At 45.8% G+C, this 71641-nt stretch overlaps 4 protein-coding genes across 4 annotated transcripts; 2 read left to right on the top strand and 2 right to left on the bottom strand.

Moving 5' to 3' along the window:
* The first annotated feature begins 24103 nt into the window (after positions 1-24103).
* Positions 24104-26217, top strand: LOC125506156 (endo-1,4-beta-xylanase 1-like). Its single transcript, XM_048671019.1, has 3 exons — positions 24104-24218; positions 24309-24842; positions 24943-26217. The coding sequence occupies exons 1-3, from the start codon at positions 24204-24206 to the stop codon at positions 26056-26058; spliced, it is 1665 nt and encodes a 554-aa protein (XP_048526976.1). The 5' UTR covers positions 24104-24203; the 3' UTR covers positions 26059-26217.
* A 5480-nt stretch (positions 26218-31697) lies between these two features.
* On the bottom strand, positions 31698-33853 carry LOC125506155 (tryptophan synthase alpha chain-like). The gene is made up of 7 exons (XM_048671017.1): positions 33535-33853; positions 33136-33457; positions 32660-32736; positions 32479-32556; positions 32294-32371; positions 32109-32168; positions 31698-32003 (listed from the first exon to the last, which is right to left on the bottom strand). The coding sequence occupies exons 1-7, from the start codon at positions 33772-33774 to the stop codon at positions 31869-31871; spliced, it is 990 nt and encodes a 329-aa protein (XP_048526974.1). The 5' UTR covers positions 33775-33853; the 3' UTR covers positions 31698-31868.
* A 6819-nt stretch (positions 33854-40672) lies between these two features.
* Positions 40673-49378, top strand: LOC125507469. Its single transcript, XM_048672042.1, has 14 exons — positions 40673-40762; positions 42538-42606; positions 42715-42722; positions 42866-43328; positions 44003-44097; positions 44201-44384; positions 45045-45110; positions 45200-45339; positions 46093-46219; positions 47164-47309; positions 48023-48163; positions 48492-48586; positions 48703-48965; positions 49106-49378. Exons 1-14 carry the CDS (start codon positions 40673-40675, stop codon positions 49217-49219), a joined length of 2001 nt encoding a protein of 666 aa, XP_048527999.1. The 3' UTR covers positions 49220-49378.
* A 5504-nt stretch (positions 49379-54882) lies between these two features.
* Positions 54883-57321, bottom strand: LOC125506154 (tryptophan synthase alpha chain-like). Its single transcript, XM_048671016.1, has 7 exons — positions 56953-57321; positions 56535-56856; positions 56361-56437; positions 56172-56249; positions 55739-55816; positions 55555-55614; positions 54883-55454 (listed from the first exon to the last, which is right to left on the bottom strand). The coding sequence occupies exons 1-7, from the start codon at positions 57217-57219 to the stop codon at positions 55320-55322; spliced, it is 1017 nt and encodes a 338-aa protein (XP_048526973.1). The 5' UTR covers positions 57220-57321; the 3' UTR covers positions 54883-55319.
* Positions 57322-71641: the final 14320 nt, after the last annotated feature.

The following is a 71641-nucleotide window of genomic DNA, read 5'->3' as shown; positions in this document are numbered from 1 at the left end:
TTCGGAACTCCTCGTGACGTCTGGGATCTCATTCGAGACTCCGAACAACTTTCGGGTTACCGCATACTAATATCTCTATAACCATAGCGTCCACCGAACCTTAAGTGTGTAGCCCCTACGGGTTCAGGAGACATGCAGACATGACCGAGATGACTCTCCGGTCAATAACCAACAGCGGGATCTGGATACCCATGTTGGCTCCCACATGTTCCACGATGATCTCATCGGATGAACCACGATGTCAAGGACTTAATCAATCCCGTATACAATTCCCTTTGTCTATCGGTACGATACTTGTCCGAGATTCGATCGTCGGTATCCGATACCTTGTTCAATCTCGTTACCGGCAAGTCCCTTTACTCGTTCTGTGACACATCATCCTGTGATCAACTCCTTGATCACATTGTGCACATTATGATGATGTCCTACCGAGTGGGCCCAGAGATACCTCTCCGTTTACACGGAGTGACAAATCCCAGTCTCGATTCGTGCCAACCCAACAGACACTTTCGGAGATACCTGTAGTGTACCTTTATAGCCACCCAGTTACGTTGTGACGTTTGGCACACCCAAAGCACTCCTACGGTATCCGGGAGTTTACAAGCACTCCTACGGTATCCGGGAGTTGCACAATCTCATGGTCTAAGGAAATGATACTTGACATTAGAAAAGCTTTAGCATACGAACTACATGATCTTGTGCTAGGCTTAGGATAGGGTCTTGTCCATCACATCATTCTCCTAATGATGTGATCCCGTTATCAATGACATCCAATGTCCATGGTCAGGAAACCGTAACCATCTATTGATCAACGAGCTAGTCAACTAGAGGCTTACTAGGGACATGGTGTTGTCTATGTATCCACACATGTATCTGAGTTTCCTATCAATACAATTCCAGCATGGATAATAAAAGATTATCATGAACAAGGAAATATAATAATAACCAATTTATTATTGCCTCTAGGGCATATTTCCAACAGTCTCCCACTTGCACTAGAGTCAATAATCTAGTTCACATCGCCATGTGATTAACACTCACAGGGCACATCGCCATGTAACCAACATCCAAAGAGTTTACTAGAGTCAATAATCTAGTTCACATCACTATGTGATTAACACTCAATGAGTTCTGGGTTTGATCATGTTGCTTGTGAGAGAGGTTTTAGTCAACGGGTCTGAACCTTTCAGATCCGTGTGTGCTTTACAAATCTTTATGTCATCTGCTAGATGTAGCTACCACGTTCTATTTGGAGCTATTCCAAATAACTGTTCTACTATACGAATCCAGTTTACTACCCGAATAATCTGGATTAGTGCCAAAGTTTGCATCGGCGTAACCCTTTATGATGAACTCTTTTACCACCTCCATAATCGAGAAAATTCCTTAGTCCACTAGTTACTAAGGATTAACTAATTTATTATTGCCTCTAGGGCATATTTCCAACAGTCTCCCACTTGCACTAGAGTCAATAATCCAGTTCACATCGATATGTGATTAACACTCAAGGTCACATCCCCATGTGACTAACACCCAAAGAGTTTACTAGAGTCAATAATCTAGTTCACATCGATATGTGATTAACACTCAAGGTCACATCCCCATGTGACTAACACCCAAAGAGTTTACTAGATTCAATAATCTAGTTCACATTACCATGTGATTAACACTCGATGAGTTCTGGGTTTGAACATGTTATGCTTGTGAGAGATGTTATAGTCAACGGGTCTGAATCTTTCAGATCCGTATGTACTTCGCAAATCTCTATGTCATCTTGTAGATGCAGCTACTACGCTATATTTGGAGCCATTTCAAATAATTGTTCTACTTGGAGCTATTCTAAATTGTTGTTCCATTATACGTATCCGGTATCTCTACTCAGAGCTATTCGGATAGGTGTTAAGCTTGCATCGACGTAACTCTTTACGACGAACTCTTTTACCACCTCCATAATCAAGAAAATTCCTTAGTCCACTAGTTACTAAGGATAACTTTGACCGCTGTCCTGTGATCCATTCTTGGATCACTCTTGTACCCCTTGACTGACTCATGGCAAGGCACACTTCAGGTGTGGTACACAGCATAGCATATTGTAGAGCCTACGTCTAAAACATAGGGGACGACCTTCGTCCTTTCTCTCTATTCTGCCGCGGTCCGCGGTCAGGTTTCGAGTCTTACTCAATGTTCATACCTTATAATACAGCCAAGAACTCCTTTGCTGATCCATTTTGAACTCCTTCAAAATCTTGTCATGGTATGTATTCATTTGAAAGTACTATTAAGCATTTTGATCTATCCTTATAGATCTTAATGCTCAATACTCAAGTAGCCTAATCCAGGTTTTCCATTGAAAAACACTTTTCAAATAACTCTGTATGCTTTCCAGAAATTCTACATCATTTCTGATCAACAATATGTCAACAACATATACTCATCAGAAATTCTATAGCGCTCCCACTCACTTCTTTGGAAATACAAGTTTGTCATAAACTTTGTATACACCAAAATCTTTGGTCATCTCATCAAAGCATACATTCCAACTCCGAGATGCTTACTCCAGTCCTTAGAAGGATTGCTGGAGCTTTGCATACTTATTAGCATCTTTCAGGATTGACAAAACCTTCCGGTTGTATCACATACAACCTTTCCTCAAGAAAATCATCGAGGAAACAATGTTTTGACATCCTATCTGCAAGATTTCATAAATAATGCAGTAATCGCTAATATAATTCCAACAGACTTTTAGCATCGCTACGTGTGAGAATGTCTCATCGTAGTCAACTCCTTGAACTTGTCGGGAAACATCTTAACGACAAGTCGAGCTTTCTCAATGGTGACACTTAACATCATTGTCTGTCTTCCTTTTAAAATCCATATGTACCTAACAGCCTTACGACCATCAAGTAGCTCTTCCAAAGTCTACACTTTGTTTTCATACATGGATCCTCTCTCGGATTATATGGCCTCGAGCCATTTTGGAATCCAGGCCCACCATCGCTTCTCCATAGCTCGTAGGTTCATTGTTGTCTAGCAACATGAATTCCAAGACAGGATTACGTACTACTCTGAAGAAGTACGCATCCTTTTCATCCCACGAGGTTTGGTAGTGACTTGATCTAAAGTTTCATGATCACTATCATAAGCTTCCACTTCAATTGGTGTAGGTGCCACAGGAACAACTCCCTGTGCCCTGCCACACGTTAGTTGAAGAGATGGTTCAATAACCTCATCAAGTCTCCACCATCCTCCCACTCAATTCTTTCGAGAGAAACTTTTCCTCGAGAAAGGACCCGATTCTAGAAACAATCCCTTATTGCTTTCGGATCTGAGACAGGAGGTATACCCAACTGTTTTGGGTGTCCTATGAAGATGCATTTATCCGCTTTGGGTTCGAGCTTATCAGCCTGAATCTTTTTCACGTAAGCGTCGCAGCCCCAAACCTTTTAACAAATGATATCTTAGGTTTCTCTAAACCATAGTTCATACGGTGTCATCTCATCAGAATTACGTGGTGCCCTATTTAAAGTGAATGTGGTTGTCTCTAATGCCTAACCCATAAACCATTGTGGTAATTCGATAAGAGACATCATGGTATGCATCATATCCAATAGGGTGCAGTTATGATGTTCGGACACACCATCAACACTATGGTGTTCCAGGCTGTATTAGTTGTGAAACTATTTCCACAATGTCTTAATTATGTGCCAAACTCGTAATTCAGATATTCATTTCTATGATCATATCATAGATATTTTATCCTCTTGTCACGATGATCTTTCAACTTCACCCTGAAATTACTTGAACCTTTCAATAATTCAGACTCGTGATTCTTCAAGTAAATATACTCAACATTTACTCAAATCATCTGTGAAGTAAGAACATAACGATATCCACTACATGCCTCAGCACTCATTGGACTGCACACATCAAAATGTATTACTTCCAACAAGTTGCTTTCTAGTTCCATTTTACTGAAAACGAGGCTTTCAGTCATCTTGCCCATGTGGTATGATTTGCATGTCTCAGGTGATTCAAAATCAAGTGAGTCCAAACGGTCCATTTGCATGGAGTTTCTTCATGCATATACACCAATAGACATGGTTTGCATGTCTCAAACTTTTCAAAACAAGTGAGCCCAAAGATCCATCAACATGGAGCTTCTACATGCGTTTTATACCGATATGACTTACGTGGCAGTGCCATTTGTGTGGTACTATCATTACTATCTTATACCTTTGGCATGAAAATGTGTATCACTACGATCGAGATTCAATAAACCATTCATTTCATGTGTAAGACCATTGAAGGTATTATTCAAATAAACAGAGTAACCATTATTCTCTTTAAATGAATAACTGTATTGCGATAGACATAATCCAATCATGTCTATGCTCAACGCAAACACCAATCTCGATGGTAGAGGGAGCGTACGATATTTGATCACATCAAGCTTGGGAAAAACTTCCAACACATATCGCCATCTCACCTTTAGCTAGTCTCCGTTTACTTCACAGCCTTTTATTTCGAGTTACTAACACTTAGCAACCGAACCGGTATCTAATACCCTGGTGCTACTAGGAGTACTAGTAAAGTACACATTAACATAATACATCCAATATACTTCTATCGACCTTGCCAGCCTTCTTATCTACCAAGTATCTAGGGTAATTCTGCTCCAGTGGCTGTTCCCTTTATTACAGAAGCACTTAGTCTCGGGTTTGGGTTCAACCTTGGGTTTCTTCACTAGAGCAGCAGCTGATTTGTCGTTTCATGAAGCATCCCTTTTTGCCCTTGCCCTTCTTGAAACTAGTGGTTTCACCAACCATCAACAATTGATGCTCCTTCTTGATCTCTACTTTTGTGGTGTCAAACATCGCGAATATCTCAAGGATCATCATATATGTCCTTGATATATTATAGTTCATCTACGAAGCTCAAGCAGCTTGGTGGTAATGACTTCGGAGAACCATCACTATTTCATCTAGAAGATCAACTCCCACTCGATTCAAGCGATTGTTGTACTCAGACAATCTGAGCACAAGTTCAACAATTGAGCTTTTCTCCCTTAGTTTGCAGGCTAAGAAAATCGTCGGAGGTCTTATACCTCTTGACGTGGGCACGAGCCTGAAATCCCAATTTCAGCCCTCGAAACATCTCATATGTTTCGCGACGTTTCAAAACGTCTTCGGTGCCTCAACTCTAAGCCGTTTAACTGAGCTATCACGTAGTTATCAAAATGTGTATGTCAGATGTTCGCAACATCCATAGACAAGGTTCGAGGTTCAGCACACTGAGCGGTGCATTAAGGACATAAGCCTTCTATATAGCAATGAGGACAAACCCCACTTTTACGGACCTAGTCCGCATAATTGCTACTATCAACTTTCAACTAAAATTTCTCTAGGAACATATCTAAACAGTAGAACTAAAGCGCAAGCTACGACATAATTTGCGAAGACCTTTTGACTATGTTCAGGATAATTAAGTTCATCTTATGAACTCCCACTCAGATAGACATCCCTCTAGTCATCTAAGTGATTACATGATCCGAGTCAACTAGGCCGTGTCCGATCATCACGTGAGACGGACTAGTCAACATCGGTGAACATCTTCATGTTGATCGTATCTACCATACGACTCATGCTCGACCTTTCGGTCTCTTGTGTTCCGAGGCCATGTCTGTACATGCTAGGCTCGTCAAGTCAACCTAAGTGTTTCGCGTGTGTAAATCTGTCTTACACCCATTGTATGTGAACGTTAGAATCTAACACCCGATCATCACGTGGTGCTTCGAAACAACGAACTGTCGCAACGGTGCACAGTGGGGAACACTTTCTTGAAATTATTATGAGGGATCATCTTATTTACTACCATCGTTCTAAGTAAAAGATGCATAAACATGATAAACATCACATGCAATCAAATAGTGACATGATATGGCCATCATCACTTTGCTCCTCTTGATCTCCATCTTCGGGGCTCCATGATCATCATCGTCACCGGCATGACACCATGATCTCCATCATCATGATCTCTATCATCGTGTCTTCATGAAGTTGTCTCGTCAACTATTACTTCTACTACTACAGCTAACGGTTAGCAATAAAGTAAAGTAACTACATGACGTTTATGTTGACATGCAGGTCATAAATAAATTAAGACAACTCCTATGGCTCCTGCCGGTTGTCATACTCATCGACATGCAAGTCGTGATTCCTATTACAAGAACATGATCAATCTCATACATCACATATATCATTCATCACATCCTTTTGGCCATATCACATCACATAGCATACCCTGCAAAAACAAGTTAGACATCCTCTAATTGTTGTTTGCATGTTTTACGTGGCTGCTATGGGTTTCTAGCAAGAACGTTTCTTACCTACGCAAAAACCACAACGTGATATGCCAATTGCTATTTACCCTTCATAAGGACCCTTTTCATCGAATCCGATCCGACTAAAGTGGGAGAGACAGACACCCGCTAGCCACCTTATGCAACTAGTGCATGTCAGTCGGTGGAACCAGTTTCACGTAAGAGTACGTGTAAGGTCGGTCCGGGCCGCTTCATCCCACAATGCCACCGAATCAAGATTGGACTAGTAACGATAAGCATATTGAACAAAATCAACGCCCACAACTACTTTGTGTTCTACTCGTGCATAGAAACTACGCATAGACCTAGCTCATGATGCCACTGTGGGGAACGTAGCATAAATTCAAAATTTTCCTACGTGTCACCAAGATCTATCTATGGAGTCATCTAGCAACGAGGGAGCAGTGGATCTACATACCCTTGTAGATCGCGCGCGGAAGCGTTCAAGAGAACGGGGTTGATGGAGTCGTACTCGTCGTGATCCAAATCACCGATGATCCTAGCGTCGAACGAACGGCACCTCCGCGTTCAACACACGTACGGAGCAGCGACATCTCCTCCTTCTTGATCCAGCAAGGGGGGAGGAGAGGTTGATGGAGATCCAGCAGCACGACGGCGTGGTGGTGGAAGTAGCGGGATTCCAACAGGGCTTCTCCAAGCGCTGCGGGAGGAGGGAGATGTGTCATGGGAGGGAGAGGGAGGCGCCAGGGCTTAGGTGCGGCTGCCCTCCCTTCCCCCCACTATATATAGGGCCAAGGGAGGGGGGGGCGCAGCCTTGGCCCTTCTTCCAAGGAAGGGCGCGGCCAGGGAGGAGTCCATCCTACCCAAGGCACCTAGGAGGTGCCTTCCCCCTTTAGGACTCTCCCTTTCCCTTATCTCTTGGCGCATGGGCCTCTTGGGGCTGCTGCCCTTGGCCCATATAGACCAAGGCGCACACCCCTACAGCCCATGTGGCCCCCCAAGGCAGGTGGACCCCCTTGGTGGACCCCTGAACCCCTTTCAGCACTCCCGGTACAATACCGATAATGCGCGAAACTTTTCCAGCAACCAAAACAAGACTTCCCATATATAAATCTTTACCTCCGGACCATTCTGGAACTCCTCGTGACGTCCGGGATCTCATCCGGGACTCCGAACAACTTTCGGATTACCGCATACTAATATCTCTATAACCCTAGCGTCACCGAACCTTAAGTGTGTAGACCCTACGGGTTCGGGAGACATGCAGACATGACCGAGATGACTCTCCGGTCAATAACCAACAGCGGGATCTGGATACCCATGTTGGCTCCCACATGTTCCACGATGATCTCATCGGATGAACCACGATGTCAAGGACTTAATCAATCCCGTATACAATTCCCTTTGTCTAGCGGTACGATACTTGCCCGAGATTCGATCGTCGGTATCCCGATACCTTGTTCAATCTCATTACCGGCAAGTCTCTTTACTCGTTTCGTAACACATCATCCCGTGATCAACTCCTTGATCACATTGTGCACATTATGATGATGTCCTACCGAGTGGGCCCAGAGATACCTCTCCGTTTACACGGAGTGACAAATCCTAGTCTCGATTCGTGCCAACCCAACAGACACTTTCGGAGATACCTGTAGTGTACCTTTATAGCCACCCAGTTACGTTGTGACGGTTGGCACACCCAAAGCACTCCTACGGTATCCGGGAGTTGCACAATCTCATGGTCTAAGGAAACGATACTTGACATTAGAAAAACTTTAGCATACGAACTACATGATCTTGTGCTAGGCTTAGGTTTGGGTCTTGTCCATCACATCATTCTCCTAATGATGTGATCCCGTTATCAATGACATCCAATGTCCATGGTCAGGAAACCGTAACCATCTATTGATCAACGAGCTAGTCAACTAGAGGCTTACTAGGGACATGGTGTCGTCTATGTATCCACACATGTATCTGAGTTTCCTATCAATACAATTCTAGCATGGATAATAAACGATTATCATGAACAAGGAAATATAATAATAACTAATTTATTATTGCCTCTAGGGCATATTTCCAACACTTCATCACCATCTTCTTCATCATCATCATCATCATCTTCTTCTTCTTCACTTTGCTCATCTTCACATACATGCTTGGCCTTCAATGCAAGATTGATCTTCGACGATGGGGTACTATCGGTGTAAAAACCGGCGGATCTCGGGTAGGGGCTCCTGAACTGTGCGTCTAGGCCGGATGGTAACAGGAGGCAGGGGACACAATGTTTTACCCAGGTTCGGGCCCTCTTGATGGAGGTAAAACCCTACGTCCTGGTTGATTAATATTGATGATATGGGTAGTACAAGAGTAGATCTACCACGAGACCGGAGAGGCTAAACCCTAGAAGCTAGCCTATGGTATGATTGTATGTTGTGGTTGTTGTCCTACGGACGAAAACCCTTCGGTTTATATAGACACCGAAGAGGGTTAGGGTTACACAAGGTCGGTTACAAAGGAGGAGATATCCATATCCCTATTGCCTAGCTTGCCTTCCACGCCAAGTAGAGTCCCATCCGGACATGAGACGAAGTCTTCAATCTTGTATCTTCATAGTCTAACAGTCCGGCCAATGGAGATAGTCCGGCTGTCCAGAGACCCCCTAATCCAGGACTCCCTTAGTAGCCCCTGAACCTGGCTTCAATGACGATGAGTCTAGCATGCAGTATTGTCTTCGGCATTGCAAGGCGGGTTCCTTCTCCGAATACATCACAGAAGAATTTGAATACGAGGATAGTGTCCGACCCTGCAAAATAAGTTCCACATTCCACGTAGAGAGAATAATATTTTCGTAGATCTAATTTGCTGGCTTGTGTTGGCAGCATGACGTTATGTCATGGCCCGGTGATTATTCGAACCGTTTCCTTTAACCAGCCCCGCACATAACGCGAGGCGGTTTCTCGACACGTCTTGTCAAAGCAGAGATCGTGTCCCCTTATTACGGGATTCTCATTAATGCGGTCGTGGGTAACCCAACCGTGTCTAGGTCTCATAGATTATAGGTAAGTCCTAAACGGCTATGGAGAGGACGCTTGATATTTACCCTCTTTATAAAGGGACAAGGTTTTTGCTTTTTCCCCTCTCGTGCTCAATCGAACCCTTCCCCCGCCTCGAGTTCTAACACCCAAAGCCCAGGTTAGGTGCTCCGGATCTTCAATCATGTCCAGATCCAGCCTTCAAGGCCGATGGATGCCCTCCTCCGTTACAGAAGAGGACATCAAGAAGTTGAGGGAGTCCAGATACCTGACCGCCGAGGTTTCGCATCGGCTGCCTGCTCGAGGGCAGGTCGTCCCTACTCCCAAACCCAACGAGAACGTTGTGTTCGTCTCCCACTTCCTCCAAGGCCTAGGCCTCACTCTGGATCCCTTCGTCAGGGGTTTGATGTTCTATTATGGGCTAGACTTCCACGATCTAGCTCCGGACTCCTTTCTCCACATTTCGACATTTATTGTCGTGTGTGAGGCCTTCCTCCGCATTACCCCTCACTTCGGCCTGTGGCTCAAGACCTTTGAAGTGAAGCCGAAGATGATCGAGGGGCAACATGCAGCGTGCGGAGGTGCATCAATAGGCAAGATGGCAGGAGCTCCATGGCCGAAAGGTTCCTTTCCAGAGGTGTCCGAATTATGGCAACGGGCGTGGTTTTACGTCACAGCTCCCAGAAGTGCCAAGTGGGCGGCTGCCCTGCTTTCCGCTCGGGCACCCCACCACAACTGATGTCATGGATTAGCAGAGGTCTGAGCTGGGGTCCAGCCAAGGACGTGCCTATACTGCAAAGCCGCATTCGAGATCTCTTCGAGGGAGATTTTAATTTGGTCATGGTAATACAAGTTATGTTGGTTCGTCAAGTCCAGCCTTGCAAACGCCGGCCCCTTCGCTTGTGGGAGTTCAACCCAGAAGGACCGCGTGCCATTCAAAGTTTCCTTGGCCTGACGCACGAGGAGATGTACAATTCATTCTTAGGAACTCAAATAGAGTGTCCGGATACTACCAAGGACGTGGGCCTGAGCAGTAACCGCGCCGCCGAACAAGTAAGAAATCCTCTAGCCGAACACACTGTCTTTTATTCATCATGAAGTTATTTCTGAGAGTTCGCTCTTTGACCAGGACTGGCTAACAAAGGCAAAGATGATTCGGTGTTTGGCCCCCCTCCCTGAGGGTTTGGAAAATCCGGTATTGGAAAAGATGCTCGAGCTCGCACCTTGCCCGGAGCCCTCGAAGGAAGATACCGGGGGGGATAATACGGGCAGACGCGGGCCCCCATCGCTGCCAGTTCCAACCGAGGGAATGAGCGCCTCCATGAAGGAGGATAACCGGGGGAGGAAAAGGACTGCTTCCGAGGATCCGGAAGCCGAGGCCTCCAAACAGGAGAAGAAGTCTCCCACAGAGGGTCCTGCCTCGGGGCTGCTTTTGCCGCACAAAGTCCGCGGGGGGATCAGCCCTCCAATGAGTCGTAACTGATCCAAAAAATACTTTAATAGTGAAGGTATACTATCTTTCTTCTGAGAAAATAACCGCCGCATATATCTTGCAGTTCGGGTCTTAGCCCTTCTCAGCTGAGCTCGTCTTCGGGGGATCTTCTTCCGGAGATGATGGAGAGCGAAACGCCTCCCCTGGACTCCTCCACTCAATAAGCGGGCGACCCCGAAGTGTCGTCACGGAGGGACTCTCCGGATCCGGTGAGGCCAGAAGATAATCCCATAGACCCCCGAAGTCCCTAGCGTCCGGCTCTCGAGGAGAGCGAACAAAAGAGTCCGGCACCGTCTGGTATGCGGTCAAACGTTCTGAGGGAGCTGTTGGGCTGAGCGGCCATCTCAGAAGAACACCGTATGCTGATGGGTACGGTGATGGAAAGGATTACGTCCGCCGAAAGCGGATTACATGAAGCCTTTATGAGTCTACTGACAGGCTTTGAGGTACGTGAGATAATATGTGATAGTACCGCACATGTTAGGTGTGCCATGTGTAGATAGTAGCCCCTGAGACTCTGGTTGTCGACGAGAACGGCGGCGAACAGAGGATCATAGTCCCAGGCAATAACCAGACTGCCTTTATGTGTAGGCGGTGGAAGCTCCGGTGGCTAGCTGGACTAGTGAGTTTGCAGAATTAAAACGGCAACTGGATGCGGCAGACGCCGACATCGAGCTTGTTAGCAAGAGGCTTGACGAGGCACAGGGTAAGTGTTATTTTCTGGTGAATGCCACGTAGTAAGAGCAGCATGATGCCAGTATCTTTAATATGTTGTGACTGCAGATGGAGCTGCCATCGTGGAAACCTTGCGGGCAGAACTTGCCCAAGCCAAAGAACAAGCGAGGATTAGTAATGCGGCTGCTTTGAAGGTGGCCGAAGAGTTGAAAGCCAAGAAGGCCGCACATTGCGAGAGCAAAGAGAAGATGGCCAAGATGGCCGTAGAATTAAAAGGCACTGCCGACCGTTGCCGGCTCCTTGAAAAAGAGAACCAAGCAAAGGCAACGGACCTTGAGAAGGCCACGACGGCGGACAAAGACACCCACTCTGCTATGAGAGCGAAGAAGGAGGAGCTGCGGGAAGCCGGGGATATTGCGGCTGGGAAGCCCTTCATGTTACGGAGGAAGTTCGGAGATCCACGGTATGCCCTTCTGGATCGTCTGTGGAGTTCGGCGGATGCGTATATGGACTTGGCGGCGAGCGCTGCCGATGCGGCCAAGTACTTCCAAGGTCAAACAGATCGTGAAGTGGACAAGCTGTTCTGGTCGCAATTCAACATTCCAGAGCGTCCGCTTTCATTGACTGACCAGCTAGCCGAATGGGCCGAACTGAATAGGTTGTCCGGACTCGCCATGAGGTCTGTTGTGGATCAGCTATGGCCGGAAAAGCCAAAGCCGAACAGCTATTTCAGCTTAGTGCAGCAGGTCCTTGGTGCGGTGCCGTGCATTAATGCAATAAAGAGGTCGGCGTGCATAGAAGGCTCGCGGATGGCCCTTGCCCGTGTTAAAGCATACTGGGTGGAGATGGACGCTACCGTTGTTGCGGCACAGGGTTCGGTCATACGCCGAGTGGCTGCCGAGCACTATTTCGAGGAGGTTCTCGAGGGTGCTCGTTTGATAGAGGCCCAGTGCTCGAAGAATATTATGTTTGAGTGACATGTATTCCGATTGTAAACACAATGTTTTTATGAAATTTTATAAGGCTGTGTTTATACTTTTGCCCGAAAGTAATATGATGCCTCCTGTGCGGCCGTTTATGTATACATGTGTATAACCTGAAAGATTGCAGTCGTCGGCTTCAGCCCCCACGCATATAATGCAGAGGTGCTCACAAAAAATGTGTGTTCACACTTAACCCAACGTCTTGGTCCTATTAAGGAGGTGATAGCGCAGCGAACGAGGCAACCGGACTATAATGCTTTAACACTTTCACTTAGCCATAGGAGTTTGACAGTGGGGCTACTAGATAGCCCCTGGTGGCTCTGCACTCTCCCGATCTCGGGGTGCGTACATGCCTGGCCGGAAAACGGTCCTTCATTAAGGTGGAGGAATTCTAACATTCCGATAGGTCATCGAGTGGTTGACCAATCTCATGCTGTATCATGACAGTCAGTTTTCGGCTTTCTCTACTGAGGTGCTCGTCCGGATGAACCAGGGCACAATGGCAGTAGTTCTCTTGGTGCCGCCTTAGCCGATAAAGCGGAACGTAAGGCACCAAAACACAGGAGCCGGGCAAACCCAACATTTGACCAAAGACAATGATTCGGAGCTGATGCATATAAGGCCAAACTCGCGACGCCGAACACTCCCTAAGGTATTCGGTCTTTATGGTATAAACCGGGCCTAAATAGTGCCCTTGGTAAGAAGCCCCTTGTGTCCAGGTACGTGCATTATTCTGACGTGGCCACATGCCAAGACTTCAGCATCCTTCTCGATTGTGCTGAGAATTCGGTGGATGTGTATCAACAAGAGACAGTAAAAAAGGTTTACGCAGGGTCTTAATCTAAAAAGAATCCTTGGAACAGGCCCCTGCTGCACGTCTGCACCTGTGTCTCCATTGTGCCGTATCCTGGACGGGTGTAGCATGATGGTCATCTGTAAAAGAGAGGAATTTAGGTGAAAAAGTTGTCGTGTAGAGAGATAGTTTTTAGAGAAACCATGTATAACTAGAAATGAGTATAAATTGCCACTTGTCTGTGCGCATTGAGCCCCTTGTATTTGCAATAGGGGTGTGGCCATTAATCCGGTACAAATTACATATAGCAGTGTCGGACTCGTCTAACCGCGTCCGTGGTCTTGACGACCTATCAAATGCTTTAGTTGGTGAGGCCATTTTTAGTGTGCGGCTGCTAAGGCAGTCGCATTCTCTTCGGCGCGCAAAGATCACTTAATACTTCCGTTCACTGTAATGATGCCACGTGGGCCGGGCATCTTGAGCGTGAGGGAAGAGTAGTGCGGTATTGCATTAAAGCGAGCAAAAGCTTCACGTCCAAGTAGTGCTTGATAGCCACTTTGGAATGGAGCAATGTGGAAGGTTAAATGTTTGCTACGGAAGTTATCGGGGAAGCCGAATATAACCTTTAGTAGCAGGGAGCCCGTGCAATGAGCCCCTGGGCCTGGCGTTACTCCTTTAAAGGTAGTATTACTATGGCAAATTTTCGTTGGGTCTATCCCCATTTCGTGGATTGTATCCTGGTATATCAGGTTTAGAGTGTTGCCACCGTCCATCGGGACTCGTGTGAAGTGGTATCCGTCAATTATTGGGTCTAATACCAGGGCAGCCCATCCTGCACGCTGGATACTTGCTGAGTAATCACGATGGTCGAAAGTGATCGGTTGAGACGACCAATGGCAGGACTCCGCGGTGATAGGCCCTTGGGCATATTTTTCTGGTAGTGCCGCTTTGTTTCTCCCCTTGATCACGTGTAACACGTTTACTGTTTTGACTTCTGGTGGAAATTTCTTTTGTTCCCCAGTGTCTTGCTTGAGAGGCTCATCCTCGTCTTCGCTTGGTGTATCCTCCCCCTTGCGTACGGCGTTGAGCTTGCCAGACTGCTTGAAGACCCAACATTCTCTGTGGGTATGATTAGCGGGTTTACCAGGGGTGCTATGGATCTGACATATTTGGTCCAGAATTTTGTTTAGGCTGGACAGTTCGTCTCTGGCGCCTTTAGAGGGCGGCTTTTGCTGACCTGGCCGAGAGCTTTTGAATCTGGCGTTTACTGTCGTGCTCTTTGTGTTGTTTTCTTTATTCCGGCGTTTGTTATTGCTGTTGCGCCGTGATTTCCCGTTTCCATCTCTAACTTCGGATGTACTAGGGTCGCTGGTGCTGCATCTGGCTAGCCAGCTATCCTCGCCCGCGCAAAAGCGGGTCATGAGGCTTGTTAATGCTGCCATTGTTCTCGGCTTTTCTTGGCCGAGGTGTCTGGCAAGCCATTCGTCACGGACGCTATGCTTAAAATATGCCAAGGCTTCGGCGTCTGGACAGTCGACAATTTGGTTCTTTTTAGTAAGAAACTTGTTCCAAAGCTTTCGGGCTGACTCTCCGGGCTATTGAGTTCTATGACTCAAATCATCCGCGTCCGGAGGTCGGACATAAGTCCCTTGAAAATTTGCCCGAAAGGCGTCTTCGAGCTCTTCCCAGCTTCCGATGGAGCTTTCGGGGAGGCTCTTAAGCCAGTGCTGAGCTGGCCCTTTGAGTTTGAGGGGTAAATACTTAATGGCGTGGAGATCATCTCCCCGAGCCATATGGGTATGGAGGATATAGTCCTCAATCCAGACCCCAGGGTCTGTTGTTCCGTCGTATGCCTCTATGTTTACGGGTTTGAATCCCTCTGGAAATTCATGGTCCAACACCTCATCGGTGAAACATAGGGGGTGTGCGGCACCCCTATATCTGGGTGTGCCGCGTTGTTCGGATGTTTGTTGTGTTGCATCGTATGCTGGAGCACGCTTGCATGGTCCATAGATGGATCTGGTTTCGCCGTCCTTTTGATGCGAGCCCTCGCGTAGACCGCGTATTGGCTTATGTGCGGCGTTGCTTGCCGCTTTATGTTGGCCGTGAGGTCGTCTATCCGGCCAGATGGCTGTTTTAATTTTTGGTTGTGGGGGGTCTAAGGCCTCCTCATCGAATTCAGGTAGCAACTTCCGCTTTGGGTAGCTCTTGGCGGGGCGATTGCCGCCTTACTTCGCTGCTGTGTTGAGTACTTTACTCCATCTGATTTGGAGTGTGTCCTGCGTAGCCTTGAGCCTTTGCTTCTGCTTTTTCAGACACCTCGCGGTGGCAACCAGCCTTTGACAGGCATTCTGCTGCTCCGGGTGCCTGTCCGGCGTTATGTCGTCCGGACTATTATCTTTGACAGAGTTGGTTTGTTCGGTTTGATTCTCCGTATTGCTGTGGTCCGGCAGTGGTTCGCCCTGCTCCAACGTTGGGTCTGTATGATCGTTATTTCTGCCAAGGCGGGATTTGGGGCGGCGCTTACGCCGCCGCTTTGACTGCTTCTCGAGGGAACAAGCCTTCGTTGCGTCCTAACGTTCCTCGTCGTCGTCTTATTTTGGTGTGTCCACCATGTATACGTCATATGATGAGGTGGACGTCCAGCGCCCTATGGGCGGTGGTTCCTTTTTGCCTCCCGCATCGTCGTCCATACCGTCGATGTCTTCGGAGTCGAAGTCGAGCATGTCGGTTGAGTCATCGACAGTGGCTATTAAGTGAGTGGTGGGTGGGCGTCGAATTTCCTCGTCGTCCGCATCCCAATCCTGCCGGACATAGTTCGGCCAGGATTCTCCTGACAAGGAGAGAGACCTTAATGAGTTCAGTATGTTGCCCAAGGGCGAGTGCTGAAAAATATCCGTGGAGGTAAACTCCATGATCGGCGCCCAATCGGATTCGATAGGAACGGGCGCAGGCGGTTCGCAGTCCGTGGCCGGAGAAGGATCCGGCCGTTTAACAACACGGCTCTCGTGCAAGGCAAGGTCGATGTTCGGCTCGATCGCCGCTGAGGGTAAGGCCTCCGTGGCGGGGTCCATCCACCCGTCCGTGGAAGGCGCGACTGGCTCCGAATTGAGGGTCGGAGTGGCTGTCGGTGCGATCTCCTTAACATTGTTCGATGGGAGAGCTAAGTCATGCTCATCGTGACCGCGTGGCGCATAAGGCAGAGGCTTGAATCCGTCGAAGATCAAATCTCCACGGATATCGGCCGTGTAGTTTAAGCTTCCAAATCTGACTTGATGGCCAGGGGCGTAGCTTTCAATCTGCTCCAGATGGCCAAGCGAATTAACCTGCAGTGCAAAGCCGCCGAATACGAAGATCTGCCCGGGGAGAAAAATCTCACCCTGGACCGCATCACTATCGATGATAGTAGGAGCCATCAAGCCTAATGGCGACGACACAGAGGAACTCTCAATGAAAGCACCAATGTCGGTGTCAAAACCGGCGGATCTCAGGTAGGGGGTCCCGAACTATGCGTCTAGGCCGGATGGTAACAGGAGGCAGGGGACACAATGTTTTACCCAGGTTCAGGCCCTCTTGATGGAGGTAAAATCCTACGTCCTGCTTGATTAATATTGATGATATGGGTAGTACAAGAGTAGATCTACCACAAGATCGGAGAGGCTAAACCCTAGAAGCTAGCCTATGGTATGATTGTATGTTGTGGTTGTTGTCCTACGGACTAAAACCCTTCGGTTTATATAGACACCGGAGAGGGTTAGGGTCACACAAGGTCGGTTACAAAGGAGGAGATATCCATATCCGTATTGCCTAGCTTGCCTTCCACTCCAAGTAGAGTCCCATCCAGACACGAGACGAAGTCTTCAATCTTGTATCTTCATAGTCTAACAGTCCGGCCAATGGAGATAGTCCGACTGTCCGGAGACCCCCTAATCCAGGACTCCCTCAGGTACCATGCATGGCAAGATGTTTTGTAGCATTTTCCTTTGACTCTTCAAATAGTTGGAAAGTGGATATGATGTCATCTGTAGTCATTTCCTTGAAGGCATGGTGTTGTCTTATGTCCCATACCATCTGATGGTGATATGGAGCAAGAGCATGGAGCAACTTGTCCACAAGGAATCGCTTAGTCATGTTAAATCCATCTTGTGTCTTGTCACACTCACATGACTCAATATCAGCGGTGAGAGTCATGAGACGCTCAAGGAGTTGATTTGGAGTTTCACCTTTCTCCATACAAAAGTTTTGCAATTGCCCCTTGGCAATTTCATATTGAGCACTCCGGAGGGTGGAGGTACCGGTCCTGGATCTTATAATAATTTCCCATAATTCCTTGGCACTTGTGATGTGTATGAAAGGTCTCCTTTGCTTTTCAACCATACCTCTCCTTATACACATGATTGTCGTGTCATTGAGATTCTTGTCATAAATTTCTCTTGGTGTAGGATTCTTTGGATCAACCACATGGTAACCATACTCCAAGATCTCTAGCATCTCATCGTTTCCAAATCGAAGATGATCCTGCATAGCAACTCTCCACAAAGCAAAATCAAAAGTGGAGTCAAGTAAAGGAGGTTTGCCTTGAGAGTTATATTTTGATTTCTCAACTTGGGGTCTTGCATAAAGCCAAGGAACACTAGAGTGTTCATTGCTAGGAGGTTGTTGACCAAGTGACGGAGTAGGCACAGTTGGTCTCGAAGCCGCACCACCCGAAAGTGGTGCAAGCACCGTGGACAATGTGGCTATCCTCATTTGGACCAAGGCCTCTACAGAAGCATCATGCTCCTCCTTTTGCTTAGCAAGGGCCCGTTCTAGATCCTCAGAAGTAAAGGTCTTGACTTCATAAGAAGCCTCGCCTTTATCCCTCGGATCTACAACAAGGGGAGTCCCATCGGGGTTCATCTCACTCTAGGGCGGTTAAGCCACAAGAATAGAGCACGAGGCTCTGATACCAATTGAAAGGATCAAGATGGACCTAGAGGGGGGTGAATAGGTACAAATACAAATTTTAATTGTTACTTGGCAATTTTTGGCAATAGTGCGGAATATGAAAGTGAGCCTAACAATTGCAAGTGTGATGCTAAGAGCTAAACAAGATAATCAAGTAATACAAGTAGATGAGTAGGCTAACACAATATGATTTAGGTAAGTGCAGATGAGACAAGTAACCACAAGCAGAGACTTAAGGTTAGGGATAACCACAACTCCGAGAGACGAGGATGTAAGCCGATGTTCACTTCCTTGGAGGGGAGCTATGTCACCGTTTAGAGAGGTGGGTGTTACCATGAAGGCACACCAATGCCACGAAGGTTCACCCTATTCTCTCTTTGAGACAACACCACGAAGGCGTTTCTCAACCACTAGTGGTAGACCTTGGGGTGGTCTCCAAACCCTCACAAACTTTTCTGGGGGTAATCACAAGGGTTGATTCCTCTCCGAAAGACTCCTACCGCCTAGGAGTCTCCAACCTCCAAGAGTAACAAGAGCGATGGGAAAAGCTCAAGACTTTCTCAAGTCACAAATTCCTTTGGTGCAAAGAAGGGGAAGGAGTGGTTCTATCACTTGGTCAGACAACTTCTCTCAAATGCTCTCAAATCCCTTGGGGATCTAAGATTTGGTGTGGAGGAGTGAGAGAGAGAGTGTAATGTGTTCTAGGGTTTGTTCAAAGTGAGTGGTCCACTGTATCCCGAGGGGGAAGAAAGGCTATATATAGTGGTAGTGAAAAGCTGGCCGTTTGGCCACTTAAGGCACAGGAGCTGTCGGACGTCCGGTGGGTACCGGACGACTGGTGACACAGATCGGACTGGACGTCCGGCCGGGCAGCCGGTCGTCCGCTCGCTGGAGTATAAATCTGACCGCGAAAACAACACAGGTAGCGGACATCCGGAAGGCGTGGTCGTTCGGTGCCCGGACGTCCGATGTTGTCAGAAATCTGTTAATTGTAGTTCTGTTGGAGTGCACCGGATATCCGGAGATGAGCGGACGTCCGGTGAGACCGGTCTTCCGCTAATATCAGTCCTATGAAGACTCACCGGACGACTGGAGAGAGTCGGTTGTCTGGTTGGTTGAGAGAGGCCGGACGTCCGTAGACTTCAGATGTCTAGTGAAAGTTGGACCTTTTAGCTTAGAAACATACTACCATTTTTGCACAAGTTAGAGGAAGAATTTAGAGATGGTGTGAGAGGGAATTTTGTGGTTTTGAGCAAGTTCTTTCGCGAAATCCATCGATCCCCTCTTAATAGTGCGGGATCCCTACACTCAAGAGCAAACCGAAAACAAGGAGCTGAAGCTTTTTATCTTTGTCTTGTGTCTCTGCTCTTGAGTGATATATGTTTTATGTCCGTAGTCGTGATCCACACACACACATATAGCCCTTGAGACATAATCCTGAGAAATACTCGATAAACATGATTAGTCCCAATATGCATGGTGTCATCAACATCAAAATATGATTAAGGGCATGATTGCACTTTCACTTAGGCTTGCCAACTTGTGGCTCTCATTTTAAAGAACTAACCTTAGGCAAGTTTGGCAACATTGTATGTGGCATTGCTAGGCCTAAAACCAAATGGCCCCTTCGTTTCTTGCAAACTTGATACCTTGACATGCATGCTGGATAGCGGTTTTGGGGTGGATTGTTAGTAGTAAATACAGATAGATCAATGGTCTACTTATCACGGACGTAATGTCTATATGAGATTATGCCATGAATGATCATAGTCATAATTGCAATCTTTTTAATTGCCCAACTATAGTTTGTTTACCATGCCATTCACCTGTTTGAGAGAGAGAGAGATGCCACAAGTGAACCTATGCCCCTGGTCTATTCCCCATTAATAAATTCTTCTACAAAAATTGTTATCTTTTATTCGTTGTTTTACTTCACTACCATCTATCTATCATTTGCTTTTAACCTTGTAACTAGCATGGAAGGGAATTGACAACCCTCTTGCTGCGTTGGGTGCAAGTATTTTATTTTGTTTGTGTGCATGTGTTGTTTATCTTGGTAGCCTAGAAGCTCCTTCTAATTCGATAAACCATGATTCTTAACTGAGAGAAAACTTTGTTGTTATCTACTCCACGCTTCCTCTTTGGGGAAACACAATGACTCTTGCGGGAGTAGCAGCCATCCCTTAACATAAAAAATACAATGAAAAAGGTTCTGCAATAGCAACACCTCGGGAAGGGAATTCCACCCTAAAGGTCAAGGCCGAGCAATGCTTTCAACAAGGCAACGACACAAAAAATATTGCCATTGTTAGATATTACCACTGAGAGTGTCAAACCTTGGGTTTTCATCCCGGAGTTTGAGGCCAATACTTGAGAAGCACCACCAAATCAAAGTCATCATGTGTTTTTGCAACCACTTTCCGCGATCCCAATAGCTACATGTGTAGCATGGTCTTGACATGAGATGTTAGACAATTGAAGACTGTGCTAGAACAAGCAGGCAGGCGAGTCACGACAAGAATCAGTTGCCACAAAAAAGACTCCAAACATCAAAGCTCGTCGTGGCACATCATGGTGGTGATTGAGGGAGGAAGCTCACTAGCACCGTACAAATCCCAATCCTACACGCTCTAGCTGTGCTTCGCTGCCCACATGTTCTACCGCCCTCGTCTGTGGCGGTGATTGTTGATATGCCTCAAACATGTCCACAATTTTTTATTATTTCATGCTATTATATCATCATTTTTAATACACTTTGTAGCAATTTATATTATTTTTCAGGACTAACATATTAATTTAGTGCCTACTTGTTGTTTTCTGCATGTTTGTGAGTTTTCAGAAAATTGATATCTATAGAGGTAAAAAACCTGAGGATTCAATATGATTTTTTCACGACACGAGGAGTCAAGAAAGTGTCGGGACCTGCTAGGGGGCAACCATGGGCCCCACATGGTCAGGTGGCACAACTAGGGGGGCCACTCTCATGACATGGCCGCGTGGGCCCTGGCACCCTGCCAGAGGAGGAATCCACCATCGGAAGCTTCTTCATCAACCTTGCTGCCTCCATGACCATGTGTGAGTAGTTCCCTTAGGACCTTAGGGTCCATAGTCGTAGCTAGAAGGCATCCTCGCTCTCTCTCTCTCTCTCTCTCTTGATCGGGATCAATATGATGTAATTAGTGGTGTGCTTATTGGGATATAATGAATTGTCACCTTATGATCAGATTGTTTATTGAAATATATTGAATCTTTTGAATTTCTTTCTTGTATAATTAAGTAGCTATGTATGCACTCCAATCTATTTGTCATGTTTCGCCAAGATTGATGGGTAGGTCATCAGAGGGAGTGATGCATAATAGAGGGTTCAATCTTGCGGTGATTCATCCGAGTGACAGAAACGGAACAATGACATATTTTATTGTTTCCACTAAGGATAAAATGATGGTTTTTATCACACTTGGGTGATAGTTTTTTCGTCTACGTTATGTCATCATGCTTATTGCAATGCTCTATTTCTCACAAACTTAATACTTTGAGATGCATGCCGGTTAGCTGTTTTGGGGTGGAATATTAGTTGTAGATGCGGTTGGATAACGGTCTACATATCACATATGTAATGCCTATATGAGATTATACCATGAACGATCACAATCATAAATATAAATATTGCAATTTAATCACTGCCCAACTATAATGTGTTCATCTGACCACACTTTTCTGCTTGGATGGATTCCACTAGTGAACCTATGGCCACAGGGGACTATTTTCCTTTACTGAAAACATCATCAAAAATACTTTACCTTGTTGTACAGTTATATTTATTTTATATATCTATCAATTCCTCTCATACCATGTGATTTAATCTTGTAAACTAGCAGGAGAAGAAACTTCGCAGCCTTCTTGAAGTGTTGGGGGCAAGTTTGTATTGTGTTTTGTGTGCAGGTGCTCGTTACCTCCTTCTGGTTCGAGGTGGCTTGGCGTTCCGACGGCTTGTTCCTTCATCAACAGAAGTACGTGCATGAGCTACTCGAGCGCGCCAGCATGCTTAATTGCAAGCCCGTTGCCACTCCTGTAGACACGAAGTCCAAGCTATCCGCGCTTGACGGCTCCCCGGCACCGGATGGCCCGTTCTATCGCTCCATTGTGGGTGCACTCCAGTACTTGACCCTCACTAGACCGGATTTGCAGTATGCAATGCAGCAGGTGTGCCTTCATATGCACACTCCTCACGACAGTCACTGGAACCTGGTGAAGCGGATTCTTTGGTACATCCGCGGCACTATGGCTCTTGGTGTCACCCTGGCAGCAGCATCCTCCACCGACATGGTCACCTACTCTGGTGCAAACTGGGCAGGCTGTCCGGACACTCGTCGCTACACATCTGGTTACTGCGTCTACCTCGGTCCCTCCCTCGTCTCGTGGTCCGATGATATCACGCTCCATCGCTGATGTCGAGTATTGGGTTGTGGCCAACGCTGTTGCCGAGTGCTCGTGGCTCCCGCAACTTCTTCAGGAGCTACATAATGATGTATCTCGAGCTACCTTGGTGTATTGTGACAACGTCTCCGCCGTTTATCCCTCCGCCAAGCTCGTTCATCATCGCCCCATGAAGCACATCAAGCTCGATATTACTTCGTGCATGAGCAGGTGGCTCTCGGGCATGTTCGTGTCTTGCATGTACCCACCACGCAGCAGTTTGCCGATGTCATGATGAAGGGGTTACCGACTACCACGTTCGAGGAGTTCCGGTCTAGTCTATGTGTCACTGGTGACGTATTAACTTGGGGGGGGGGGGGGGGGGGGGGGGGGGGGGGGGGGGGGGTTGAGCACTGTTGTTATTGCGTGTATAATTGTATATCTGGTGGCTAGGATCTCTTGTATTTATTTATTACTAGCTTAGATATCTTCCGATCCTTCCCTTGTATAGCGGATACGGTTGAGATCTCGCAGCCCATGTACTCTATACTATGGCATATGAGCAATACAATTGTTGCAATGAAAGGACCCGTGACATCTATATGAAGGGCTAAGGTACGAAACGAGTCTGGTTGACAAAAATGTGGAAAAGTCCTTCTCTTCTGTGGTCTTCTAAAGTAAAGTGTTGTATTCTGGAGTATATCTAGCTTTGTACCAACGACATGCTATACTACCCTAAACCCTAAACCTTACCGCGCCAACCTGGTGAGAAAGCAGCGGGCCGTCATAGACTCATAGGTGTATGTCACATCCTCTTCCTCGGTGTTGGGGTATGGTCGAGCGCGCAAACCCTAATAAAAAGAAAAGAACTTGCATCTTCCGTGCTAGCTTTCTCTCTCTACAACTTGCAGCCGTCGTCCAATTACAAGCGTGCATGGTGGGTATGGCTCACGCGCGCGGACGAAACGGAAGGAAACCGCAAGCCAACAGCGTAAAGCTAGAAAAAGCGGCTGAGGCAATAAGCTGCGTGCATGAATGAGGCCTGGATTCATGATAGATGTGTGACCACTGGATACTGGGTGTGTGTGTGTGTGTGTGTGTGTGTGTGTGTGTGTGTGTGTGTGTGTGTGTGTGTGTGTGTGTGTCTATCCCGGGTTAATTACAACGCTTTTGGCCCTTTTTGTATCTTGAAGCCATGCATTACAACACTCTACGCTTGATTAAACAACTTACTTACATTATCGTCGCAGCCAAGATGCAAGTGAGGCGGCTGCAAGTTGGCTGGCAACCCTTTCTTTTCTTCACGGTTACTCTTTGTATATATAGTAGTAACGACTAGTAAACCATATCTATCTCGACATCGACGGCCGCCGCCAAAATTTCCCTTTAAATACCGCAGCCACTGCGACCCATCTCCTCACTCCCACTGCAGACCACAACAGAGAGAGCACTTGAGGCGGCTGCAAATTTTCTGCACACTGATCCCCTTGACAAGTCAACCGTCTCTCACTCCCACTCGCGTAAGATGGGAAGCGCTCAGGTATGTGCCGTACTTTAGTAGTGGTAGCACCAGTGCATCACACGGTCTAGCTCATTCGTTTGCATGCATGCATGCATGGTGCACATTCAGGACGTGAACCTGCTCCACAGCAGCAAAATGGAGGACGGCTGCGCACCGTTCGGCTCACGCACGACGGCGCTGTCCGTGCACAACGAGGAGGAGACGGCCATGCTCCCCATCACTGTGGCCGTGGGTGGCAACAAGCCCAGCGGCCGGTACATCCTGGTGGCGGGGCGCGCCGACGAGAAGGACGGCCTGCGCCAAGCGATCACGACGGGCGGCCTGAAGCCTCGGGTCACGTACCGCGTGGCCGGGTGGATCAGCCTGGGCGCAGGCGCAGAGCGGGCGACGGTGCGCGTCAACCTTGGTGTGGACGAGGACGACAACGGCAACGAGACCCTGGTGGAGTGCGGCGCGGTGTGCGCTGAGGCGCGCGGGTGGACGGAGATCATGGGCGCGTTCCGCCTCAGGACGGAGCCGCGCAGCGCCGCGGTTTACGTCCACGGAGCCCTCGCCGGCGTCGACGTCAAGGTCATGGATCTTCGTGTCTTCCAAACGGACCGCAAGGCGCGGTTCGGGCAACTCAGGGACAAGACTGACAAGGTAAGCATGCGTCCACGTAACCATGTTTTCATGTGCCACCTCCATGCATGGCTCTGCATGCATACTTGACGCGGCACGTAATGATGCATACTTGATGCAGGCGCGCAAGAGGGACGTGGTCCTCAAGCTGGGCGCGGCGACGGGAGCGGCGTCCGTGCGCGTTGTGCAGATGGATAGCGCCTTCCCATTCGGGACATGCATCAACACGACGGTGATCCAGAACCCAGCCTTCGTCGACTTCTTCACCAACCACATGGACTGGGCCGTCTTCGAGAACGAGCTCAAGTGGTACCACACGGAGGCGCAGCAAGGGCAGCTCAACTACCGCGACGCGGACGCGCTCCTCGACTTCTGTGACCGCCTCGGCAAGCGCGCCCGCGGCCACTGCGTCTTCTGGTCCGCCGACGGCGCTGTGCAGAAGTGGGTCAAGAACCTCGACCGCGACCAGCTCAGGTCCGCCGTCCAAAGCCGCATCCAGAGCCTGGTGTCCCGCTATGCCGGCAGGTTCCCGCACTACGACGTCGACAACGAGATGCTGCACGGCCGCTTCTTCCGGGACCGCCTCGGCGACGAGGACGTCCCGGCGTTCATGTTCAAGGAGGTCGCGCGCCTGGACCCGGACGCCGCGCTCTTCGTCAACGACTACAACGTGGAGTGCGCCAACGATCCCAACGCGACCCCCGACAAGTACGCCGAGCAGGTCGCATGGCTGCAGAGCTGCGGCGCGGTGGTGCGCGGCATCGGGCTGCAGGGCCACGTCAGCAACCCGGTCGGGGAGGTCGTCTGCGGCGCCCTCGACAGGCTCGCCGCCACGGGCATTCCCGTCTGGTTCACCGAGCTGGACGTGTGCGAGCCCGACGTTGGCCTCCGCGCCCAGGATCTGGAGGTGGTGCTCCGGGAGGCGTACGCGCACCCGGCGGTGGAGGGCGTCGTGTTCTGGGGCATCATGCAGGGCAAAATGTGGCGCAAGGACGCCTGGCTTGTCGACGCCGACGGCACCGTGAACGAGGCAGGCCAGACGCTCCTGAATCTCCAGAAGGAATGGAAGACGGACGCGCGTGGGAACGTCGACGGCGATGGGAACTTCAAATTCAGGGGCTTCCATGGCAGATACGTCGTGGAGGTCACGACGGCGACGGGGAAGCAGATGCTGAAGACCTTCACCGTGGAGAAAGGGGACAACACTCCTCTCCTCGTGGATTTGGTCGATGCCTGACGGTGAATCTATCTAATTACATGCATGGACGACACGTGAACGAATAAGCTGTATAATTTTCACATTTCCAAGGTAATGGGTATTGTATTTTGTAAGAGAAATGTAAGGTATTGTGCTGCCTAAATCTGATGTCGATGGAGATGATTGAAGCAAATGACATATGTTGTTCAAAAGATTTGTTCTAATTTATTTTTGTCAATTGATTAAAGTAATAATATTACAAAGAAAAAATTGCAGCTGAGATATAACACAAAACCACATTTCGAAAGTAATTAAGAATTTCAACTGATACCCACAACTGTAGGACTAAGTAGTAACGACAAAACACATAAGGCTGGTTCCATTGCATGGGTGCTTAGATGAGATGCTAAGCATATTAAATAGCTTAACAATCAAACTCTTCAATGCATAGGTTCTTTAATCTAATTAATCACTTAATGAAAAAAATGATGTGTGGGCCCCATGTTTAAGTGACTAGGGGGACGGCTTGGTTTGAGTACTTCGAAGGGGCTTGCCGACGAGGACGAGGACGAGGCTGACCTCCGACGGATGCATCTGGGGCTCATCGTCGAGGATCACATGCGTCTCAAGCTGTACAAGAAGGGGCTTCACGACGAGGACTAGGACGGACCGTCCAAGAGTGGGGCCTGCAATGATCGAGCTTTCATCGGAATAGTTCAAATTTGTAGTGTGCAATGTACTTTGAATTTAATTATGCTATCTATGTGTGATCAATCTAATTACATACATGGTGACTGAAAGGACGGCACGTCCAGGAATAAGGTTGTACAATTTTCACATTTCGATATAAGGTAACAGTATTGTACTTTGTAAGATGATTAAAGCAAACAACCTATTGATCATTATAATTATACAAAAGTTTTGTCAATTGAGTAATGTAATGAAACTAGGAAGAGAAAATTGCCTATGTTGTTCAAAAGATTTGTTCTGAATTATTTTTTGTCAACTGAGTAAAGTACAAATATTAAGAAGAGAAAATCGCAACTGGGATAACAAAAAACAACAACTATAAAATAAGGGATTTAATACCTGTTGGAAATATGCCCTAGAGGCAATAATAAATTGATTATTATAATATTTTCTTGTTCATGATAAATGTTTATTATTCATGCTATAATTGTATTGTCCGGAAACTTAAATACATGTGTGAATATATAAACAACACCGTGTCCCTAGTAAGCCTCTACTAGAGTAGCTCATTGATCAAAGATGGTTAAGGTTTCCTAATCATATACATGAGTTGTCATTTGATAACGGAATCACATTATTAGGAGAGTGATGTGATGGACAGACCCAACCGTAAGCTTAGCATCAGATCGTATCACTTAGTTATTTGCTACAACTTTCTTCATGTCAAGTATCTGTTCTTTAGACCATGAGATCATATCACTCTCGGATACTGGAGGAATACCTTGTGTGCTACAAATGTCATTTCTCGGTTGGGTGTTCGTAGGAAGATTTTTGATTTTCATGCTTCATTGCCCATAAGTGGCATCATGAGCTAGGTCTATGCGTAGATGTATATGCACGAGTAGAACACAAATACGTTATGGGAGTTGATGTTCAGATTGCTTACCTCCCTTGTCTTATTCGGATTCGACAGTATTGTGGGATGAAGCGGCTAGGACCAGAACTGGGACTAAAGGCCCTCCACGTGGCCGCTGCCTGGAGGTCCACCTTTAGTCCCGGTTGGTAACACCTACCGGTACTAAAGGATTTTTTTGATTTTTTTTAAAATAATAATAATTTAAAAAAATTGAATTTTTTCCCGATTTTCAAATTTCTGAATTATTTTAACCTCTAATCTCTAATCACCCCTCATCACTGCTCAATTTAATCTCTAATCACCCCTCATCATTCCAAATCATCTAACTTTCCGGACGGTCACCCATCCTCCCACTCCCCCAGCCTGATTATCCCTCGTTTCCAAGTCTGCACTTGTTGTTTTGCTGACAATACTAAGATGTCAATCCTATTAACCCTCATGAGTTTAGCTTGAGCATGAAGTCACACATTTCACTGTTTGAGTTTAAAACTATTGTTCTAAAAATAATTATTATTTAGTAACACTAATATTTCTTGAATACGTAGTTTGACCATTGTTTGACCACAGTTTGACCAGATTTGACCAAAATTCAAAAAAACTGAAATTATTATTTAGTAACACTAATATTCTTGAATAATTATTTAGTAACACTAATACTTTTTGAATAAGTAGTTTGACCATAGTTTGACCAGATTTAACGAATTTTTTTAAAAAAACTGAAATTTGAGCATAACTTGTTTCCTTTTGGAATTTGAGAATTCTACAAATTTGCAAACAGGCCATAGGCTGTCAAAATTGGATGCGGATTTTCGTGCTGAACATTTTGATATATTATATGTTTTTTTTCTGACATCATATGCAAAAGTTATAGCCGTTTTACATTTTCCCTACACTTTTTGCAAAACATGTCCAAATTTAAGTTTTTAAATTTTCCTAACTAGTAGATGTAGTAACATAACTACATCTCGAAAGATTTTAACTTTTGAAGTTTTTATCATTTTCTTTTGCTTTTCACAAAACTGAAAAGGCGATACACGGGGGAGGGGGGGTAGGATTTGAAAATTGCACCATTACTACCGGTTCGTGGCACGAACCGGTACTAAAGGTCTAACCTTTAGTACCGGTTCATGGTTCATGCCACGAGCTGGTACTAATGGGCATCGCACCCTTTAGTCCCGGTTCATGGCACCAACCGGGACTAAAGGTCCCATTTGAACCGGGAGTAATGCATGTATGGTGCCCTAGCCGCTCGAACCGGGACTAATGCTCACATTAGTCCCGGTTCGTAATGCAACCGGTACTAATGCTCTTTTCTGGCCGAACCAAAGCCCCTTTTTCTACTAGTGTAACAAGCAACTTGTATTGGATAAAACTGGCTGGCGGGGGTCTGTCTCTCCCACCTTAGTTGAATCTGATTTGACAATGACAGTCCTTGTAGAAGGTTAAAAGGCAACGTGTATATCACCGTTGTGGTTTTGCGTAGATAAGAATTGTTCTTATAGTTTGCCCTCGAAGCCACGTAAAATTTGCAAGAACAAAGTAGAGGACGTCTAACTTGTTTTTGCAGGGCATGTTGTGATGTGGTATGGTCAAAACCTGATATGATATATGTTGATGTATGAGATAATCATGTTTTATAATAGGTTCACAACTTGCATGTCGATGACTACGGCAACCGATAGGAGCCATAGGGTCGTCTTTAATTTACTGTATGACATGTGTGTCAATCATTAAACGCCATGTAATTGTTTTACTTTATCGCTATGAGTTAGCAATAGTCGTAGAAGCAATAATTGGCGGAGACAACCACATGGCGGCATGATGATGGAGATCATGTTGTCATACCGGTGATGATAGAGATCATGCCGGTGCTTTGAAGACGGAGATCAAAAGCACAAGGGGTGTGTTTGGTTGCCTGCATTTGGCCCAACCAGGCCCGCACAGAAAGTTTCCGACCTGTTTGGTAGTCCGCATACACTGTTCGGCCTGCATCGCACGAAGTTCAAAGCAGTTCCTAGCCAGGCCCAAGAGCTATGCCCGAATCTTCATGAACATGCGGAACAGGCGGCTAATGCAAATCTGGCCCATGTGGGGGAGAATAAGATTTCATGATCAAGAGTGAACTTGGGAAGAGAATGAGAGCCGAGCTCTAGCTAAAAATGAGCTCCACTTGCTTTGTATCTATGGATGGTGCGAACCGGTTGCCAGATTTGTGTTTAGGTGGCTGATCTGGTCTGATACAATTTGTGTTTTGTACTATTACTAAATAGTCCTAGAGGTTTTCAAGGATAGACGTATCTGTATCATACAATAGCAATGCCAAGATGGTTACATCGTCATTTTACAATCAACATAACGACCACATAGGTCAACACTCCTCACGCCGACTACTTGCTGCGCGGCAACCTACCACCTTAAAAGGTACAAACCCATCACTCTATAATAGATTCGCCGTCCTCCAGCTCTGTTCTTCCTCAGCTACCTACTCAAGTCACGTGTTAGACGAAGGTGATGCCCAATTGAAGAGAACATCTTGTTTGGTCCTCTTTGTCGCCAAAGCCACAAATGTCACGGTCGTACAAGTATCTCTCGAGAGCCCTGGGCCTGGGTCAATCGAAGTCCACCCATCCATAATCTCAGAGTTTGGATTAAACATCCATTGTGGTTTTCCCCACCCCTCGAGCATGTCAAACCACACCTATCTTGCTAGCACACAAGCCAAGAGAACATGTTGGGGCATTCCTGGCTCCCGGTCGCAAAGTGGATGCATAAGGCCATGCCTTTGAAGTCTATCTGCAGTCCAACACTAGTTTCTGGCTACCAGCCAGACGAAGATATTGCATGATGTTGGGGCACGTAACCTACAAATTTGAGCCGCTCTAGCGTTGTCAGCTCTACCATCAAAGAATGTTCGGTAGGCCCACTGAGCAAAAAATTGTCATCGCACTCCCAAGACCACATGCTGGCATCCTGAGTGCCCTCCATGAGCTGAACATCGTTAAGGCAATCCATGAGTCGAAAGAACTCGACCAACGCACGCTCTTGCATGTTAGGGTTCACATCCGGCCACCAACCCCATTCAATCCTTCTCTCACTGTGTGTGTCCTAGTGACTTCTTGTTGACACAAGCAAATAGGTTGGGTGCAACATATTCTATCTTTCCTTTGCTCAACCACCAATCCGTCCAAAAAAGTGCCTTGTAGACCCTAAACAAGCCGGGCCAGTTGGTCGATCATCGACAACCGCAGGACCCCGCCGCTTAGGTCATATTGGTGTAAAGCACATGAAGAAACTCCATATTGATGGATTTTTGGAATCACTTCATTATGAATCATTTGAAACAGTTGAGAATTTTGAATTTTTTATTAGTGTTAGGAGTTACACATGTATGTGGGGACAACAACATTGTCGCATGTAAAATCTCTGCAGATCATCAGATCCATCCATCACCTATCTTGGCATAGGCATAGTTCCGGTCTCATATGACTTTAATGTTTTCAGTATGTCCTTTTTGTTTGCTTTGTCAAACTATTAGAGTTGATTGTGTGCATATTTATTATGCAGATGATGTATGTTGCTTATCATGCTTTCTATTCGCTTGATGCTACATTTTGAATTGATAAAATTGACATTTATTAAAAAATATATGTTGTTGAGGACATGCACATAATTTACCATGGTAGCTTCCATATGAAACTATGAAAGTACTTTATCAATGTCACAAGAGGCCACTGGCAAACCATTGATGATTATTCCATCGAACAAGTAAGAAATAGGAGCAGATATATTACATATTGACGCGTGACCTGTGAGCGATACCTACCAGACATGCATAAAAAAGTTGGGGTAAATTGTTACAAGTTCCCATTTAATTGGGAGTTTGTGCAACTCACTCAATATTAACACTACCAAGGTAGCACAACAAAGTAACCAAAGCAAATGCAAATACTAACTACTCCCTTTGTTCCTAAATATAAGTATTTCTAGAGACTCCAATATAGACTACATACGGATGCATATATACATAGTTTAGAGTGTAGATTCATTCATTTTGCTCTGAATGTAGTCCATATTGAAATCTCTAGAAAGACTTATATTTATGAACAGAGGAAGCACAAAGTAAACAATACCGTCTTTTTGTGACACAAAAATTGCAATAGCTTCTATGCTTCTACGTACCCATTAAAATTTTGACCACCATGATGGCTCGCCACGCTAAATAATTAACTATGTTAATTTCATATCATGGGAGTGCATTCTTCAAACTCCTGGCATATACTTCTAGCCTATTTAATCCTTCTCTTGGAGAATTTGCTTCACCCAACTGTTTCACCATTGCACTGCCAATGATCACGCCATCTGCACCCCAGTCGGCAATCTATATATGTACATTTATAAGTGGATGTTAGCAATGTAATTACCTTGTTGAGATTTTGCAGTCAAGATTAACAACTTTTGGTGAATCTTTTTGTGTGTTGTTTACCTGGCTAACATGTTCCGGGGTTGATATGCCAAAGCCGACCGCCACTGCCTTGTTTGTGACCTGCAGACCATTATAAAAGATATGTGACCGGTGATACTTTCAACATAATGATGGGAAAATTGACACTATTTGTTTTCTGGTTAACTTTAATTAATTTGATGGTTCTAAAATTCTTTTCTACAAACCTGTCTAATCTCCTGAAGAAGATCCTTGAGATGTGGGTTTACGGTTGCCCGGGCTCCTGTAACTCCAATGGCACTTACCTGCATGATGCAAATTAGTTAGAGGATAAAATTTTAATTATGGGATCGACCACAAAGCCAAAATTGGAATAAGAAGTTAGGATTTTGCGCATGTGTTGTGCACTTACAAGATAAATGAACCCTTCTGAAGCTTTTGTGATTTCTTTCATCCTCTCTAATGGTGTAGCTGGTGTTGTAAGGAGAATCTACATTCATCATTGGTTTAAAACATATAACTTGTTAATGACTGGTTCGCTTAATCCCGAGTTCTGCTAGCATTGCATTAATCTTGAGGGGGCATGCACATACCAGTTCTAGTTTGTTCTCGACGATTTCTTTCCTGAAACCGCGTATCTCGTCGTATGGAAGGTCGGGTATAATAAGACCTGGAGTACATGTAAAGAGTGTGAATTAGTAAATTCATTTGTATTATAAACATCGGTTGAAATAATTAGTTTGCTAAGGGTTCATTTAGTTTGAAGGATATCTGCTTTATCTATAAAGCGGGCGAAAGCCTATTTCTTTCTCTCTCTTTTTTTTAGGCGAAAGCCTATTTCAAGAGCTTAGAGGATTTCCTCGGAAAATTCTCTATGGATGAGCATAAAATTCCTTCAGAATACTATTCATTTCACCTCGCAAAAAAAAGGAATACTATTCATTTCATATTCTTTTGGAGAAAACTACACATCGGATCGAAACTCATGATGGCAACTGCACATTCATATTAATTCAAACGGTTTGGTTTCGTTCAAAGCGAATAAGCTAGTCGTAATTGATCTAGTTACCTTTGACACCGGCTTCTTTGGCAGCGGCAGCGAAGTTCCCCGTCCCACGGCGCACAATGGGGTTGAAATAAGAGAAGATGACCACGGGGCAGGACAGCTCCGGCGTCACCTCCTTGAGCATCGACATCACGGCGTCCGTGGTCGCGCCGGCAGCCAACGCCCGCGCAGCGGAGGCCTGGATCACCGGCCCGTCCAAGGAGGGGTCCGAGAAGGGCATGCCGAGCTCGATGACGTCGGCGCCGAGGGAGTCGAGTAGCCTGAGCGCCTTCGCCGTGGTCGCCAGGTCGGGGTCGCCGGCGGTGATGTACGGGATGAACGCCGTCTGCGCACGCGCAACAATGAAATTAAACCTTGGTCAACTCAGCTTCATCCTTCATAGCTAGGCTCGGGGGCACGTACCTTGCCACTCGCCCTGACCCGAGACATGGCCTCCGCCACGGAAAGGCCGCGCTCGCCGGCCGCGGACCGCGACGCGCGCTTCGCAGAAGGCGCGGGCGCGGTCACCGCCGCGACCGCCCGGACGACAAGCCTCCCCGGCGCGGCCACCGTCACGGCTGCCGCATGCCGTTGGCGCATCGGGTGGCTCAGCGACGTAGCCGTGGACGACGTGGAGGGGGGCGCCTTGAGCGCGAAAGCCATGTCGCCTAACGGATCGATGCTACGCACTTGACTAGTTGTTCACTGTATCTAGCACTTGGAGTCGAGAGCTGGGTCAGGCTTGAACCGTGGATGGGTTGGATACTGGGGGTGTGCGCGCGTTTATATACTAGGGGACTCCGCGGCGACAGAGAGCTAAGAGTCACTGGCAGGGCAGGACGACGGAGACGGAGGCACCGGTGCAGTGTGGTGGGGGAGGAACCCAGGACGCGTTTCACCGTGAAGAACGTGTCTCGCGCTCGGCGGAGAAGAGGCGCATGCTCCTTCATGTGATGCGTCCACCGTACGTACAGTGGCACCGATGGCGAGGAAACGGCGTGGCCGGCCGGGCTCCCGTTCACCGGTGAGCGAGCGTCACGTGGCTGACGTCAAAACTAGTGGTGGAGTCAACCAGAGGACTGACTGATCAGTCGATGGCATCACATCACGGCACGGCACTGCACATGTATGTTGTGCTTGTATCACGAGCACGTGTTCTCCGCGCCTGTGGTAATCAGCAGACTTGCAGCCAGGCAGCCCCTGACCAGGCCTTCAGCTTCTACTCCCCCCGTTTTCAAATATTTGTCTTTCTAGACATTTTAAATGGTTACAACATACGGATGTACTATGTAGACATATTTTAGAGTGTAGATTCACTCATTTTGCTTCACATGTAGTTATTTGTTGAAATCGCTAAAAAGACAAATATTTGGAAACGAAGGGAGTAGAATACTCGCAATTTGGCTCGTGATTGTCAGGGCGTGTTTAGAGGCTCTATATGCACATGCATATGACGTCTTAATTTTGGATTTGGTGGTGGTGGTAGTTTGGGGTTTCCTTCCCCCTATAGTTAGGTTTGTTGAGTCACCGATGCTTCGGCCATGGTTACGGTGCTCAGTATCTTGGTGAAGGCGGCAAGGCTCCGGCGACGTCCTAGACTCAAAATAATATCCATCTCGCCTTATCAATGCTCCAGCGGTGCATCAAGCATTGATGGAGGGCATGTGAGGCTGTGTCCCTCACAGATCTGTTTGGGTCTGCTCGGCTTTGATCTTTGATGGATGTGTTTGGATCCGGTCAACATTGGTCTTCGACAGCTCCATCTTGATTGGGCATGCGCTTGGTTGTTACTCTGTTTGCAGCTACGGTCCTTCTGATCTACGTTTTTCTTCGTTGGTGACAGTTGCTGCTTCCGTGCGCTGATAATTTTTCGACTTTCAGCTACAACAATATTTGCCCGACTCTGGGAAAGGATGAATACTGGCGGTGGAACGCCTTCAACTTGTTCCAGTTCATGTAGTCGTTGCTGGATACTCCATGGAACTGGTTGTAATTTTTTTTCTTTTTACTTTGGCGGTTATTACATCTTATTAATAAATCAAAAGAATTTATTTATTAAAAAAGCATTTGGACCACGACACATGTCTGCATGTTCCCGAGGATAAGGGCATTTCCATCACGGACACGTAAAATAGACGCAGTATTTCATCCGCACCCACGGACAATGATACGGGAGCCAGCCATCCAACCTTATCCCTCAAACTACAAGACACATTGCAAACATAATTTGAACAAACTAGACAAATTTCATGCAACTCGGATGATTTTTATTTGAACCGGACCAAATTCATTACATTTTCAACATGTTCCAACTAAACAAAAGCGGGCATAACATTTTTTAACCTAGCCTAAATCTTTGCAAGTCATGGTTGCATTCATGTTCCACGTCATCTCTTACCCTTGTCCGGCAAGCTTAATTGCAGTGAGCTCCGGAAAAGTGAAACTGAGGATTTTGTACGAAGGGAAGACTAGGACGACATGGGACACGAGACATGCCCATGTCTATGTTCAACGTCCCACTCTTCCTCGCCGAAGTCCATCATGTGGACATTTCCGGCCGAGGTGAGGTCCATGATTAACATGAAAGGGTCGGCCATGTGGTCAAGCACGAACCATGTGGGCGGCATGACCGAGGCAGAGCTAGCAACATCCGCGATCCCTTGTGCCTTTTTCTGTGTCCGCCTCCTTGTTGATCTCCGTGAAAAAAGCGTTAGTCTCCGCTCACATGACGCACAGCTGCCATTGCTCCCTACGCATGGACTGGCACATGGCCCGCAACTCATCCAAGGAAACCGGATTCTCCGTGAACATAGCCGCGACGGCATCCTTGTTTAGCGAGCACTCGGCGGCGCTCGTTGAGGAGCCAAAGGTTGTAGCGTTGGTCCGCCTGCATCAGCCGCAACGCCGTCACCGGTGGCCCGACTGATCTTTCGTCATGATGGCGTTAAAGTGATTCTGCTCCATGGTGAAACTGGCATGGACCGGCCGCACAACAGGCTTGCCCGGCTGCAAGGCCGACAAATTCGTGCTTCTACTCCCGCAGAGAGACTCTCCCACATCATTCTAGAGCTCGCGGTTATGGCAAAGGTGATATGGTGTGGATCGTGCCGGGCATGGCCACATATAAATGGCGGACACCGGTCAGATCAAGCGGCCGGTGTTTCAATGCCGGCATTTTGTGGTTTTGATCGATGGTCCATCGTGTTGGATGGTTTGCAGCATTCAGACAGCTTGATACAAGCAGAACCATGGTACACAGGGACTGATGGTAGTACCGTGGGCGTGATCTATGTCATCAAGTGACGCCACCAATTGACGTCAAGAAGGTGACGCACTTCGCTCACATGTCCGTTAATTTGTGCTTGCACGGACGAGCCGGCCTGGCCACGTCGTTTCCGAGTCAGTCTAAGTGCACTGGATGGCGTACGTACTTACAGGAGCACGTATCGTGCATGTGCCAACCGCACTGAACCTAGACCATCTTCAGCCAAATGCCTCTAATTCGGTCCCTCAAACGCCTGCAGATATGCCCGACCGATGATCGGATGTGTCTGCTTTGATTCCCTATTTATCCATCCGTACAGTCACAATTTTTATTTTTGTTCTTATATGTCCGATTATTTGCATGTGATTGGTGACGATGAAGAGAAAAAGAAAGAAACGAATAAATAAAGAAAAAGAAAAGATGATCCGTGATGAGGCCGCGTTCTATGTGACGGATTGACCGGGCGCGTCCAGGCGTATCCGCGAGCCTTCATATCCTCCCCATATTCGAGATGGATATGAGGGTTTGCGAATAGCCCGGACATATAGGAAAGATATGAGGCGTTCGGTTGGGTTAATTTTTTACTACTTTTTGCTTCTCTCTCCTGTCCGGTCAATGGTCCCCGCGTACGCCCGGTCAATTTGAGGAGTCTAGTTGTAGATGCTCTTGGTACTAGCTTTTGTTTGCATGATAATATGTGTCTCATTTATATCATAAAGACCAAAATACAAGTCACGTAAGGACCGGCATGACAAAACTGAAAAGATAGCACATCAGCCGCCGAAGAAAAGAATGACGACTCACCTCCTCACCCGAACTCGACGCATCTTCATCGCTGATATGCAGCTTTGCAGACCTCCAAGGTGGCTCCCCAGAAGCCCTTACTGTTGAACGAATCGTACCGGGGCAACATCCCGGGCACGCCATCGAACTTCAGATCTGGCACCCCACCACGACTAAGACGTCGTAAGAGGAAACCATACCTGTCATCCATGAACCACGAACCCAGCACACGCTTCGTCTTCCAGATGTCGTCGATGCAGACCATAATCTGCTTCCGCTCCTGGACTACCTCCCAAGCTTCGCGCCGACGCTGGAGCAAACGTCGTCGCAACGGCGGAGCCCGAGGACACAGGTCCACCACGAGGATGCCGTCGCCGCCACACCATCCTTACTTGAACAGACTGGTTTCCAAATTCATTCCCAACCATAGGACCGATGGCCTCGTCAGGAAAGGATCCGAAGAATTGTTATTCATCGTCGTCATCGTCGCCGCCGAAGCCAAGACGATAAACAGGCTAAAAACCTAGACTATGAGAGAGTAAATACGATCTACGCGCGTGAATCAGGCGACCCCTCTCACCACCGATGACCGAGGTCGCCGGCGGAGGGAAGCCGCCGAAGGACAGCGCTAGAAGATTGGCTTCCTCGAGGTGGCTAGGGTTCCAGCCGCGAGGACGAGAGGAAAAACGATCTTCAAGCTAGACAATTCAGCCCGACGAGAGATCCTCTTAGTACTAGCTTTTACTCCATTTGTTTTTTTTTAGTCTGCATATAAAATTTGGTCAAAATCAAACTTTGTCAACTTTGACTAAGTTTGTAGAAAAAATACCAACATTCATAATATGAAATCAATATTGTTTGATACATCATGAAATTAATTTTCATATCATATAGCTTTAGTATTATAGATGTTGATATTTCTTTTAACAAAGTTGATCAAACTTTATGATGTTTGACTTCGACCAAATCTTATATGCAGACTAAAAAAACGGAGGGAGTACTACAAAGGCTACAAGCACGCGTGTACTAGCTAGGAGTAGGCTACAAGGCACGTTCTTCACGGCGTTGACCGGTGGGGGCTTGGGTGGGTTCGTCTTCCTCAAACTGAACTCTACATTGACTGGTGTTCGTATGTGCGGACAGCTCTATTCCGCGGTCCGCGGAATATATAAACGACTCCAGAGCTCATGTCGAGTGTGACCCAGCCCCAAGTCCAAGTGTTGTACGTACATTCGCAGTACAGCTCGACAGTCAACTTAGTGAACTCCTCAGCGATCGACATGGCCTTCGCGCCCAAGGCCGCAAGGCGTCCCCCTCCCCGTCGTCCTTGCCTGCGCCGGGGAGGCTTGCGGTCAGGGCCGTCGCCGAGGGCGCCACTCCGGGGAGGCGGGCGCTCAGAAGTAGAACCAGGCCACACGTCCCTGAGGCGTTCGCGCCCGCCGCCCTGTCGGTGGCGCTGACCTTGCCCAGGGTCCGGGAGCAGGGCAAGGTACGTATAACTGATAACTGTTTGCACTGCACCCAGCTTAATTTGGAGCACAGACACAGGTACACAACTCGACCGATATGCTGCCAAGGTTCCGTATTGAGAGCGTGTGCAGATGGCCTTCCTTCCGTTCATCACCGCCGGCGACCCCGACCTGGCGACCACGGCGGAGGCGCTGAGGATCCTCGACGCCTGTGGCGCCGACGTCATCGAGCTCGGCATGCCCTTCTCGGACTCCTACGCGGACGGGCGGGTCATCCAGGCCTCCCGTTCAACAACCACTTAATTACAGTGTCTGATCTTCCTTATGCTGAGGCATGCCCATTCAGGAATGAAGCCTTCAAGGATAACCAATATCTGAAACAAAACAAAGCAGGATTTCTAGTGCCAGCCATTAACAGTTTCCTTTCTGAATTAATGTTTTCAGGTGCTACTTACAACACCAGCCACACCAGGAGAGAGGATGAAGAAAATCACTAATGCTCCACACGGCTTTGTTTACCTTGTAAGTGCCAAATGGAGGCATAAATTCGTCCCAGTGAATTGTTCCCTGCAAGTTTACCTTTTTCATCTTAATTCTTTAATCTCACTATCAGGTAAGTGTCAATGGAGTTACAGGTCCACGAGCAACTGTGAACCCACTCGTTAGAGATCTTCTTAAGGAGATTAAGCAGGTTCGAACAAATAATTATAAAATTCATCCCCTTTGTCAATGATCTTATCAAAATTATCAACTTGTATATACTCCTGGATATATGCTCAAAAGGTTATACTCCTGGATATATGCTTAAAATAAACCCACTCCGTTGGAGATGCAGTAATACTCTCAATTATGTAAGGTAGACTGACTTTTGTATTAATGTGTTCCAAAGCTTGTGTAAGCAAGATACTAACCTACAAAGCATTCTTTGGAGAAACACACCTATGTGAGCCCGACTGCTTGTCACAGTCTATGAGATTGGGTAATCTCTAGGAAGTTCACGAGAAGGTACGGAGTATGGCTAATAAGCTCCACCCATGGGGTTTAGCCTTCGACAGCCATGTATTAGCTGACAAATAGGCGAAACTTCTGCACGCCAAACTGACAATTCAAGGCATAGTCCATTTGTTCAGTTGTGAAGAAGTCTAATCATGTTGCTCTAGGTGGAGTTCAACTTAACAGTGTCTACTGAAATTTCTGATATATCAAATATTGTTTGGAACAGTTGACAAACTTATGTGCCTCGAGATCTGGTGGGGGATTGTTGAATCATAGATGGGCTTTAGGCCCATATGAACAATGATTCCTGGTTAATCTTGAGGCCCATGTATGATATGGCAGGTGGTGGGAAATTTAGTCCCACCTTGCTAGTTGAGGAGAGTTGAGACCCCTTTATAAGGGTTGCTCTATCACTTGCCATTGGAAGCTTCGGAAAAGGAGTGATACACGCGCGCTCCTCCTCCTTCGCCACCCGCCTCGCCTCGTCGCGCGCGCCACAGGTTGCGGGAATGAGCCGACCCGGAGCTTATTTTTGCCGCTCAGGAACGAATTAATTAATTAGGGATTAATTAACGAGTCGCTAACAGGTGGGCCACTGTCCGAGACGTTGGACTGTGGGCTCACTTGCGTTCCCCGGATTCGTCGACTCCGTTCGCGGGTGTGCGACCCTTCTCCGGGAACGACGACTCCCTTCCTGGGAGTGCGTCGACTCGGTCATGGGCCTACGCCCAGGCCCAAGACTTCCTACCCGACAGCCTATATAAGAAGGCTCTGCCCAATGGAGTGACCTAGTTCAGTTCACTCACTCCCTCTCGCATAACCTAGCCGTCATCTACTGTTCCTTACTCCGTGCTGCCTCCGGCGACCCCATCCCGACGATCGTGTGCACGGTTGGTCGGGAGAGCAGGTGCCTCCGGAATCCTGTTGTTCGAGATCCTGCCCGGGAGAACGACAATAAGGTTTTTGGGGAGCGTCTCGACGCGACTGCTCCCAATCCATCCCCAACTCCGTCAGCCTCTGCTTCCACTACTTCCCCTGCATCGGCACCATGGCCGACGATGCCGCCGCGAAGAAGAAGGCTACGGACGACGCCGAGGCTGCTGCTGCCGCCGCCGCGTTGGGCTTGACCAACCGGAGGGTATGATATGTTCATCCCTCGTTTACTCGTATTTGTGCTAGCCGTGTATGTGCTGCTCATAGATGGTTCGCTTTTATGTTCTGTACGTGCTAGTATGCTTATGCATCACTATAAAATGCATACCTTTTATGCCATGCTTAATGTATACTCATGGATTAGTTTAACTGGAAAAGTGCTAATATTTCCAACACCTCTTATGTGGCTAGATATTGCAGACAACAAAGCAACACTATTCTTCTTTCTAAAATGTTTTTACACTCCCAGATCAAATCTACTAAAGTGCAACTATAAATTTCTACTTTCATCATTCATGTGGGACCACTCATTGGCCGGTTGCCACTTCCGTACTTTTGTTTCTTTTTTCCCTCTTTTTATTCCTTATTTATTCATTTCGGCCATTCACATCTTTCCCCCCACAAGTGCAACCATCCCGCGCACCATCTCTCTCGTCCCCTCCCCTCCGAACAATGCCACCACCGCTCTTGTTTGGTCCTGTTGTGGCCAGCGCCGAATCCTCATCACACTCCCTTCCCCCTCTCGCCTGCCGGCGATAGAGCTCGATAGCGGGCCCAAAGTGCTTGTGGCGGAGGTCCTGCCCCTCTCTGTCACGCAGGTGGTTGCTGCGGAGCTCAATTGGATCAACGTAGAGTTCGGCTCCAATGAAGTGCCACCTATTTCTCAGCGTAGAGTTCGGCTCCAATGAAGGAAGCTGGGGTGGAGGGAAGTGTGAGGCACTCAACCTTGAGGGTAGGAATGGGCCATGGCATCATCAGACGAGGCCATGGTTGGAACTGGTGGCAGCCTGACAAGCGCCTAGGTGTCGGCTCGTCATGAAACTTTGGTTGTGCCAAAAATTTGGTGTATACATGGGCCTCTATATACCAGTCTCCATAAGAGAAGAGCACACGAGGTGTGAGTGTTGTGGATTAGAGAGGGAGAGAGACAGTTATGAGAAGACATACCTTGTGGTGCTCATTGAAGAACTGTGTCCCAAGCGAGCAGAAGCATAGGGAGGAGATGATGTACATGGCGTCGGCATGGAGCAGGCAGCGGACAGAGGAAGCATCCCTCCGTCGAGGGAACCACGCCAGGGAGCCCCTGATCACCGGGCTATGCAGCCGCTGTCGCGACCCCCTCCTGCTGGCGGCAGAGGCGGTGTGCCACCCAGGCCAGTGCGGCCGCCTCATCCTCCACAAGCACGAGCAGGCCAAGGAGGAAGACCGCCAGGAACCCCGCGGTAGCCATCTCGGGTCGAGCTTCGGGAGGCGAAGGAGATGACGGCGGCAGGGCAAGGAGGCGGGCGCGGGTTAGGATTTGGAGGGGAAGAGAGAGAGAGAGGTGAGGCAGCAGAAAGAGGAGAGGGAGCGACGCGAGTGCGAGGGGGAGGAGGCGGCTAGGTCATCTCCACGAAAGCGGCTGCGTTTTATACACCTATTTGCGAAATGACGAAAATGCCATCGGTGGGGCATGGAAATTACACGCGGTGGCACGCTGTTTCTATCACTATTCATTGCGACAGTGCCTCGGGTTCGATCCGACGGCCGAGGCCGTCTAGTGACTCGATCTGACGATCCAGATCCCATCAAGAAAACGAAATAGACGACTCAATATTACTGGCCGCAACACCACTTACATCTTGGGGAAAATTAGTAAGCCAAATATGTTAGATGTAGATTATAGCCCTCGAACCATAACCAGTTAGTAGATGAGCAAGGATATTACAAAGACGAGAACAAGCATGCATCAATCTTATAATCTATGAAGTTCGTTTATAGCTTGAACTTAGCTTCTTGGAAGAGGATGCCAAGAGGTGCGCGGTCCCCAATGCAAGCTTGGGCAAGAGGGTTCGTGATGAAAATAACTCGGCCCATATTAAACTCTTCAGCAAGGCTGATAGCATTTATCATGGCCAACGTTTTTCTTTTCACCTGGGTTGTAAGTTGTTTTAACAGGATTGCAAGTTTTTTAGAAAGAGAAAAAGGACCACCTAAAAAAAGGACTACCAGGGCCAGGCCAAAACCCACTGGCGGCCCAAACGCCCTGCCGCAGCCCGGCCCTGTGAAAAGCCCAAACGTTCTGCGGCTGGGTTGGGGTTTTGTGCAGTTATAAACCAGACCCACGCTCCCCCTGCGCCCTCCCCTCGCAGTCGAACGGCCTCGCCACCCCCGCTCCTCTCCTCTCTCTCCTCTCGCCCACGTCCGCCACCACCGAAGAAGCTGCCATGGCGGCCGGCGACACAGGCGCCGCGGCGGGCGGAGCGGGCAAGGACGACGAGCCCGAGCCGCCGCGGGAGCTGGACGCGGCGGGCGAGCGAACCACCCCCGATCACCACGCTCCGGTGTCGCCGGGCGCTTCCGAAGAGAAAGAGGGCGCCAGCGGAGCAGCCGAGGCGGGGCAGGACGACGCGCCCGAGCCGGAGGAGGGCGGCGACACCACGGAGGACGATGTGGATGAGGAGGATGAGGAGGAGGAAGGGGACGGGGAGGAGGAGGAGGGAGACGAGGACGAGGACGAGGACGAGGAGGACGCCCCGATGGACCTGCCGTTCGCGCCCGCGGAGGAAGAGGTACTCGGCCTCGCCTCGCCTCCCACCCCATCTCCCCGACTCGCGTTCCCTCTCGCGGCGCGACGAGGGTTTTTGCGGTTTCCATTTCCCTCGCTCTCGCGGGTATTCCGTCGAGCGGTTGGTGCGCGCTTCGAGGGCGACCGCTCTTGTTAGAATAACTAAGCGATTCTGTGCCTCAGGGTGAGCGAGGACAGCCCACGCGGCACGCTGTGCTCGATGCTGGTTGAATCCTCCTCCGTCCATGGGACAGAGGGTGAATTCCTGGGGAACATGCATCCATCTTGCATTTTCTTTGCTATTGTGATTTGTGGGCCATGCAATTTGCATTTACAGCTGAGAACTGCCCATATCTGTTAGTATTACAACTGGAGTTTAATTGTAACTGTTGTGGAGCAATTGTTTCTAGATGATGTCAAGTTGCATTTACAGCTGAGTACTGTGAATATGGCACTCGAATGTACTCCCTACATGGTTATTACAACTGGAGTTTACTTACCAAGCAACTGCTTATCGTGAACATGAAACTTTAATGCACATATTTCGCAATTGGTGTTTAGTTGCTTTGTTAGATGCCTTGTCAGGAAGACATAAATAGTTGCCAAACATGCTCCCTTGGAATTATAGTAATATCGTGTTGTCTTAATGTTCAATCTTCTGGTTGTAATTATCTGCAGTCACTTGAGGAGACAACTGCAGTTGATCCAAGCTATACTATCTCTCTTATAAGGCAACTAATACGTAAGGGATCCAGTTTGGAGAAAGAGTTCAGGTGAGTGGTACTTCCAGATTTTCCCCCATTAAGTATGTTTAGCAATGAAGGCTGTTATTAAAACGACCTGGTTGTCCTAATAATGTCTACCTCATGCAAAAAGTGACAAGCAAAGGGTCAATTCTGATGACGGGGATTCAATGCAACCGGATAACACGGATCCTTCTGAGAAAAGTGACAAGCAGGGTCTTCCAGAAGAAAGGAGTGTCAGTCCTAAGGATCAGTTGGTAGAGTGTGGTTGTATTCTGCAGGATCTTGCGGCTAGTACACCTCAAGCAGAACTTATGGTATTTATCTGCATCATTCTCTTGTATAAGGATGTATTTCTTCTATAGGTTTGTCATAAACAGAAGTTTTGCTATATGAAACTTGTTTATTGCTGCTCAATTTCTTACTGAACAAGATACTAGCAAGCAGGAAGTGTGAGAGATTTTGATTGCCTTATCTGCACTGGCTTTAGACATTGTTTGGATATCCTGGATTTTAATACGATGTGGTTGGCTTGTTAGATCAATTAGGAGTAGATAAGCAAAAAAATAAGGTGGATAATTGTAATTGTTTCATTCTTTTAGTTTTGTAGCTCCTTTGTGCTTATATTTTATCTTCCTGGCCCTGAATTTTAGTTCGGTATCAGTTTATTGTAGCAAATTCTTTACTATAATTTGTGAACCATATTAATTATTGCTGGTGATAGCTAGTTGTAGTGTGAATGCGTATGTCATAATAACATGCTAATTCTAACAAAAAATATAAATGGAAGAATGGCCAGGTTGCAGTAAGTCAAAAGTATTTCTCCTAAATCCTAATTGATCTAAGAGCAAATCAATTGTTCAAAGGAACTACAAAAGGAAATTAAGGCATAATAAACAGAATTATCCACCTTCCTTTATACCTTAGTAATTGTGCATCTTCTGCTGCTAACAACACATTACATTTACCCCTTGTAGATTAATAGCCTTGTGATTGAAGTGCTTTTGGACAACCTTCATACGGCAAAGTCGTCTAGGATGAAGGTGAAATGAAATTTTCCTCTACTGCTACCTCCGTTTTTGTTAAGCATGTATTAAAGTATCTTGTTTCTTTGAATCTTTTGTCCCTGCAGGGAATTTGTCTTGGAATCATGGGAAACTTAGTCTGTCATGAATCTCTAGTTGCTGCAATCTCTTCGAAAAAAGGTTTAATTGCAACTGTCGTGGAGCAATTGTTTCTAAATGATGTCAAATGCCTTTCTGAAGCATTCAGGTTGGGTATCTTTGGGATTAAGTTTTTTTTGCCGGACTCAAATTTATTATTTAGAACCAAGTTTTTTATTATTTATTTATCAGCCGTTTGACAAGCTGTTTACTATTCTAGCATTGCAAGATATTTCATCCCGTGAAATTTAAGTCGTATCATGTAAAAAAATCTTGGTAGTTTAGCTCAGCACACACACGATTACCATGTTGATATATTATTTATGTTCTTGAATTTGTGCATTTTGTATTGGTCAGAAACCCATTCAATTTTACCACATAACTATGCAAATGCCCACATGCAAAACTACACATCCTTACATCACATGTTACATGCATACCTACATTTGGACATAACCAATCAACCACAAGTTGTTGAACTTGTGGATGAAAATGCTTGAACATACAGTACTTTTGCAAAAATATAACCATTTTCAACTGTGTTAATAGGTTATGTACTTATGTTATTAATCATCTGGGGGATAGGAGCTAAGTAAATTTAGATTTTGTTTTTCTTGATAATTTAATTTTCTATTGTCGATGTTGAAAACTTGGAGAAGCTGCTTTCTAAGAAGCTGCTTTCTAATTGTTCTGAGTTGTAGACAATGAGAACTGAGAAGTTCCATCTATGCTCTGTTCTTTTTTGCTTATTTTGACTTGTGTTGCTGTCTGTAAAAAAAAACTTACACCCCGAGATAGTTGGAATGAGTATTGTTGCTAAATTTCATCAGTGTTGCATCCTCACACAGTTTTTCTTAGATAGGTTGTTCGCTGCCATTCTTCGGTCCAGTGCATCTGTTTCTTGGGCTCAAGCTCTTTTACCTGATGAGATTCTTTCACGTATTCTACTGATAGTTGGGAAGACAGATAATTGTACATTACTTGAAAAGGTATTGTACGGAATTCGTATATGCAACTTGTTGTGACTGCGTATTGTACTGAATTCCTATATGCAACTTGTTGTGAATAATCCGTAGAGTTGGTCCTCACAACTTTAGTGACTTTGGTTCTTTTTAAATTGAATTTTGACATATATGGACACATTATATTTGTTTTGTAGGACTTGTGTAACATAAATTGTTTTAATCATCTTAGCTCGTTCTTCTATACGTGATGGTTAGGCATGTGTGTTTGCCTGCTTAACTCTTTTATCAGTTTCAAGAAGGTCGTCATTGAATACTCCCTCTGTACCGAAATAGAGAAGGTCGTCATCGAATACTCTCTCTGTACCGAAATACTTGTAGTTGAGGGAAACTAGTACAAGTTTCCCCAACTACAAGTATTTTGGTACAGAGGTAGTAGTTTCTATGGACTGTTTCATCTTCCCAAACACTTCTTAGTTGTATGGTCCAGTCTTACTCATTGCTACCATATCCATGTTATCCGAACAATGTAGAATTATCCTTGGTCAGAATGAGGTTCTTTTTTTTTCCATGGCAATTGCTTGGTTCTCTTCTGTGAAAATTCTTCTCTTAGGAGAATATCTGAATTTTTTTGACTGCATTGATACTCTTGAGAAACATGTGACTGCAAATTGCAAGTTTATCAAACTTTTAGCTGCAGAGGTCTTATGGTCTTTGAACTAGCATCTATTTGCTTATCGTTCTACAATAACTTTTATAGCAGTGAAAGCCTTTATTTCCTTAAAATTATACTGTAAAACTAATGTTGCCTATTGTTATGTGTTGTATGATTCGGTTGAAATTGTCAGCCCAGCCGAATTATCACAACTACTTTCATCTTATTATACTATGGTTCAGCTGAAAATTTTCCATCTTTATATTTGCATGTGTTCAACTGTTTGGTTATTTCTTATGTGAATTACTGGTCGCAGATCATTGACTTCCTATCAACTGTCATTGATAATCGAGATGTGATTGCTATGCTTATCCAGCCCTTGCTTAAACTGGGTTTAGTTGACCGTGTTATTGGGTTACTAACAAATGAGATTGAAAGATCACCGGATGAGAAGCTAGACAGGTATGTTGAACTAACTTGAAATTTGGCAAGATTTTCATTTTATAAAAGTTATCTGTTACAGATTTTGAACTATTATTGTTCTAGGTATCATGGAAACTTCTCCTGTGTACTCCCTCCATTCCAAAATGCAAGGTGTATTAAATTTGAGAAATGTCAAACTTATCTAGGTTTGGTCAAATAGAAAACGTTTGACCTTTTGAAAAACCAATACACTTTACATTTTAGATTGGAGGGAGTATGTGGTAAATTTTCTGTAGTTAAGAAATAAATCATAGGAAAAACACCTAAGGCCTGTTTGGATATGTGGTATTTCTCTGGAGATTTATGGCATTCAGTTCGATTATGGGCTGAATGCTGAAGCTCCCAAAACAGTCATGTAAGGAATCCTCAAGGATTTGAATCCTCCATAATCCCGTTTAAAGTCATTGTTTCAAAGAGATCCTTAAAGCTTTGTAGAATATTTTTTATATTTCATGTCTTCTAGGCAAAGTTTAGGTCCTTAACCTGTGTTCTGAGACGCGGCCATTTGTTGTGTTCCAATAATATGGTCTGAGCATTTTAAATTTCTTACATTCCCACTTCCTAGTTTTAATTTAATAGGACTGTAGCTGCATTTCTCTGTCACTGCGATAACCCTTCTTAGTTATTGAATTTTGAATTAACAACCTGGGATAGTAATGAATTTACCTTACCTTTTTCTTAACACGTTTCAGACCGGGTTCTCTTGATTTGATCCTTCACTTCATGGAAGAATTATCAGCCATACACTGTGTTTCAAAGGCAATGTCATCGAATGACCGGCTGATTAAAGTGTTAGTGAACATATATTTGTTCATCAGCCCGGTCGAATTCTGGTTCATATATACATTTTTGAAGAAATGCATTGTGTTGTTGCCTCCTTGGTACCAAATTGTTAGCTTGACCAACTCATAACTCTTAACAAGCAAGCTGCTCCAATTTTTTTGATTGTCAGTAAGTCATGATTCCCCCCCCCCCCCCCCCCCCCTCCCGGAAATTTGAAGAAACATTCCTTGCCCCATTTGTACATTTGGCAAACTTCACCTTGCATTAATTCTTACCCTACAACCTCTATGGTGACTTAGGATGTTTCACTTGAAAGATCTGTAGATTCAGATGTAGGAATGCAAGTCAAGCATGGTAATTGTATTCTTATTCACAAACTCTTCTTCAGGTTGCAAGCTATTGTGCTTCGGTGGTGATCGTAATGTCAAATATTTTGACAGATGGAAAGCATTTGGTGCCTAAGATATCCCATGGTAGGCACATTTTTTTTTCTTAGCACTTATCTTATTATCTAAGCAACTATTGTATTTGCTAAGCAGTGCACCACATTTAGTGCCATTACATTGATCCAGTCTTTCAATTGTTTCAGATTTACCGTTCCTGGAGGGCCTACTTGAAGTTCTTCCAGAGGTCCCTGATGATGACCAAGCTCGATATGCACTTTGGAGTATCTTATCGCTTATTCTGGCACAAGTGCAAGGAACTGAGTTGAACTCCTCGTCCCTCGACCAGTTTGCGTCTCTGTTCTCAGGCAAGTTCGGCCTCATCAAAGATGACCTCGAGAGTCAGGTGGTTGATGAAGAGAAGTTAACACCTGAGGATGCTCTCCTGAAGGAATGGACATCGAGATGTGTATCCTCTAAAACAATATATACAATTTGCCCTTCATGGAAATCTAGATCTTAAGCTACATTTACAAACTAACATGATGGGATACATTTCGGCAGCAGCAATCGCATTGTTTTTCCTATGCTACAAAATATCTGTGACAGCTCATGGCAATCTCCTTCTTCATGGAGAGATGGATCAAGGTGAAGTCCTCGACTGGAGACTCCATCAACAATGCTCAGGAGGTGCTGAGCTACTGCCAGAAGGCGCTCCACTAACCGGAAACTCCACTCCACTGACAAGCTTGCTGCTGTTTGTAATCAACGCTGCTGACGTGAGAGAGAATGCGGCATGTGGCCGCTGTGATTTTGGAACCGGGAGTCGGTTATAACCTACTGTCGTTTTAGACTACGGCAACCTGTAAAATCGGCGAATGGAGATTAACTAGGGGCATGGGTGGGGACATACGAGTTTTGGACATGGGTGGGGATACAATTTTTTTGGGGGATATACGAGTTTTGGGCATATGGGTGGGGATACAAATTTCTTTGGGGATATACGAGTTTTGGACATGGGTGGGGATACCATTTTTTTAGGAGATGTGCGATTGCCAAGTTTGATAAATCGCAAATTTGGTCTAAAGTTTTCGTTTTCTGGGTAAAAACTATTTCTGTCATCTGAATCGATATGTAAACCTGAAACATGGTTGCAGATGTGGTTTTCATCGCTACCTTGAATGCCAGTTTTCTCTTTACACTTTGGCAAAAAAAACTGCACCCGCTTTGACTGGAATCAAATCGGCTGCCATCCCTATTGTAAAGTCACAAAGCGCAGCAACTATCATCCTGTACATTCATCCCTATTGTAAGTTAGAGAATGAATTTCCCATGAACGCCAAGGCAGATTTCTGTCAGAAAGCAAGACTGTCATCCCAGCAACTCTAGAGAAGTACTCCCTCCGTTCCTTTATATAAGGTGTATTTGTCTTTTCCAAAAGTCAAACGATCGCATGTTTCACCGAGTTTTTAGAAAATATATATCCATATACACAGTACAATATTTATATCATTTGATTCATTATGAGAAGTAGTTTCATATTTTATCTTTTAGGTACTACAGATGTTGTTATTTTATTCTATTATCTTGGTCAAACATTCAAATGGTTGACTTGCACGAAAACTAATACACCTTATATTCTGGAACGGAGGGAGTAATAATTAAATAGGTTAGGGTGTGTGCAATGCGTGGTGGATCTTTGCGTCTCCAGTGCCAATGCACCTGGATTGAAAAACAAAATGCAAGTTGCAGAAAAAGACAAAAAATTCCCGGAACTTTTTGGAAACAAATGATGTAGTGTTATACTGACGTAAAAAGTTCGGCGAAGAAATGACTTTCATGGTATTTTGGATGCAAAAAAAACAGAAAAGGCACTATATTAAAAGTTATTATTCACACTTTTTGTACTCGCAGTTTTTCTTTTTGCCCTGAAGTCGGCTATGAATTTTGTTTTTCTCCATTGTGGCCTGTAATGCTACCAAGGTTCAGTGCTATTAAGAGCATCTCTAATAGACCCCTTAAATCGCGGAAGTTTTCGGTTCGCGGAAAACACATGTCGGTTTGAGCTGCGGCCGAACAGACCCCTCAAATTTAAACTTTCTCTCGTCCGTGTCCATAGCCAGCTAGCTCGCTCCTACGAAGTCGGCGAACAGCGCATAAAATGGCCGAATATGGAATCGCCGGCGCCCAGGACGACTCACATGAAGCTAGCTAGCTTGAATCAGTCCAAACGGCCAAATATGGAGCCGTCGTCGCTGTAGCTAGCTGAATCGATTCAAGCGGACAGAGTTGCCTTAGCTAGCTCCTCCGTCAGGAGAGACACGGGCGTGTGGGCTGCTGGCGGGCGGCGGCTGGGGCGGCCGGGCGGGTGGCTGGCGTCCGGGGTGGCGCGGACGGCGGATGCGGATGTTTTCATGGCAGTTGGGCTCCCGCCAAGTGCTTTCTCCTAGGGGAATCGTAGAAGTGGATGTGAAAACTATGTTTTTACAGATCGGGAGGAGCTTTTTAATGTGCCTCTTAAAAGATTTATAGATCGGAGTCGTTTACGGGTTTTATTCGGGTCGTTTTTTCCGTCTAAAACTGTAAATCGTCAGTTATTTTATAGTTTCGTGAGTTTTAAAGAGTCTGCTGGAGAAGTTTTTTCAGGGAGGCAACACTGAGTTTTCTCCTTTTCAGAAAAAGCATGGTTTAGGTCGGTCAGGTATAATTAATATCATCTTGATATTGATATATTACCTTTACCAACAATTTTTTTTATCCCGCAGGTTTTTTTTTAGGATTTTGAGTTGGGGTTGATTTTCAAGTTTAAATCATCACTTTCCTGTGGCAGTTTTCGACTTATTCATCTCCTAAAAGTTACAGCATGTAGTTTTTTTAGGGAAGCGGTTCTAGTCACTCCCTCTGTCCATTAGATCGGTATCGCGCCTTGGCGTGAGGGTGCCGGTCCTAATGTTTTGGTCAAGCAGGTAATGCTAAGTTAGTAGAAATCCATGTGTAGCATATGGCTATTGCTCGGTTTGTGAATAATGATCTACAAGGCACTTGTGAATAACGATCTAAAAATGTTTGTGGGTATCATGGGTTTATAGGGACAACTCGCTTTCATGTTTGTGGCGGAAACATGTGTACATCAGAAACTTTAACTACAATATGGTATGGTAGACATGTACATGACCAAGCAAGAAATCGGAAATAGAACGGTGGGCGTCTTAAGTAAAGCAAGCACTAGCCAATTACATATAAGTTTGTATTGTTCCTCAGCGCTATTCAGGACGAAGATGATACATAGAGTAGCATACAGACCGCAACATCTGCTTGTCCTTCGAATTTGTATAGAAGCATGGAGGAAACCTCGTCATTGCACTAAACAAAGACACGTTAGTATACCGAAAAAAGGATAGAGAAAAAGACACATTGGTACACAGAAAAAGATAGAGAAATAAAGTTCGTGATGAATTGAAGCATGAATATTCTGAATTAGTGTATCGCCAAACAATGTATTTTTCACATAAATAAAAATGTCCGGAGGAAAAAAACAGTCATGTTGCGAGTGTTTATTGATTCACAGTATCGATGCCTAATTAGTTGCCACCAAGAATAGGCTAAATCATACAATCCCAACCAAACCATCAATCGATCTCTGACAAAAGAGCACATAAAATTCTGAACAAAAGTGTTAAGTAGGTTAAAAGCTTCTGAAGGAAAAACAATTATATAAACCTACTCCAATTGATAAGTTTTTAATAATACAACCATCTACTTGACACAATATCAGCAAGCCCGGCCGCTCATCTTGACACCAACGTCACATGGACTTTCACAATCTAACAGTGAAAGGAAACATGTTAAGAAATCGAGTAGAAGAGGAAAAAGGCATCGATACTGCCACTGACCTCCATGTCTCTATCCTCGCAGCATAATGCCTAGCAAATCACCTCTACCTCCTCCTCTATCTCTGTTTGTCCTCCTCAATAGAGAGAAACCACTTCCATTCCCCTATTCCAAGCATATCATTACAAATAAGATCAGAACGAGAGTTAAAACTACAGGGGTTGGAGAAGGTGAAGGGGAGGGGAATTATACCAAGCACCGACCTTCTGTGAGCTGGATCAGCTGAGGGTGTAAAGGGCCGCAGTAAAGGGACGGTGCGAACGGCGGCAACAACCATGGGTGCTTGTTCCCATGGAACCTCTCAGTTGCTGCTAGGGAGTCTCGTGGAGCAGCAGGCTGAGCAGCTCGTCTGGACGGCGGCAACAACGTCATGGATGAGTCAACCAAACAGTGAACGTGTCACCTCCCACCTATCCAGCTGCGAGACACCGAAGGAATCATGAACATGTAAGTGAAAATAATGTGGTTATCTCTTGAGCCCTAGGAATAATGTAAGTGAAAATAGAAGATAGCGTGGGATTAGCATATGCTTAAAGAAAACATCATGGATAAAAACAACAAAGCAGCAACGGTTTATGTTATAAGTTTATGCCCAGTTGTTTTCTATAATGGTTAGTCCAATGGAAGCAATGCGACATTTAAACCTATTCATGGTTGCGGTCGTCGTCTCCTAATAAGGTGCCAGACAATCAGGAAAGCCTACAATAGAACATGAACTTTCCAAATGCATAGCCTACCCTGATTTGCAATGCTCTAAACCCAAGCATATAAGGTATTATGTATGAAGTTTAATACTGACGATATAGAGAGAAAATGGACATGTGCGAGGTTACTGAATAACCAGTCAAGAAAATGACATTTGCACAAACGTATGGATTGAGAAAACTGAAACCTGAGTAGGAAGGTCCTCTACTTCAAGCCTATGCATCAACTTATAGAATCAACATGTACCAAAGTAAATTCATACGCTTTGAGATAACTTCACAGAGTATAAAGGGAGAAGATTTGAAATGTACAAACATAGGTCTCTCATGAAAAATGGGTGCTTGCATCCAAATGTTCCTTATGACTTATTTATGGAACCACAAAACTCTTTGAAGAAAACATGAGACTGCTATGATTTAAACTAATTTAGACTCTCATGTGCAATTTAGCCATTTTACTCATACTATTAAAAAACTAGAATTATTTTTAGATGGCACTAACAGTGCAAGCTTAGAAATAATGCACCACAACAGATCCCAAATCAATTAATTGGCTTCTTGGATAATGATATCGATCAAAATCAATGAATCAACCTACAGGAGTTTTAGACATGCAGCGTCACTAACAAATTTGAACTTACACTAGCACCAATGAAGAGGGACCGACATGTTCCTATGGATTGCTGATTACATAAGTTTAAGAAGTGCACCTAGATTGTGCAAAGTGCCCAAAGTATATAATAGTGTTGTGCGCCTAGCTAGATCTCCATCCATCCATCTGTTATGTCTTGGTATGGGTCTCATCTCCCTGCAAAGTAAACTTAATTTTTTGAAGATGAGACCATAATTGGATTAATTCGGCGGCTGCAGCCTACCTGCTGACCCACCTTGCTTCGACCGTGGAACAGTTCCATCTGAAATCCACATCAGACTACCCGATATGAAGCAGTTAGCACTTAGCACATCTCATCTTATGGACAATCAATTTATAGTCTAGTTCGTCGCGTTCAGGCATCTTGAGTCTGGACACAACCTTTGAGCTGGATTGACAGTTTATTCATCATCCCTACCTGTCTCTTCTGCTGATTCTTCCATATCAGAGGCATTGACTGGTGCAGTCTCATTTGCTTCGACATTTTCATTGAGCTGCTCATTTGCTTCAGGAGTATGTGGAACTTCTTCATCGGCTGATGCAGATGCAATCTCATTCACTTCATGAACTGTGGTAGAGGCATTTTCTTCATGAATGCTTGCCATGGGACGGGGTGGAGGCCCGAGGACTTTGTGAAGCCTTTTAAAAGGAGAACAGTGTTGTTCATGGTCTTCGACCTCCATTATTGTGATTTCAAATGGCGAGTGTGGAGTATTCGCCACATATGTGGCAATCTCTTTAGGAGGAGTGTGGGGATGCACTTCACCTTGTGGGAGCTGGATGCATCTCTTCCCAAAACTCGCCGTTGATTTTTAGGTTTGGTGCATCACCTATATAAATAAAAGATTCCGTTCTAAGTTGTGCTCCGGATGAGGCAATGATACCACAAGAGCATTCTCAAGTTGAGGAATACTCTCAGTATCACTGACAACATTATCTTGCTCGTGTTCTTCATATAGGGTGAGGCACCTGGTTAGTAGTCGTATGATGAGAAAGTGGCATGGGGGTAGTAGCGCGGGTGGAAGGTGGTGCCGCGGGCCGTGATCGGCTCGTTGGCATGTTAGTCGTTTGTGTTCTTGCCATACAAAAATAACAAGCAACTATGTTGCTTCCACCCCTTCATACTTGACCAACAAGAACAATTCACTTCCTTTATTTTCACATATCATGGTGATCTAGGGAATGTACTATGATGTTACAAATCATTTAGTGCATCCCGGAGGCTCCTCGCGAAGTCTTCTAGCCTCCTCAACCCTTCTCTTGGAGAAGCCACTTCACACAACTGTTTCACCATTACACTACCAATGATCACTCCATCTACATCCCACTCGGCAATTTATGTCCACTCATGAGTGGAGGTCGGTAGTGTAACTATTTTATTCACTTGATATTAACACTCCCAAGTTAACACAACAAAGGAAGAAAAGCATATGCAAACACTAATTATATATAAAGGTAAACACTAGTCTCTTTTTGCAACCGAAAAATTGCAAATACCTTCTACCGTTCTACCGATTTAAATTTGTACCACCATGTTGCCTTGCCACCACAAATAATTAACCATTTTAATTGCATATCATGGGAGTGCATTCTTCAAACTCTTGGCATATACTTCTAGCCTCTTCAATCCTTCTCTTGGAGAATTTGCTTCACCCAACTGTTTCACCATTGCACTACCAATGATCACTCCATCTGAACCCCACTTGGCAATCTGTGTCCATTCATAAGTGGAGGTCAGCAATGTAATAAACTTATTGAGATTGTTCAATCAAGATTAATTTTTTTGGTGAATCTTTCGGTGTGTTATCTACCTGGCTAACATGTTTCGGGGTCGATATGCCAAAGCCAACCGCCACTGCCTTATCTGTGACCTACGGACAATTACAAAAGATATGTGACTGTTGATACTTTAAATATTACAAGGGGGAAATTTACATTGTTTCTTTCCTGGTTAAGAGAGAAGATTTGATGGTTTTAAAAATCATTTCTACAAACCTGCCTAATCTCCTGAAGAAGATCCTTGACACGTGGGTTTACTGTCGCCCTAGCTCCTGTAACTCCAACGACGCTTACCTGCATAATGGAATTAATTAGGGGACTGAAATTTTAATCATGATATCTTGACCACAAAGCCAGAATTGGAATAAGAAGCTACTCCATCCGTTCCTAAATATATGACCTTTTAGGGATTTCACTATAGACTACTCCCTCTGTAAACTAATATAAGAGCATTTAGATCACTATTTTAGTGATCTAAACGCTCTTATATTAGTTTACGGAGGGCGTACATACGAAGCAAAATGAATGAATATACACTTTAAAGTATGTCTATATACATCCGTATGTAGTTCATAGTGAAATCTTTAAAAGGTCTTATATTAAGGAACATAGAGAGTAGGATTGTACGCATGTGTGTTGTGCAACTTACAAGGTAAACAAACCCTTCTGAAGCTTTTGTGATTTCTTTCATCCTCTCTGATGTTGTAGCTGGTGTTGTAAGAAGGATCTACAATCATTTGTTGAAGAAAAATATCATGTTTAATGACTGGCTTAAGTCTCAGTTATGTTAGCATTGCATTATATAATGTATAACAGGGGCATGGACCGATGCACGTACCAGCTCTAGATTGTTCTCTATGGCCTCTTTCCTGAAAGCATGTATCTGGTCGTATGGAAGATCGGGTATGATAAGGCCTGGAGTACATCCATGTAACAAGTGCGAATTAGCAAATCTGTTGTGTGGATTGTCAATGTCGCATAAAATATTTAGTTTGCTAACTCAGTTAATTACCTTTGACACCGGCTTCTTTGGCAGCCGCGGCGAAACTCCCTGTCCCACGGCGCAGGATGGGGCTGAAATAAGAGAAGATGACCACGGGGCAAGACAGCTCCGGCGTCACCTCCTTCAGCATCGACATCACGGCGTCGGTGGTTGCGCCAGCGGCTAGCGCCCGCGCCGCGGATGCCTGAATCACTGGCCCGTCGGCAGAGGGGTCAGAGAAGGGCAAGCCGAGCTCGATGACGTCGGCGCCGAGGCTGTCAAGGAGCTTGAGCGCCTCGGCCGTGGTCGCTAGGTCGGGGTCGCCGGCGGTGATGTACGGGATGAACGCCGTCTGCGCGCGCGCAACAGTAAAGCCTTCGTCGATTAGCATCGATATTTTACGTGCATGCATGCTGCGAACTGAGCTTAGTACGCTCGGCGCACTTACCTTGCCATTCGCCCTGACCCGAGACATGGCCTCTGCCACCGACAGGCCGTGCTTGCCGGCCGCGGACAGTGACGCACACCTCCCAGCAAGCGCGGGCGCGGGCACGGTCACCGCCGGTTCGAGTGACGCCACCGCCGCCACGGCGACTGCTCTGACCACGGGCCTCCCCGGCAGCGGCACGGGCACCGCCACAGAGGCCACCGTGCCGCGACGCATGGGGCGGCTCAACGACGGAGCCGAGGAAGATGCCTTGAGCGCGAAAGCCATGCAGATAGCGCGACGGACGGCAGGCAGGAAAGTCAACCGACGTTGCTGTGTGGGCAGATAGGTGGCTAAGATATACACGAGCAGCAGAGAGAACACTTCGACTTTTTCTGGACGTGATGAGTGAAATGTTGGTGCGCGTCAGTTTATATAGCAGCAGCCGCGGCCGCCGTCGGCGCTTCGGACAGAGGAATACACATACGCGGCTACGAGTAAACTAATGGTGGGGTTGATTCCATCTCCACCATGAACCCCAACCGCACGCGGCCACAGAACTACGTCTTACTTTTTGGTAGTTTAATTTAATTTATTAATGATTCACTTTCTTCGGACACCAATAGCACATGAGAAAAGAAACACGAATACGCACGAGCATTGCTTATCATTGCATTGATAGAAGGAGTAGAAAGTAGCAATTGCAGAGAGAATCGCACAAGGACAAATACGATGACCGGGCGTAAGGCTAGCCATAGTGGGGGTAACTTAGATAGTAACTTAACACACTCCAAGACAATTTTGCTTATGTGGCAAGTATTTAATGAGGAGAGAGGTGTTTGGAGTAACATAATATATTACTGTAACATAGCGCTTCCCGAGGTAAAATGAGTCTATAAGGCAATAAATGAGTTCATAAGGCAATAAATGAAATAAGTTACTACTACTAAGATATTTTGCACTATGGAGGTAGTAACTTAGACTAGTGTCATATGCATGAAAAGACTAAGTAGTAACATGCATATGTTACTAGTCTATGTTAGTACCTCCACAGTGGGTAGTGTGTCATGCATCTCTGCATTTATTACGTTGTAGACTCATTTTTTCTTAATATGTGTGATGTTACAGTAAGTAGATATGTTACCACATGCCTCTCTTTCTTCATTTATTATATGCCACATCATCTATTTTGCCTAGATAAGTGTGATGTTACCATCTATATTACTCTCACTGTGGGTAGTCTAAGTATCTTAGATCAGGCGTCATCTTTGATGATGTTGCATTAGGGCATGTACAAAGAGGGCATCACATTCCTAATGCCTCATCTCTTCCACCTAAGTAAAGATATATAGGGCATCATTTAGTTTCTCAAACACTAAACGCGTAGAGCTGCCCCATCAAGCCCACGTATGACATATATATACATCCTTGCTTTTTACCTTACTTTACATGCACAAGGAGGAGCTAGCTCACACCGTCTCTAGCTTTTGCCCTCTCTCGCTTTTGTCATGAGGAAGGCTACTTCCTCTGCAGGATCACGCTTTGATCTGCAAGCTACTAGTTGTGCCTACATGGACAAATTAGAGTGACGTCAAGCGCTGGGGCAGCCGTCCACAGTGGCGCGTTGGCCATGCCCTTATGTCCGGTTCTTGGTCATAAAGGAGGTAGAGCAGAGCATGATGGAGGCCACAACGCATGGGCCGATCGACCATCCAGAAACGACCTTGGATCACGAGCTAGAGGAAGTTCTTAATGCAGAGGGGCACCCAAATTTTCAGGTGAGATGCCAGGAGGGGGCGGTGGTCGATCCCGAGAAAAGGGCTAGATAGCATGACTTAGCAGAATACGCGCCATCAGACGTCCATCGCCAGGAGATGCGGTCAGGCTCACTGGTGAGGGCAGAGGCCCTAAGTTGGCGCCACAGGGACACTCACCGGATCAGCGCCGGAGGATAGAGTGATCCAACAGGCCCTCGCGAACATTGCACCCTTTCTGCCGACGTCAATGAACCATCGCGTGAAGGAGTAGAGCGATCTCAGAGATGGAAGATCCATTGAACCAATGATCCTCCCGAAAACGGTAAGCGTACGGCGCCAATCACCCAGGAAATGGATGCACGGAAGATAGATTGCACCTTGATGCCACAGGGATACGGAGGTGTTGTCAGGGAAGGAAATATGCCCTAGAGGCAATAATAAAGTTGCTATTTTATATTTACTTATATCATGATAAATGTTTATTATTTATACTAGAATTGTATTATCCGGAAACTTGATACATGTGTGGATACATAGACAAAACATTGTGTCTCTAGTAAGCCTCTACTAGACTAGCTCGTTAATCAAAGATGGTTAAGTTTCCTAACCATAAACATGTGTTGTCATTTGATGAACGGGATCACATCATTAAGAGAATGATGTGATGGACAAGACCCACCCTTTAGCTTAGCATAATGATTGTTAAGTTTTATTGGTATTGCTTTCTTCATGACTTATACATATTCCTTTTACTATGAGATTATGCAACTCCCTGAATACCGGAGGAACACCTTGTGTGCTATCAAACGTCACAACGTAACTGGGTGATCTCTGAAGGTGTTTGTTGGGTTGGCATAGATCGAGATTAGGATTTGTCACTCCGAGTATCGGAGAGGTATCTCTGGGCCCTCTCGGTAATGCGCATCACTATAAGCCTTGCAAGCAATGTGACTAATGAGTTCGTTGCGGGATGATGCATTACGGAACAAGTAAAGAGACTTGCCGGTAACGAGATTGAACTAGGTATGATGATACCGACGATCGAATCTTGGGCAAGTAACATACCGATGACAAAGGGAATAACGTATGTTGTCATTGCGGTTTGACTGATAAAGATCTTTGTAGAATATGTAGGAACCAATATGAGCATCCAGGTCCCGCTATTGGTTATTGACCGGAGATGTGTCTCGGTCATGTCTACATAGTTCTCGAATCCGTAGGGTTCGCATGCTTAATGTTCGATGACGATTTGTATTATGAGTTATGTGTTTTGGTGACCGAAGATTGTTCGGAGTCCTGGATGAGATCACGGACATGACGAGGAGTCTCGAAATAGTCGAGAGGTAAAGATTGATATATTGGATGACAGTATTTGGACACCATAATGGTTTCGCGATGTTTCAGATATTTATCGGAGTACTGAGGGGTTGCCGGAACCCCCCGGGAAAAGTAATGGGCCTACATGGGCCATACGGGAGAGGGGAGGCAGCCCACAAGAGGTGGCTGTGCCCCCCTCCCATAGGGAGTCCGAATTAGACTAGGGGAGGGGGCGCGCCCCCCTTTCCTTCTCCTCTTTCCCCCCTCCATGAGAAGGAAAAAAGGGGGGCCGAATACTACTAGGACTGGAGTCCTAGTAGGATTCCCCTCTCCTTAGCGCGCCCCTGGTGGCCGGCCTCCTCCTGTCCTCCTTTATATACGGGGGCAGGGGGCACCTCAAAGCACAACCGTTATTCTCTTAGCCGTGTGCTGTGCCCCCCTCTACAGTTTACTCATTCGGTCATAGCGTCATAGTGCTTAGGCGAAGCCCTGCGCGGATCACATCACCATCACCGTCACCATGCCGTCGTGCTGACGGAACTCTCCCTCGACCCTCTGCTAGATCAAGAGTTCGAGGGATGTCATCGAGCTGAACGTGTGCTGAACTCGGAGGTGCCGTACATTCGGTACTAGATCGGTTGGATCGCGAAGATGTTCGACTACATCAACCGCGTTAACCTAACGTTTCTGCTTTTGGTCTACGAGGGTACGTGGACACACTCTACCCCTCTCGTTGCTATGCATCTCCTAGATAGATCTTGCGTGATCGTAGGAATTTTTTTAAAATTGCATGCTACGTTCCCCAATAGTCAGGGGCGTGAGGGGTCAGTTTTGTGCAGCCAAATCAATCGGGCCCGCTAGGAGTGACCTATGCATTGTAGATCGAGGATGCCCATCCCACCTAGCACAAGCGTTCAACAGACTTTGGCCCAATTGACGAGGCAGTGCCCATAATTAGCCACCTTGCGCCATCCGCAACCACACCATCAACAACAAGTGGTGCAAGGCATTGAAAGATGTGGTCTAGCGTCTGCGTTGTGATGGTCCGACATGGATGTCGCGATGCCTGGTGGGCCTTTTGCCACTCAGGCGACAGTGGTGGTAGCTCAAACGGAAGCGATGACAGCGGCGCTGGCGGCGGCGGCGGCGACAACAGCGACATGGACGACGACAGAGGTGTTGGTGGCCTGAGAGGCCATACCTACGAGGTCATTGTCCATTACTATGTTTGCACTGTGCCTAAAAGTGCATCATGCCTACAGAGTTCGCAGATACGACCAACCACACATTCTACAATAACTCATTCTCCATCACCGAGTACCCCGCCAATGTTCTTACTCAAAAAAGCTCAACTTCATTTGACCGAACACCTGTTAGGCGTGGTATCCGCCATGGACGGCGTCGACGGGGGCGGAGGGTACCGAGTTGTGAACAGATTCAGGGTGAACGATGGCGTAGCCCAAGACGAGCAAGCCCGTGAATCGGGGTTGCAGACGCCCGGAATGACCGGGCGGCTGCCGAAAGAGCTATAACGACAACGAAAGACGAGGGGATGCGGATTCAAAGCAAGGGGGAGGGGCGGAGTGAAAGAAAAATGGTCCAGGAAGAGGATTTGAGTGGATCAGGGGTGTCGGAGTCCGACATAGCGGAAGTCTTGATGCCTGCAAACCTCCACCAATTTTGCGTCTTGCGGTAATTCGGACAAGCGGATGCGTCCGCACAAACATGGATCCGCATTGGATGGCAAATACATCCGGACAGCAGACAAATTTGACCATTTCTAAAACCGAACCGGATGGTGCCCCAGCGTAGGCATCATGAAAACTGGTCGCTTTATTTGGGGGTGGGGGGATCGAGAAAGAAAAGGGTCGTGTTGGAGGTGGCCTTTACGATTGAAAATTTGATGATGGTAGAGATATTCACATCTGCTACATAGTCCCGATGCGCGAACCAGCATGCTTCATTTTGCATAGCTCTGCAATGATCTTGACATGAAGATGATATCATTGAGGAAGTCAATACTCGCTCCATTTCACAATGTAATGCGTCCGTGCTTTTCTAGATCCAAGTTTGACCGCAAATTTAACCAATAAGACCGACTGCGGTGGGAGTAAAATTTATATCACTGAATTCATATAAAAAATATGAATTTAGTGGTCTAATTTTTGCTCCCGCCGCAATCGGTCTTGTTGGTTAAATTTACGGTTGAACTTAAATCTCGCGAAACACGGACGCACTAGATTGTGGAATAGAGTGAGTATAATACTATTTTCTCTTTCATATACTATAGTGCATATAATTTTTTTTAAAGTCAAACTTTGTAAATTTTGCTCAAATTTATAAAGAAAACTATGTATATGTACAATATGAAATATATAATAAGTATAAAACTACTTTTTATAATGAATATAATCATATGGCATTCTAGATGTAAATGTTTTTTTTTCAAAAACTTGATCAAAATTTGTGAGGCTTGCCTTTTCAAAAAATCTATACGCACGACATTATGGATTGGACGGAGTATGCCTCTTCACACTACAGTACTTACTCTGTATTTAAACTAGAAAAAACGTCCTGCATTTGTTTTACATTCCATAATATAAGCAGTCTATTCGCGTCAATTGTCCCCTGCCCACGCGTGTACTCCACGTGTTTTTCTTTTCATTTTTGCGCGGGCGTGTACTCCACGTGTTAAATATGTTTGCATCAAGATCACGAAACATATGTACTTCACCACCGGCTTGAAAATGAAACGGATGAAATCGACCACGACCGGTCTTCTCAGCTGATTCCTCTTCGCTCCGGACTTTGTCTTTCTCCGACGCGGAACAGAGGCGACGACTTTTTAACGCGGTGGAGGCGTGGAGCACGAGGGGACCGGTGATTAGCTTTACAAGTCGTTCGTAATCACCATCGGAGGACACGAATGCTAGCTTAGCCAAGCTGGTCAGCTCGAACAGCTGCAATAGTTTATCCTCTCGTTTCTCCTCCTCATGTTCCTGCTCAGCAGCCTAAGAAATACAAGAACTACAATTAACAACAAACACACAAGTGATGTGATGAAATGATCACAGTGACTGCAAATACGAGGATAGGAAGCTCACCCCCTCCCCGGGGCCGCGCCGCACCGGGGCTTCCCTTGCCGGCGCCCGAAGCCCTCTCTCCTCACCCCTCCCCTCCCTCTGCCGCCTCCGGAGGCGCTGCCTCGCAATGCCTGAGCGACGTGGCCGCGGCAGGGCTCCTACTGGTCATGGCCAGGAATGGTGGTGGTGGCGCCCGCTCCCACTCCTTCTACTGCGGTGGTGCGTGGCGGCGGGGACTTGAGGCGCAACAGCGGCAGGCGGCTAACAACGGCGGCAGGGCGGGCTCGATCTACTCCCGCATGGGCCTGGCGGGCCCCAATCTCGCAACATGTTGCTTCCTATTCATGGCATCGGCGGTCTACGGCTCTCAAGAAAATAGGGAATAGAATACTCAAATCGATCAGAAGTGTTATGCTTTATGTAATCATGCTAAAGGCTAACATCACGCGAGTAGACCAAGCTAGGATAAGACCTAACTTTGATGTGGTGTTCTCGGATCTGCCCGCATCACTTGGGCACCGGGGCGGCGGCCCCGGACATGGCGGCGGCGGCCTCCTCCTTCTGCCGGAGGTGGGCATCGAGACATGGTTGATCTTGTGATCTCATATCTCACAAAATAACCAGCCATGCGGTGGCCCTAGTGGTCTTCGCGCGAAGTCACCGTTCTACCAATGATCAGTCCTCTTTGATTTGGTCATCCGTGAGTTCCGAACTTCTCCTTTGAAAGAAAACAAGGATTGGCGTATATGGCGCTCTTTGGACACCTTGATTGGATAGGGGCCAGTCATGTGCACCTGCAACATCAGCATAACTAGCTTCACCGGGGTATCGCAAAGCTCTATTTTTGTTGACACCTTGGGACATGTCTGCACCAAGATTTCCAAGGGACGCGGCCCCATCGTGCGGCAGGGAGCGGCCAACTTCACCGCCGCTACCAAACAGGCCGGTGTGCTAGGTAATTTAAACTAGCTCACTGATGTCACTGATACGTCTTCGACGTATCTATAATTTATGAAGTATTCATGCCATGTTTATAACAATTTTATATGGTTTTGGTATGATTTTATTAGAACTAACCCGGACTGACGTTGTTTTCAGCAGAGCTACCGTGGTGTCATTTTTTATGCAGAAATAAAAATTCTCAGAATGGGCTGAAAATTTACGAAGAATATTTTTGAAAAATATAAAAAATACTGGAGCAAAAAGATACCAAAGAGGAGTCCCGGGGTAACCAAAAGGGTGGGAGCGATCCCACCCCCCTAGGGCGCGCCCCTACCTTGTCATCGCCTCGTGGACCCCCTTAACTTGTCCCCGACGCCAACACCTAGTATAAATCCCAAAAACCTTAGATATAAACCTAGATCGGGAGTTCCGCTGCCGTAAGCCTCTGTAGCCACGAAAAACCAATATACCTGTTGGAGGGGGCCATCATCACCGAAGGCCATGGAGGAGGATCCCGGAGGGGGCCATCATCACCATGGAGGCCAAGGACTAGAGGGAGAACCTCTCCCCATCTAGGGTGGAGGCCATGTAGGAGAAAGCACAAGGGGGAGACCTTCTCCCCCTCTCTCTCTCGGTGGCGCCGGAGTGCCACCTGGGGAACCATCGTCTCGGTGGTCGTCTTCATTAACATCACCATCTTCATCACCTTCCTCATCTCTTTTCGGCTGTCCACTCTCCTGCACCCCGCTGTAAGCCCTTACTTGAACACGGTGCTTTATGCCACAGATTATGATCCAATGATGTGTTGCCATCCTATGATGTTTTGAGTAGATTTCTTTTGTCTTTTGGGTTGATTGATGATCTAGATTGACTTGAGTTGTATGTATTATTTTGGTGTTGTCCTATGGTGCCTTTCGTGCGCGCACACGTGAGGGATTCCCGCTGCAGGGTGTTGCAATACGTTCATGATTCGCTTATAGTGGGTTGCTAGTGTTGGAAATATACCCTAGAGGCAATAATAAATTAGTTATTATTATATTATATTTCATTGTTCATGATAATTGTTTATTATCCATGCTAGAATTGTATTGATAGGAAACTCAGATACATGTGTGGATACATAGACAACACCATGTCCCTAGTAAGCCTCTAGTTGACTAGCTCGTTGATCAATAGATGGTTACGGTTTCCTGACCATGGACATTGGATGTCGTTGATAATGGGATCACATCATTAGGAGAATGATGTGATGGACAAGACCCAATCCTAAGCCTAGCACAAAGATCGTGTAGTTTGTATGCTAAAGCTTTTCTAATGTCAAGTATCATTTCCTTAGACCATGAGATTGTGCAACTCCCGGATACCGTAGGAATGCTTTGGGCGTACCAAACGTCACAACGTAACTGGGTGGCTATAAAGGTTCACTACAGGTATCTCCGAAAGTGTCTGTTGGGTTGGCACGAATCGAGACTGGGATGTGTCACTCCGTGTAAACGGAGAGGTATCTCTAGGCCCACTCGGTAGGACATCATCATAATGTGCACAATGTGATCAAGGAGTTGATCACGGGATGATGTGTTACGGAATGAGTAAAGAGACTTGCCGGTAACGAGATTGAACAAGGTATCGGGGTACCGACGATCGAATCTCGGGCAAGTATCGTACCGATGGACAAAGGGAATTGTATACGGGATTGATTGAATCCTTGACATCATGGTTCATACGATGCGTAGTTTCTGCTACGTTCCCCAACAGTGGCATCATGAGCTAGGTCTATGCGTAGTTTCTATGCACGAGTAGAACACAAAGCAGTTGTGAGCGTCGATTTTGTCAATTTACTTGCCGTTACTAGTCTTATCTTGATTCGGTGGCATCGTGGGATGAAGCGGCCCGGACCGACCTTACACGTACTCTTACGTGAGACTGGTTCCACCGACTGACATGCACTAGTTGCATAAGGTGGCTAGCGGGTGTCTGTCTCTCCCACTTTAGTCGGATCGGATTCGATGAAAAGGGTCCTTATGAAGGGTAAATAGAAATTGGCATATCACGTTGTGGTTTTCGCATAGGTAAGAAACGTTCTTGCTAGAAACCTATAGCAGCCACGTAAAAAAAACTTGCAACAACAATTAGAGGACATCTAACTTGTTTTTGCAGCATATGCCTTGTGATGTGATATGGCCAAAGGGATGTGATGAATGATATATGTGATGTATGAGATTGATCATGTTCTTGTAATAGGAATCACGACTTGCATGTCGATGAGTATGACAACCGGCAGGAGCCATAGGAGTTGTCTTAATTTATTTATGACCTGCGTGTCAACATAAACGTCATGTAATTACTTTACTTTATAGCTAAAGCGTTAGCCATAGTAGTAGAAGTAATAGATGACGAGACAACTTCAAGAAGACACGATGATGGAGATCATGATGATGGAGATCATGGTGTCATGCCAGTGACAACGATGATCATGGAGCCCCGAAGATGGAGATCAAAAGGAGCAAAATGATATTGGCCATATCATGTCACTATTTGATTGCATGTGATGTTTATCATGTTTTACATCTTATTTGCTTAGAATGACGGTAGCTTAAATAAGATGATCCCTCACTAAAATTTCAAGAAAGTGTTCCCCCTAACTGTGCACCATTGCGAAGGTTCGTCGTTTCGAAGCACCACGTGATGATCGGGTGTGATAGATTCTAACGTTCGAATACAACGGGTGTAAGCCAGATTTACACACGCAATACACTTAGGTTGACTTGACGAGCCTAGCATGTACAGACTGGCCTCGGAACACGAAATACCGAAAGGTCGAACATGAGTCATATAGAAGATACAATCAACATGAGATGTTCACCGTTGATGACTAGTCCGTCTCACGTGATGATCGGACACGGCCTAGTCGATTCGGATCATGTTTCACTTAGATGACTAGAGGGATGTCTATCTGAGTGGGAGTTCATTAAATAATTTGATTAGATGAACTCAATTATCATGAACATAGTCTAAATTGTCTTTGAAAATATGTTGTGGATAAATAGCTCACGTTGTAGCTCCCTGTTTCAATACGTTCCTAGAGAAAGATTAAGTTGAAAGATATTGTAAGCAATGATGCGGACTAGGTCCGTAGTCCGAGGAGTGTCCTCACTGCTACACAGAAGGCTTATGTCTTTGATGCACCGCTCGATGTGCAAACCCCTACAACATCGTCTGTGGATGTTGTGAACACCTGACAGACACATACTGATGACTACTTGATAGTTTAGTGCACCATACTTTACGGCTTAGAATCGGGATTCCAATGACGTTTTGAACGCCATAAGACATATGAGATGTTCCAAGAGCTGAAATTGGGATTTCAGGCTCATGCCCGTGTTGAGAGGTGTGAGACCTCTGACAAGTTCTTTAGCCAACAAGATGGAGGAGAATAGCTCAGCTAGTGAGCATGTGCTCAGAATGTCTGGGTGCTACAATCACTTAAATCAAGTGGGAGTTAAACTTCCAGATAAGATAGTGATTGATAGAGTTCTCTAGCCACTATCACTAAGCTACTAGATCTTCGTGATGAACTATGACATGCAAGGGATGGAGTTGATCCCGGAGCTGTTCGCGGTGCTTAAGACCGCAAAAGGTAGAAATCAAGAAGGAGCATCAAGTGTTGATGGTTTAACAAGACCACTGGTTTCAAGAAGGGAAAGGGCTAGAAGGGAAATTTCATGGATGGCAAACCAGTTGCCGCTCCAGTGAAGGAACCCAAGGTTGAACCCAAACCCGAGACTAAGTGCTTCTATTGTAAGGGGAACGGTCACTGGTAGCGGAATTACCCCAAATGCATGGTAGATAAGAAGGCTGGCAACTTCAACAAAGTATATACGTGTTATTAATGTGTACCTCACTAGTACTCCTAGTAGCACCTGGGTATTGGATACCGGTTCAGTTACTATTATTGGTGACTTGAAGCAAAAGCTACGGACTGAACGGAGACTGGCTAAGTGCGAGGTGACGATGTGTGTTGGAAGTGTTTCCAAAGTTGATGAGATCACCATCTCACGCTCCATCTGCCTTCGGGATTAGTATTGAACCTAGATAAATGTTATCAGGTGTCTACGTTGAGCATGAATATGATTAGATCATGTTCATTGCAATACGGTCATTCATTTAAGTTAGAGAATAATGGTTATTTTGTTTACATGAATGATACCTTTCATGGTCATGCACCCTATGTGAATGGTTCATTGAATCTCGGTCGTGGTAATACACATGTTCACGCCAAAAGATGTAGAGTTAATAATGATAGTACCACTTTCTTGTGGCACTGCTGCTTAGGTCATATTGGCGTAAGATGCATGAAGAAACTCCATGTCGATAGATGTTTGGAGTCACTTGATTTTGAATCACTTGACACATGCGAGCCATGCCTCATGGGCAGGATGAATAAGACCCCGTTATCAGGTACAATGAAACGGACAAGTGACTTGTTGGAAATCATACATGCTGATGCGTGTGATCCAATGAGAATTGAAGCATCCGGTGGATATCGCTATTTTCTCATCTTCACTGACGATTTGAGTAGATATAGGTATATTTACTTAATGAAGCACAAGTCTGAAACGTTTGAAAAGTTCAAGCGATTTCAGAGTGAAGTTAAGAATCATCATAACAACAAGATCATGTTCCTACGATCTGATCAAAAGGGGATTTTTTGAGTTATGAGTTTGGCAATCATTTAAGACATTGTGGAATTGTTTCGCAGTTGAAGCCACCTGGAACACCACAAGGTAATGATGTGTACGGACGTCGTAATCGAACCTTATGAGATATGGTGCGATCTATGATGTCTCTTACCAATCTACCGCTATTATTTTGAGGTTATGCATTAGAGACAGCTGCATTCACTTTAGATAGTACACCATCTAAGTCCGTTGAGACGACATCGTGTGAACATTGGTTTGGCAAGAAACCAAAGTTGTCGTTTCGTAATGTTTGGGGCTGCGATGCTTAAGGCTTCAGCCGGAGAAGCTCGAACCCAAAGCGGACAAACACATCTTCATAGGATACCCAAAGGTGACAGTTGGGTATACCTTCTATCTCAGATCCGAGGGCAAATTGTTTGTCGCTAAGAACGGGTCCTTTCTCGAGAAGGAGTTTCTCTCGAAAGAATTGAGTGGGAGGAAGATAGAACTTGATGAGGTTGTCAAACCTTTATTTCAACCAGAGACTGATGCAACACAGAAAGATGTTTTCTGTGGAGCCTACATCTGTTGAATAGGAAGTTAATGATAGTGATCATGAAGCTTCGGATCAAGTTGCTATCGAACCCCGTAGGTCGACAAGGATATGTACTACTCCTGAGTGGTACGGTAATCCTGTCTTAGATATCATGTTGTTAGACAACAATGAACCTACGAGATATGGAGAAGCGATGGTGGGCCCGTATTCCGACAAATGGTTAGAAGCCATGAAATCTGAGATAGGATCCATATATCAGAACAAAGTATGGACCTTGGTGGACTTGCCCGATGATCGGCAAGCCATTGAGATAAATGGGTCTTTAAGAAGAAGATAGACGTGGGCGGTAATGTTACTGTCTATGAAGCTCGACTTGTGGGAAAGAGTCTTTTCACAAGTTCAAGGAGTTGACTACAATGAGAATTTCTCACTCGTAGCGATGCTTAAGTCCGTCGGAATCATGATAGCATTAGCTGTATTTTTCGATTATGAAATCTTACAGATGGATGTCAAAACAAGTTTTCTTACCAGTTTTCGTAAGAAAAGTTGTATGTGATACAATAAAAGGTTTTGTCGATCCTAAGGATGCTAAAAGGTATGCTGGCTCCAGCAATCCTTCTATGGACTAGAGCAAGCATCTCGGAATCAGAATATATGTTTTGATGGAGTGATCAAAGCTTTTAGGTTTATACAATGTTTGCTAGAAACTTGTATTTACAAGAAAGTGAGTGGGAGCACTACAACATTTCTGATAAGTATATGTGGATGACATATTGTCGATCCGAAATAATGTAAAATTTCTGGAAAGCATAAACGGTTGTTTGAAGAGTGTTTTTCAAAGGAAGACCTGGATAAAGCTGCTTACATATTGGGCATCAAGATCTATAGAGATAGATCAAGACGCCTGATGATACTTTCAAAGAACGCACACCTTGACATGTTTTTGAAGGAGTTCAAAATAGATCAGTCAAAGAAGGGGTTCTTACCTGAGTTGTAAGGTGTGAAGTTGAGTAAGACTCAAAGCTTGACCATGGCATAAGAAAGAGAAAGGACGAAGGTCGTCCCCTATGCTTTTGTCATAGGCTCTATACGGTATGCCATGCTGAAGTACCGCACCTGATGTGTGCCTTGCCACATGTCTGGCAAGAGGGTACAAAGGTGATCTAGGAGTAGATCACTAGATAGCGGTCAAAATTATCCTTAGAGGAATAAGGAAATGTTTCTCGGTTATGGAGGTGATAAAGAGTTCGACGTAAAGAGTTACGTCGATGCAAGCTTAACACCTCTCCGGATAGCTCCGAGTAGAGGTACCGGATACGTATAATGGAGCAACAATTTGGAATAGCTCCAAGTGGAACGTGGCAGCATCATCTACGATATAAAGTTTTGCGAAATACATAGGGATCTGAATATGGCAAGACCCGTTGACTACTACCTCTCTCACAAGCATAACATGATCAAACCCAGAACTCTTTGAGTGTTTATCACATAGTGATGTGAACTAGATCATTGAGTCTAGTAGACTCTTGGATGTTGGTCACATGGCGATGTGACCTGTGAGTGTTAATCACATGGCGATGTGAACTAGATTATTGACTCTAGTGCAAGTGGGAGACTGTTGGAAATATGCCCTAGAGGCAATAATAAATTAGTTATTATTATATTATATTTCATTGTTCATGATAATCGTTTATTATCCATGCTAGAATTGTATTGATAGGAAACTCAGATACATGTGTGGATACATAGACAACACCATGTCCCTAGTAAGCCTCTAGTTGACTAGCTCGTTGATCAATAGATGGTTACAGTTTCCTGACCATGGACATTGGATGTCGTTGATAACGGGATCACATCATTAGGAGAATGATGTGATGGACAAGACCCAATCCTAACCCTAGCACAAAGATCGTGTAGTTCGTATGCTAAAGCTTTTCTAATGTCAAGTATCATTTCCTTACACCATGAGATTGTGCAACTCCCGGATACCATAGGAATGCTTTGGGCGTACCAAACGTCACAACGTAACTGGGTGGCTATAAAGGTTCACTAAAGGTATCTCCGAAAGTGTCTGTTGGGTTGGCACGAATCGAGACTGGGATTTGTCACTCCGTGTAAATGGAGAGGTATCTCTAGGCCCACTCGGTAGGACATCATCATAATGTGCACAATGTGATCAAGGAGTTGATCACGGGATGATGTGTTACGGAACGAGTAAAGAGACTTGCCGATAACGAGATTGAACAAGGTATCGGGGTACCAACGGTCGAATCTTGGGCAAGTATCGTACCGATGGACAAAGGGAATTGTATACGGGATTGATTGAATCCTTGACATCATGGTTCATACGATGAGATCGTCGTGGAGCATGTGCGA

This window comes from Triticum urartu, chromosome 5 (assembly GCF_003073215.2).
Source record: "Triticum urartu cultivar G1812 chromosome 5, Tu2.1, whole genome shotgun sequence".
NCBI classification, from domain to species: Eukaryota; Viridiplantae; Streptophyta; class Magnoliopsida; order Poales; family Poaceae; genus Triticum; species Triticum urartu.
The sequence above is the reverse complement of the archived record's forward strand: the minus strand, read 5'-3'. Positions and strand labels throughout refer to the sequence as shown.

What these genes read in the sequence shown, in the direction of transcription:
- LOC125507469 (XM_048672042.1), top strand. Translation starts at nt 40,673, where the DNA reads ATGGCCGACGATGCCGCCGCGAAGAAGAAGGCTACGGACGACGCCGAG. An exon ending in TCGCGCCCGCGGAGGAAGAG is followed by an intron (nt 43,329 to 44,002) that starts GTACTCGGCCTC and finishes AATTATCTGCAG; the next exon opens with TCACTTGAGGAGACAACTGC. An exon ending in GGTGCCTAAGATATCCCATG is followed by an intron (nt 48,587 to 48,702) that starts GTAGGCACATTT and finishes CAATTGTTTCAG; the next exon opens with ATTTACCGTTCCTGGAGGGC.
- LOC125506154 (XM_048671016.1), bottom strand. Translation starts at nt 57,219, where the DNA reads ATGGCTTTCGCGCTCAAGGCATCTTCCTCGGCTCCGTCGTTGAGCCGC. An exon ending in TAGAGAACAATCTAGAGCTG is followed by an intron (nt 56,250 to 56,360) that starts GTACGTGCATCG and finishes AAATGATTGTAG; the next exon opens with ATCCTTCTTACAACACCAGC. An exon ending in CAGAAGGGTTTGTTTACCTT is followed by an intron (nt 55,817 to 56,171) that starts GTAAGTTGCACA and finishes TCCATTATGCAG; the next exon opens with GTAAGCGTCGTTGGAGTTAC.
- LOC125506155 (XM_048671017.1), bottom strand. Translation starts at nt 33,774, where the DNA reads ATGGCTTTCGCGCTCAAGGCGCCCCCCTCCACGTCGTCCACGGCTACG. An exon ending in GGGTCAGGGCGAGTGGCAAG is followed by an intron (nt 33,458 to 33,534) that starts GTACGTGCCCCC and finishes GCGCGTGCGCAG; the next exon opens with ACGGCGTTCATCCCGTACAT. An exon ending in CAGAAGGGTTCATTTATCTT is followed by an intron (nt 32,372 to 32,478) that starts GTAAGTGCACAA and finishes TGCATCATGCAG; the next exon opens with GTAAGTGCCATTGGAGTTAC.
- LOC125506156 (XM_048671019.1), top strand. An exon ending in TCAGGGACAAGACTGACAAG is followed by an intron (nt 24,843 to 24,942) that starts GTAAGCATGCGT and finishes TACTTGATGCAG; the next exon opens with GCGCGCAAGAGGGACGTGGT.